The following is a 72,089-nucleotide window of genomic DNA, read 5'->3' on the forward strand; positions in this document are numbered from 1 at the left end:
AGGTGACTACAAATCCTATTCCTATGTTTACAAGATCCTACGAATCAAAGAGGGTCAAAGTGTCCATCACAACCAACCGTATAGACCTCTACACTGCAAAAGTCCCTGCTCATCTTCAGTACAAGGAACATACTGTACCACTATCATACTCCCTCCGTTCCAAAATATAAGTCTTGGTAGAGATTTCCACTATGGATCACATACAGATGTATCCAGATACATTTTAGAGTGTAGATTTACTCATTTTGCTCCATATGTAGTCCATGGTGGAATCTATACAAAGACTTGTATTTAGGAACGGAGAGAGTACATATTAAAGAAGAACGGAAGAGGAACATGGTAAAGAAGAGCAAGCAGATTTTGGATAATAAAATATTGGTTGCGCAGTGCCCACACATGATGAACCAGAGCGCATTAAGAATGCAACTCCCAGCTGTCTCTCGACCATTTCAGGCGGTTGGATGAAGATCCTACGTCTCCTAACCCATCTTCTTCCTCGTCTCTGATTCTTCCCATACAGAACACCGCACGGGCTGCCGGCCGGACCACCGGCCCCCGCCGCCTGTGTTCCTCCGCCACCCCCACCCCCACCCCGCCCCAACCCCCACCCGCATCGAGTTTTCTTCGTTCGGCGAGGCCCCACAACCACCCGAGCCCCTTCGTTCGCACCGGCGAACTCCGGCGAGCTCTGAAAAATCGACTGACCCAATTTTGAAATTTAGTCTACTGTGATTTAACTAGTGTGGAATATAAAAGGGGAAAACCATAAGCATTGGGAGTATAGTGTTGAGCGTGCCATGGCGGATCTGAAGGTGCAAACCGGACAAAGGCAACTTCGCAACCAAGACAAGAAATCAGAGTAAAGCAGTGGCGATCTATTTTCTTGCTATGATAAATAAGTTGAGCAGATACGGAAGAGTACCGCCTCTGGTGCGGTGCCGTGTACGCATCTGCTGAGAATTTGACGGTGCTGCGGTAGCGATGGCTGTCGGCGGCGTGGAAGCAGATTTAGGAGGGTAGACGGCGGCGGCGGGGCGCGGTGGACGAGACGGTCGTAGGAGCGGCGCCGGCAAGGTGAACGACGGCGGGGATGAAGCGAGAGGACGGGATGCAAGGATCCCGGTCCGAAGCCGTGGATGAGAGAGGTCGATCTCCTGTAATGGACGGCGGCGTCGGGGTATCAGCTCTGGCATGGTGGAGGAGGACGACGGTGGATGGGGTGGCGGACGGCGGCGGACGGAGGAGGGCGGGGTGGAGAGGGCGTTTTGGCGCCCACGGAGTACGAATGGGGAAAAGGGAGGTAGAGAGGAAGGGGGGAACCATGTATTCAGGGCGCGCTTGTCTCAAATGCGAGGAAATTTACAAACTTAGCCCCCGTTTCAAATTTCTACTACATCACAGCAACATTAGTCGGTTGGGGAATAGGACGGTAATCTCGCATACACCGAATACTTGCCGATGAGAGTTTGTTTTTGGCGCCCACCGTGTATGAATATGAATAGGGGACGGAGTCGATTTCGGCCGAGGACACACTGTGTTTTGGCGCCCACCGTGTATGAATCCGGGTGAGAGGCGGTTACGTCACGTTGGGTGAAATTACAAACCTACCCCTATCAAAACCTATAGAAATCCAGCAGATAGGCTTTGCGTGGCAGGGATAGGCAGTAGTGATTTCCATCTCGCAGATTTTGGTTTCGGGCGGTTACTGCGACTTTCTCCGCTTCGTTCAAATTTTGCAGAGTGCACGTTTACCGTGCCAACTCAATTCGAATCCCGTTTGTATTATATATTTTTTCGGGCGGGATCCATTTTCAATTGGAATTACATTCTATATACATCATTTTTTATATATACTTTCAAAAGCACAACAAAGAATTCTGCTCCTTTATATGTATAATATGATTTACAAATACAACGATCTCGAAATCTTAAGGTTGAATTCGAATTTTTTTAACCAAATTATGTTCTACTAAAAGGCATGGATCAGTAATATCTACATATTAAATAACATAGATGTGCGTGAATTCATATGAGTATGCATGTTTGATAGATCAATTTTGGTTCGAGTATGGATTACATGTATCATCTTCTCGAATTCAAATATTTGAATCCCTTTTTTGTTCACTCCTTTCACGCCCATCTCTCTCGCATGCATGCTCCTTCAGGTAGCTATCACTCTCTTTTCTCCAGCTCACCCGCATACTCACTTCATGTTTCTCCTATCATTATACATTACACGGTTTTCATTATCTCTCACGTCTCTACTGTTCTCTGGTATCATTCGGTACCTAAGCTTTCTTTTTCACCGCCACACACACAGTCTCCACTCGTCTTTAACTTTATCTTTCTCTCTATGGGATTCTGTGACACACCCTATATGTCTCTACATATGACTCATACCACTAAAATTACTCTCTCTCTCTCTCTCTCCTGAAGACACAACATTTGTTGTGGTCTCCTTTTCATCTCCATCCCAGACTGACATTATTCATTTGTTTACCGATCAGACAACCCCGACTACCGTCTCCTCTCTCTCTCTCACAGACACACACACAACTCCTGCTTCCACTCCCCTTCCCGACTACCGTCTCTCTCTCTCACACACAAAACTCTCGCTTTCGCACCCCGACTCGTATTTCTCTCACAAACATTTATCGACTAGCTAGCCTCTAGATAGGTTTATACACCCGCACACTCGTGCTTCCACCATCGCATACATGTCTCTCTCCCGCTCCTTGTATCTATGTAGATTTTTCTTCCCTTCTTGAGACATGCCCTCTCGATTGTGCACACACACACTATCACCTCATTTTAAGCTGATACCTATCGCACACACACTCCTTGTGTCTTTGTCACCCATGCACTCCGTCCTCCTCCACTCTCCCTCTCTCCCACACACGCATGGGCTTTTTGCAACAACTAGCAAGATGCCCATGCGTTGCACGGAACATCAAGATGCATTTGTATGAGTAGTTTATCTTGTGGGGGAAAAGGATGAACGAGGGAAGGCCTTATTTGCAAATGTGGAGAGGGGTGTGGGTATCTTTTTGCAAAATTGTCATAGTTTCCTTCCTATCCGTCAGATATAGATCGGACGGCCTATCTTGCAGGATGGCAGGCACACGGTCATCACCGACAATGCTTTTTATAAGAGTAGGGATAAAAAATAGAGTTGGTGATGATGGTGGGCTTGCCATCCTGCAATGTAGGTCGTCCGATTTATATCTGACGGATAGGAAGGAAAATATGGCAATTTACCCGCACTCTTCACCACATTTGCAGATAAGGCCTTCCCTCGTTCATCCTTTTCTCCCACAAGATCTTGATGTTCCGTGCAACGCACGGGCATCTTGCTAGTAAGAGTAGAAATTAGACATATACCACTTCTCGAATCTTGAAACCAACAACATTCCTCCCTTATCTCATCAAAACAGCCAAAGGAATATATTTTGAGTGAAACATAACATATTTTTAGTGATATACGTATTTCAAAACTAGACTTTTTTTCTATCAAATTGGTGAGTACGTATTAATCTAATTTGATCGTGTGGCAACGCATTGGCACATTTCTAGTAGTTATTATAATTTTTTGGACACCAGACAAACGGTGGAGTACATATACGAAGAGAAGAGGCACACGCACGCAGTCAGCCTCTCGCTGTCTCGCACACATGAGTGTTACGTAAAGGCGACGTTAACAAATAAACCCTAAAACCCTAGGTGCACGATTGCTGCATTCGCGGGTACCGGGTACGTGGTGGAGCACCTTTGTAGGAATAGTCAGCTCGCGTGATAATTTGATCCGTAGGAGTTGATGGTTGGGACCACAGGTGAACGACTTGGAGCGCGGTGGCTCGCCAGTTGCCACAGATCGAGTAGCCACGTTTAAAATATCGTTTTTTAGCGGGGTTAAGAGTTCCGATTTTCAATGGCGCGTTATAAGTAGTAAGTAGTTTTTAGAACGACTGGTATGGAGCGAAAATGGAATTCATAGTACTACGTACCTCCTTGGCGTATGGTTGTATCATTTTTTTTGCGATGGAGGTTGTATGGGTTTATGTTGCGAGATGTTGAACCTGGTAGTTCTAGGGCAAATACTATGGTTTAGATTTAGATGCTGGTTTTCAGTAATGAAAATCGGAAGGGGAAACCCATCTTTGATTAAAAAAAACTACTACCTCCATTCTGGTTTACTAGTCCCCATCGTACTTTGGGTCAAAGTTTGTCCATGAATTTTACTTGTAAAATGTGAATGGAAAACGAGATTTTGTTATACCCAAACAAAAAAAGACTGGAGGGAGTGATTGCTCTGACACGGACGCGACCTCTCATAGCGCAGGCATTGAACCGGCGCGCCGGCCAAGAGGGCCGCACTCGCTGCAGGCCCGGCTGAGCACGCCTCCTCGCCGCGTGCAACCAGCTTAAGAGTGCCCCGCCCGCCTTCATTGAATCCGCGCGTGTGCCAGCAACACGTCCTTCCGCGAGCCGGCCGGCATTTTAGAACACAAACAATGACTAAAATATAATTAATTTACGCATGGTCTTGACTTGTTGTGCTCGCACTGGTAGCAGGAACTAGTAGACGATTTTCTTTATTTATAACTCTCCTCACATTTTTTTGGCTTTGAAGTGAATCATGGTTGTGGACATTATGTATGAATGTGCAGATATCTGTGAACATGAGTTTGATGTGGAAGTTGAACTTGGAATGTCGGGCTTGCGCGTGAACTATACCATGTCCAATGCTTCGTCTGTTATTGTTTGGTAATTGATGTTATTACATGACCCAAAAAAACATTTTGTGCCACATCAGTAGATGCACGGACATCACAACAAGCATGCTGACTGGATAAACATTTGAACCTAGCTATTATGAAGGAAATTTTGTATTGACAACAGTTTTAGATAGCAGGGGACGCCTAGCCTGCTCTGCCTCTGCTAGCTTCTTTCTGGCTTCTTCCATCTCTTCTTTGGCTTGGGTGAAGAGATCATCTGATTGCTCTTTTCGCTTCTTCAGGAACTCAGCTACATTCTCAAGGGCTGCTGCATGCTTCTTTCAGCCTTCACTAATGCCACGAGGACACGAACAGCTGACGCCTCCACCTGGCTTGTGTGTAATCCAGCATCATCTGGGAATTTGCACCTTGTGTCTAATCCAGCATCATTAGGGAACTGGCACCTTGTGTGTAATCCAGCCTCATTTTGGAAACATGATCTCGAGGTTGACCATACTTCCCTCCTCGTAGGAACTGCATCCTGACATGAAGTTACTTCTTTTTTAGATCAATACTCAGAGCAACCTAGATCCATTTAGTAGAAGCCAGATAAACATAACTCGGAGAAGTGAATTCAAAAGGAAAAATAAAATAAAAACAGACAAGGTGAGAACACCCACTTCCTACATCAAGCTAAAAACGAAAGCATTAGGATGATTAAGACTCTTCTTATTACACATCGAAGAACACCACGCTTAAGAGAAACAGAAACTACAACATATACACATCGAAGAACACGAGGCTACACGAAAGTAATTGAAAGGGTGTTACTTACCAAAGCTCGTTTTACAGGTTCGGTGCAGCTCCTCTTTAACTTGGCACGCTCCTTGAAGATGTCCCGAATATCCCATGTTTGGTCTTCATTGCTCCTCTGCATGTTCGCACTCGTGGTTTTAAAATCTCAACATGGCAAGAAAATATACTACTAGTAATACTCGCGCATCTTGTGGGCAACATTAAAGCACTCGTCTGCCATGTTAGAGCATCTCCAACAGAATCGCAACACGCGGCGCTTTAAAAAAGCATTTACAGTGCTGAGATCGAGAAGTAGATACTAGAGAGTAGAGGATAGTTCTTAGCATAGATAGATAAAAAAAGATAATTCAACTACTCCTCGTCGTCCGACTCCTCCTCGGTGATGTCCTCCTCCGACGTCTGACTGTAGGCGTGAAGATACCGATCGTCGTCGGATTCCCAGGGCGACGCTACTCCTAGCCTCATGTTGAATTGAGCGTCCGCTTTTCGCCTACGCTTGTCCTCGCGATAGGCGGCTCGCTCCGCCCTCCTTTGCGCGTAGAACTTGCGCTCTTTGATGATGTCCTGCGGGCAGTGTTGGCGCCACAGCACCATGGCTTCCTCGTCCATCTCGGCGATGCCGAGACGGTGCTCCCGCCTCTGGTTGTCGCGACGATCCTCGTCGGTGCTAAGCCGCGGCAGAGGCGCGAGCTCCTGCGCCCGCTCCCGCGTCGGCACGTTGGGGAAGTTCTATGTTCTATGAGGCCACCGGAGGCGCCACACCGCCGCGTCGTACGCGCGGGCGGCCTCGTTGGCGGTGTCGAAATTGCCGAGGCCAAGGCGCATCCCGCGGAACCGGATCTCGGTGGAGAAGCCGCCGGAGGGGCGCGCGCGGACGCCGTGGTATCCCCAAGTTACCCGGCGACGCAGCGGCATGGTGGCGCGGCGGCGGCGAGGCGAAAAAGAGCGGGGAGAGAGCGGTGGCTAGGCACAGAGCGGGGAGAGAGCGGTGGCAAGGCACAGAGCGGTGGGAGGGCGTTGGATTTTATAAAGTGCGCCGGACGCCGCGCGCCAAAACTAGCGCACGCCCGACCGCTTTTCCCCCGCGCGCGCGATCCTTTCCCGACGGCTCTGCTATCTCTACTCTCTTCTCTACTGTTATATTTATTTTATATTTTATATTTAATATTTATCTCTACTTCCTTTACTGTCTACTTTTTTTTCTCTATACTTTTTTTTCTTGCAATATAGGCCGTCCGATTTATATCTGACAGATAGGAAGGAAACAAATGGGAATTTTGCAAAAATATACCCATACCCCTCTCCAGATTTGCAAATAAGGCCTTCCCTCGTTCATCCTTTTCTCCCACAAGATAAACTACTCATACAAATGCATCTTGATGCGTGCAACGCATGGGCATCTTGCTAGTTCTAAAAACCTTTCCATCATTTGCCACACTACTGGTTGCAGATGAAAAACCTACCCAAGCATAGCACGATACAGGAGCGATGCACAATTACAAGCTGATATTCTATTGGACAATGGAGGCTATAACCAATTACTTTTACGGGAATAATAGCACCCATGAAATTTGAAGGGTAGGTATGAACAAAATTGGAACTGCACATGTACTGCTAAGTGATTCAATACACACATTACCAATCGAGGAGGAGAACGATGGTCGCGGCGGCCTCTGTGAGTCATGGTCGGCAACGGGAGTCAGTTCATTGTCCACGACGGTGGTACTTCTACGCTTGGCGTCGGCTTCCGGGAAGCAGATCCGAGACCGTGGAAGACGATGCCGGGGAAGAGGCTCCGTGTACGACGATGACGGTGGACCTGGTCGATGAGGCAGATGCGCTGCGGTGGACGAGTGTGCTGATGTCAAGGGGGGAGCACGAAGGCTGCGGTGACGTGGAGAAGTCTATTTTGCGGTGGGGATAGAAAATGGGGAGTATTCAGGTGTACTACTCTGGGTGCCGGGGTGGGGTTGGCTGGGTAGGGTGAACCTGAAGTTACGAAAACAACCCCCTACCAAGCGTCATCCGTAGGCCTGTTCCGAAGGCTATGATGGTAACTTCCCACTGCTCGAATCAGGGTCGCGGGAGATTTTCCCGCCGACCTCAAAATTTTGTGACATTGGACTCCCTGTGTGGCATGTTGAGTGATTCGGCTAAGCAGCTAGCGAGTAGTAGTAGTAAACTCTGCATATTAGGTTTGACCGAAGTCAAACTTCCTAAAGTTTGACTAAGTTTATAGAAAAATATAAACATTTACCATAACAAATATGTATGATGTGAAAGTACATTCAATAATGAATCTAATGGTATTTATTTGTTATTGTATATGTTAATATTTTTTGTTATAAGCTTTCTGAGAGTTTACAAAACTTGACTTTGACCAATGCTAATACGCGGACTTAAATAAAAACGGAGGAAGTACACATTTGTTTTCTTAGTTTGTAGTGAAATAATCATTTGTTGAAATTGTGAAATAAATATATTAGGCTATTGACTTCGAATGTAATGGTCTATACAATTCAAGAGTTACAATCATTGTCGAATCCCAAGATGTATACAAGGTCTATAGTACTTCACAACATGCTCAAACTCACATACACACACACACACACAAAAAGTAAACCAGAAGACCGTTCTCTCATGTATACACAACGTATCGGCATCTGTCTATGTCTCACTCATGCATGATCATTTGCACATTCACACCTCTCTATGTCTGTATCACACGCACACCGTCTCCACATTGCCCTTCCGCCACAACACACATATGGACACATACACACGTTCTCTCTCAGTCACACACACAAAATCAGTATAAAAAAAACTAGGGCGCACCTAAAACGTTCAAATCCAAATAAACACGAACTGGAGCTAAATTCAAATATATGGAAATATTGTAGCGTCAAGAACTTTCACAGAAAAAAGTTGAGTAATATTCAAGGATTGTTTTCACACACACAAAAAGGTTCGGTGGATGTCCTTCGAGCGCGGCATGGTGACGCACCGTTCGATCGACCGCGCGGCCGCGGTTCACGCGTTTGCACAGGATTCCGTATCGTGGCTGTGGTACTAACTAATAAAAGCGCTGCCTAAGTCTAATGTTTACGTGTGCTAGTACGGTTTTCTTTTAAGTTTGACCAACCTTATATATAAAACTAAAGTAAGCTCCCACACGTGCACTCATCAATATGCCGCCGCCGCCGTTGCGCATGTCGGCGCCCGCCTGCTCCGACCAACAATTTCTCGCCCATCACCGCCGTGTCGCCGCCATCCCTGTGCCATGAAGCCGAAGGCTCGCCCGCTCACGTCGTCTGCAGTCCCTCCTTGCGATGCCGCCGCGCTGCCAAGCACGCGAGCAGCTGGTGGAGTCGCGTCTATGCACGCAGCGTACGAAGAGGAGGACGAGCGCGTGCTCCAGCACGCCGGCGAGGAGGAACTAGCGTGTCATTGTCGTCTCCGCCCGCGCGGAGGAGGCGCGCATGATGGCTGTCGCGGTGGAAGCCGGTCGCGGGCGCGTCGAGCCCCGCAAACCGGGTGCGGACGCGGAATCTACCTTCGAGACCTTGAATGCCACGTGGATCCTGCAATCTGAAGGAGCAATTTGGGTCAGTCGACTCATGTGAGCCGTTTGATGCAACATGGATGGCTAGAAGGGCTTCTTCCACCTCTTCTGCCGTCTTCTTCCTTCGCTCCGTCGAACTTCTTTCACAAATTGACTGACCCAAATTATACTACTAGTACGAACGTATTAAGTACAGTAGGAACACGAAGATACGAGCAGTAGTACCAACTGCAAGAAGAACAGTAGTAAGACATAGTACTAGTACTACTGTACGTACTAAAGAGTTCAAATAACGAGAAAGAACATAAACATAGTTCTGCTAGGGCCTCAGCACAACACACCCTTGAAAATAAACTAAGCAACTAGTCCGCTTGACACTGCAGTAGAACCAGCATGAGCAACGGCACTGCCACCTACTCGGAGTCCGAATCCACGTCCTCGACTTCGTCCTCGTCCCTCTTCCTCTTCCTCTTCGCCGACGCTTCTTTGCTTGAACCGGACACTGGGCTCTGCTTCTTCATCCAACCCTTGTAGATATTTAAACAAAGGTAGGCATCCATTGCTGCGTACAGGATGTGATCTTCATCTAATGTCTTCGACTCCCATGCATGATGAAACTCGTGATGAGGTTTCTTCAGTTTAGCGTATGAAGGATCAATCATGGCTGCTGCCAGGGTCAGCATTGAAGGTTGAGAGGAGGACACCAGGCTTGCCTTCTGGAGATCGAAGGGCTGGCCTACAACGAGACCTATCTGACGCAGGACATCCCTGTCGTTCTTAAAGCCTACAGTAACGAATTTCACTCTTTTGTCCTTGAGGAAGTTCTTAAAATCCTGGCACTCAACGTCGGCATGGCATATGTGGTAGACCAAGCAAACGTTATGTATGCAAACCTGGATCACGGCGGGCTTCTTCCTCTCTTCGTCCTTTAGATCCTTCTCTCGTCCCAGGACTATGGTGTACTCAACATCTAGCCCAGTGACCCACTCATCCGTTGAACCGTTGAACATGCGTAGGAAGCGAGCAAGCCATGCTTTCACCGTCTCGGATCCACGTGTGTAGATGATGATGAACTGATCGCCGTTGATGGCTCTAACCTGGTACTCAGCGGCGACCATGGAGATTTGGGAGGCCATGGATTTTGGAGGAGGGTTAGGAGAAGTTGAACTGTTGTACCCCGCAAAAAAAACTGGGAGCGAACTAATGTGAAAGGACGGGACGACTGGGAGCGAACTGTTGTAAGGTAGAAGACGGGGACGAGTAGGGCTTGCGAACGGCGTGGGGTTGCTGGCTTGCCCGGTGGATAAACGGCTGCAAGCCCCCAAAGAGTTCTCGAGAACTATGCGGGACCCACTAGATGTCATGTCTACTAGACCCATATCGTAGGCCTGACGATATAGCTTCTGCCTGTTCGCATGCCATGCCGGCGCATGGATGTAACTTCACTTAATTCTGTCAAACGTCGCGCCTCCCACGACCTTCGCCTCCCTCGCGCGGTCGCGCCCTTTGAGACTTCGACTGGCTATAAATGAGCAATTTTTTTGCCTTTTTTTAGACAAGCAATTTTTTTGCCTACTCCGCATGCATGATACTCCCTCTGGTCCTTTTTACTCCCGTCAACCGTTTGCAAAGTGTTTGACCAAATTTATACTTTTTTTGAACACCACCTTATATTAATTAACCAGCCACACCAGTACACTCATTCGATACAATATTCACCACACAGGGCGGTATGTTATTTACAAGAATACCATCTAATCTATTGTCAAAGCTATACTTAGCGATTAAGTGTGCCACCTTATTGGCCGAACGGCTAATCTTTGACAATTAAAGATTCTTGATTAACTTCGAGATGCTCAACGCTTTCATCTTCAGGTCATGCATAGCAGACCTGTCATAGTCCCCCGATGCAAGAGACGCTACCACAAAAGCGCAACCAGTCTCTAAAATTACAGGATTATGAAGAGAAATACCTATGTAGAGACCGGCAATGCAAGCCCTAAGCTCCGCTTCCTCCACGCTTTGACAGGCATCAATGAAATCCCACGACCAAATTTATACTAAAAATATCAATATCTACAATACTGATTATAATGAGTATAAGAGAGAGATGATTATAGTAACATAGGTAGATACCGTAACATAATAAATGTGATGCTACTATGTGTCATGCATGGCAATAAATGAGAGCACCTATGATACTAATCTATGATACTATGCACTATAGAGGTAGTAACATAGATTAGTAACATATGCATGTTACTAGTCTAAGTTACTCCCCACTATGACCAGCCTTAGAGTACCACTACCTCCCTTCTAGTTTAAAGGGCTCGATTCAAAAATTTCACCTACTCTTAGCAAGATAGTAGAGGCGGTGGTATAGTTTTTGAAGTCTGCAAAAGTACTCAACTAGTGCTGTCGTTCTTCACAAAAAAATGTGTTTACCAATGCATGCATGAACACTAGTTACTCTAACCCCCCTCTCTTCTTTAATTCTTTGCCACATCAGCATGTTTGCTATTCCCGTGTGCATGATACCAGCTAAGATACCACCATTATGGCCAGCCTTAATCATCGCATGCAATAACTTAGTGCACCTTGAAATATGAACATGTGTGGGGCGTGTATGTTTTTAATGACTTGATACTATACCTAGCCCGGCATGCAAGATGACTTATTATGCACCGTTCCCCATACCTGCAGGAAGCCCGTTCGTCTCCAAATCTCTTCCTCTCCATGTGTGGAAACAATATGCCTGCCAAACTCTCCTTCTCCCTTCGGCGGTCCCACCACTCCACCCCGTGTGAAAAAATCTGCATGCATGACTCTCCTCCTCCCAAGCTCGTCCAATCCGTTGTGACCAGCAATATTTCCACCCCTTCGCTCCCCCGTAATTTACTCCAAAAAATATGCCCACGTAGGTGTTACTTAACTGCAGGTGCATTGGGTCACTGACATATGGGCCCAACAGGGTCTGGCCCACATGTCAGTGACGCAACTGGACCTGCAGTTAAGTCAGTGCAGCTCAGTCCATATCTTACGTAGGTGTGGCATTGCTCGCTATAAATACTGCGCCTCCCACGACATCGCTATCTCCTCCCCCTCACGTTCACGTTCATCGCTATCTCCTCCCCCTCCCTCTCACGTCGACCACCATGGCATCGCCCCTCCCAAGCCCTAGGAGCCCCTCGCTACACCGCGCGGACGGTCACGCGTCGCCGTTCCGTTCCTCGCCGCCACTAGTTGAGGAGGACGCGTCGGTGTTCCGCTCCTCGCCGCTACGCGACGCGTCGCCGTTCCGTTCCTCGCCGCCACTAGTCGAGGAGAACGCGTCGGCGTTCCGCTCCTCGCCGCGACGCGACGCGACACGTCATCGTTCCGTTCCTTGCCGCCACTAGTCGAGGAGGACGCATCGGTGTTCCGCTCCTCGCCGCGACGCGTCGAGGTGGACGCGTCGGCGTTCCCAATCTCGCCAGCACGCGCGCCGGAGGACGCGTCGGCTCCCCGCTACGAGGAGAATGCCGCGCCGCCCGCCGAGCCCCCCCAGCCTTGAGGAGCTTTGGAAAGAAATGGATGTCGCCTTGTGGGAGGCTTTGCCTCCAGCAGAGCATGCCAAAATAGAGGCGGAGAAGAAGGCCGAGGAATAGAAGCGCACCACGGAACAAGCTGCCTGGGAGGCCTATGTCGCGTCCGAGAGAGTCAGGCAATTGGCTCTTTGGCAGAAGGCTCGTGCGAGGGCCGTGAGGGTGGCGGAGGACGCCCGTGCCGACGCCCTGAGTGCAGTCGGGCCCAAGCACCTCATCTACGCTTGGCAGTACGTGGACCGGGTGCACGCTTCGAGCGAGGAGGAGTACCTGTTGGCGCCGGATCACCACACCGGTGAGATCGCGCTCGCCCGCCGGCAAGCCGCCAATCAGCACCTCGCGAGTTGCGAGGCTGAGGAACAGGCGTTGTGTCGGCGCGCTGGGAAACGGCCGCGCACCAGGGCACTCGTGGCGCGCCGCAAGCGCTCCTGCGAGCGCCGTGGCTTTTAGGAGGAGTATAATTTTTGTTTCGTAAGGCGATCTCATTAGTTTTGGGACGCAAATGATAGATCCCGAACATTCAGGAATTTTTAGCGTCCTTAATTAAGTATGTAAAAGGGAAAGTTTGGAAACCTTGTGTATTCGTACGCATTTTGCAAGTACGTGCATATAGCACAAACTTTACTATATACTATCGCACTACACGTCTCTCTTGATATATGCTTGCAGACTGTGCTACTCCCTCCGTCCAGGTCAATAAGTCATCTTTGGTTGTGCACCGTGACCACGAAGGAGGGAAGACTTATACACCTAGACGGAGGGATACTACTATTTCTTATGTACGTGCAAATGCACGTTTTAACATTACGATGCGGTTTTTGTAAAAGTAGAAAAACAGCACTAGTCAAGCTTGTGAAACGATTCAATGCAAAACAAATGCAAAAATGCTCGTTTGATTGTTTACTTTTGGCTTCCTTCTCTGTGGTTATTTCTCCGTCGTACTTTGTACGGAGTATCTCACTGGTTGGAAAGGCATGCAAATTCCCAAACTGCTTCCTACACCCTGTGTCGAATTTTTTGCCTAACAAGTTGTGCCGTGCAATTGGAATTCCAACTTGAGTACTACTACTAGTAGGAGTACTAGGGGCCAGTTCTTTTAGGCTTCTAGATTAGTAATCCCATAAGAGCAAGTACAATAGAGCTGAGTCAGCGGGCTATAAGAAATAAACTAGTATATTTCTGCTTAGTTGGAGGAAAGAGAAGAGGAGAGAGAAGGTAAGCGGGCTCTTCGTGAAGAGCCAGCTCTAGCACGTGCTCCTAGGCACTTTGTGAGAATGAGAAGTGGTCCACATAATAAAAAAGTAGTACACTCTTTTGATCTATTAGGGCATGTACAATGGTATATAGTCAGCTGTCTGTAACATATGACACGTAGGAACATAAACTACGTGGAAGAAAGAGAATAGGAAAAACCAGGGAGTCCGTCTGCAGAAATAACGACGGTCTGTTGCCGTGCAAATCGCTACTTACCGACGATCTTTTTCCCGTCGTATGGAGCGCGTCGCATGTCGTGGGATCGTGGGCCTCGTGGCCGGTAGCAAACTAGCAGAATACAAGTCGTGGGTCTCGTGACTGGTTAACAAACTAACAAAAACAATGGGATTTAAGTTGGACAACGTAATTTTGTAGCCGCTGGGTGTTTCTTTCTTGTTCCAGCCGCTAGTGGTATAGATAGACAAAAGACACCCTGTTGTAGAAGATGTCTGTAATTTTGTCTATAAGTGACGTGCAGTAATATTATAGACATCGGTTGTCTGAACTGTTGTACATGGCCTTATTGTACATGTTGGCTATAAGATGGGCTGTAGATGACATGGCACTGGCTTATAGCCAGCAGCTGGCTATACTATTAACCATGCTCTAACTACTACCTCCGTCCTGGTTTATTGGTCCCCATTGTAATCTGTGTCAAATTTTGATCATAAATTTAACTAATGAAATGTTAGTGCATGTCACATGCACTACTCCATCCGTCTAGGTGAGTAAGTCATCTTAGGTTGTGCACGGTGACCAAGGAGGAGGATAAAACGAGAAACATTAATGTTTATTTGCTAATTAATAGTATTGCATGCAATGAACTAACCACTGCATGTCGTGTTTGATATCTCAAGTCATTAAAAGCATGCACACTCTTTATCTCTTATTGGTTGATATGTTAAGAAACAAGAAACGAGGTAGAAGTTAATGCACCGCGCCTAAGTGTTTTGGGATTATTTGGTTTTCGTAAGATGACTTACACACCTAGACGGAGGGATTACAATGGTGAGGAATAAACCAGTTAAATCTTTGGTCAAAATTTAGCACAAATTACAATGGTGAGGAATAAACCAGGACGGAGTAGTAGTTTAGAAGCCCAAATAAATGAGTGAGGCGCCTTATTATTACTCTCCACTGTGACTAGTCTTGTGGGAAAAGCTGGGGAAGCCGCCAAAAGAACTGGCCCTAGGAGTAGTAGCTAGGGATCGAGTGTGCGAGATGGACCGGAGAAAGTAAATGCAGAGAGATGAAATGCAAAAAAGACGGAGGGATGTGATGGTTGCTTGTCCATTTATTTTACCAGGCCACTTATTACTGGGAGTGGTTGGGTTTTGTGATATGACGGCTTTACTGCCGCGCCACGAGCGGGGTGAGAGGTGAGACTCCCGTGCAGCGCCACCCTCTACACTTGTACTACATCGGTCGTGGTTTATTAGTCCCCCATTGAATTTGACCGAAGATTTAACTGACAAAATGTTAGTGCCTGTCAACAAAGACTATATCGTTGGATTCGTATTTGAACATAGTTTTGAATGATATAATTTTAGGTGACATGCATCAGCATTTATCGTACTATATATAATGTTAGTTCAATTTTTGGTCGTACTAATCTATAGTAGTAAGGTGCCCGTGTGTTGCACCGAAGAGTGAAATGCATTGATCGGGGAGTTGTTTATTTTGACAAAGGATGTGGGGGTCATCTCATGTGTAACGGGTATCGATAGGTTTCTTCGGATATTATTTCATCTCTAGAGCTCACAAACATCCGGGTGAAATAGATAAAAAGGTATCTTTTGCAAACAAAAGCGTTCAACTGTTCGACCTGCATCCAAAACTTGTGAAGAAATAACACTTATTGTGCTTTGCAAGAAATGATCTTTAAGAATTAGTTTTTGAGTATCGATTGTTATACATGTTGGCTACAGATGACATGGCACTTTCTTATAGTCAACAGTTGGCTATACTATTAAGTAATATTAACCATGCCCTTATACACCTAGACGGAGGGATTAAATCAGGATGACTTGCAAGCGGGCAGAGGAGATGTAAGAAATGGTTCATCGTAAGTCTTTCACCAGTACTGTAGTAAAAATTCATACATGGAAGATTCTAGACTAAACCATAAACGGATACACTTTATTCATGCGCGATACTCCAATAGAGCAAGATCCTGCATGGAAGTCTCCACATGCTTAGACAGCGGATTACATTGAGCGAAGACTAATGATCAACATTTAACTTGATAATGCGTACTTCCAGGTGAACCTCCTTGGAGTCCCCGTGCACCGCGTCGGCGGGTAAAGGAGGCCATGGGTTTTCCAAGTCCACATTGGCGGGATAGTCCCAGCTCCCCAGAGTCCAAGTCCGTTCGATGAGACCGGTGTCGCCGCCCACGCGGCCCGGAGGGGTAGTAACACTGACCACGCACCCGTACATCGGCCTCGTGTCAGTGTCAGCGTCAGCGACGTCGCCCCTGACACACATTACAGAGACGGGGCGGCGGCCTGCGCGGGCCTCGCCGGTGCCCACGATCAAGAGGAAGACGCTGCCGTCCTCCTCCGAGACTAGCAGGCGGCGATGATCCTCCATCGACTCCGGCATGGTGAACGGGTAGCACGTCTCGTACTTGATGTTCTCTGCCAAGGGCCAGCAGTGACCGCTACACGCATCCGTGAGGTGATGCACCATGTCCGCCGGCGAGCCACAAAACGGCATCGGGCACTCATAGCAGTGGACGAAGGGCTCCTTGGAGGCATCGACCAGGCCGTCCATGAAACAGGAGTGGCTGTAGGGGACGTTGCGCCAGTTGAATATATGAGCAAGTTACTACGAGATTTAATCCGAATAAGCACAAAATAAATCATGACGGCTATAACAGAGATGAAACTAATCATGTGGACTAGCATAGTAGTAGGATACAGAGTAGAAACATGAATTCTACCACGATTTCGAACTGGAAGGACAGAAACACATACGGTGCAACGGGAGCAGCACCGTTGGCGTTGAGGTTGTCGCCCATGTCCAAACACCACGTAGACACGGTCTTTGAGCACGGTTCGTAGTCGTTCCACGCTCGGGCATTGAAGTTTGTAACTATTTTAGATTAGAATATACTACTCCTCCGGTGCTAGTAGTAGAGCAGAGTCCTACTCTACTACTCTACTCAAGTAAGTTAGGGCATAGCACTATAGTGAGTACCAGTACTGTGATCACTCAAGCAAGTTGTCTGGCATCGACATGACCCTACGCTGCTGGTATGTGTCTTGTAAGTCAAGCGGCGTGCTGTAGTCATCATCACCTGTCCACTTCCCGCAGCACATATTCGCTTCTCCATCTTTGTCCGCACATAATCTCGTCCAATCTTCCATCCCCGCTAACAATGGCAGAACCGAGCAGCGTCCGCCGAAAGAGTGGCTGGAATTCGCTCCCCACAGAGGTAATCAAGCTCATTGTTTCGTGTGTGGACAATCTCAGTACCATGCCGCTCGCCGCGTGCTCGTCGGGGCTGTACTGTTTACTCAAAGCCCTCAGGTCGGAGCTTTTTAAGCCAGCTCCTTACTTGCTGATGCCGCCTGATCTTCAGAAACGGCATGTCACGCAGCATAACGTTCATAGGGTGGCGAGCATCAACCCCTTTGACTGCGATCCGATCCCCGTCAGCCTCAACTACATTAACGGTATGTACTAGGTCGGCATGAACACGTCTTGGATGGTGCTCGTCGACGGTCGCGGCAGCTGGATGCTCGTGGAGGTCTACACCCGGCGATTGATCCCCCTTCCTTCGATTAACACTGCACTGCTTTGGCACCGCGGCCCAGAATACTCGGAATCTTACAGTAGCCAACATGATACCAAGTTTGATTTGCTCAAGGTTGTAATCTGCCAAGTGCCCACAAGATCTGCGAATTATAAAGACTTCAGGCTAATTGCGTTCTTCAACCGCGGTCTCGCCTATCTGACAGGTCACTGCGGTAAGTGGATAAATCTGTACGTCCATCGCAGGATCATACATCCTCCAAGGTTCTCTGATGCCATTGAACACAAGGGCTTCATTTACGCTATCGACTCCTTCTATGGCTAGACGTATTGCTGGCCTACTCCATTCATCGCTACAAACGGCTGTTACAGCAGTATGTTACTTTCCTATGATATCATGATGGCTTGCTTATATTACTGTCAACATTTGCTGAAAAAATATTCATGCTCATAACATGCTGTTCTTAAGATTGACTAAATCAAGAGCCCTTTTTTATTTGACTCCAACTTGATATGATGTTGTAGGCCACCTGGTGTCCCTACTCTTCCTAATCCCAGAACCTTCCAAAGAAAAGCGGCATGGCAGTTGCAGGTGGTTCCTGGCTCGATCAGACGATGGCGAAAGATTGATGATCGTTCGCACGTACCGGACGTGTTGTTTCGCGGAATACAATCACAGTCACTGCAAGGTCTTTGAGCAGGATCCCAGCTTCTCTGGGCCTTCAGGAATTTTTGACTGGAGGCTGGTAAGTAGCCTTGGTACACGCTCTCTGTTTGTCGGACTGAATTATCCGATTAACCAGGAGATAACCGACGGCAAGGATCATGATGGCAGCGCGGTTTCGTTCATCAGGCAAAACTCTGTGTACACAGCGTACCATGCGTCTCTGCATGCACCATACCCTGATATGTGCCGCCACGCTCTGCAGCCCAAAGTAGGAGAGAGGGTCGCAAGTATCAGACTTCGACCTGCTGGCTGGAGTTTCCCCCGTCAGGCACCCATCTGGTTCAAGCCATCAGCCAATCTCCACAGCTTCATAAATAGTAACGTCTAACTGAGCCAGTTAGTTAGATGCGTACACTTGGTGTAGTAGGATCTTTATTTAGTTTGATGCAAACACTTGTTCTTTTTTGGTAGCCCTTTTGTAATGATGGCCGATTTTTGGTTTGGAAGAGAGAGCTGCGTCTTCACTCTTCTGGCCTGCTTACTGCTTCTGTTGCACCCCCCAACCCTGGTTGTTGTTGTTGCTGTTTTCAATGTACAATCAGTAGTATATTTCGTCTGTTGGTTGAATAAATGTGTTGTTAGAACGACAAACACAATGTTTTGGAAGTCGTTGCTCGGTTCGATCCTTTAGTGCCCCGTACCGTACGTAGCGCATACTATTTTTCGTACGGAACACATTTTCCACTTGTTGATAATATGCAGCCCACTGATGAAGGCCCAATAGAGAAGCCCATAATTAACTGGAAGGGAGGCTCTCACATGAATCCGGCCCAGGTACATGCTCATGGTCCCCTAAACATAAATAAGTAAATAAATAAATAAATAAATAAAGCTAAATGCTCATGCACCAGTTCTTTGGGAAAATAGATAGTCGAGTATTTCTTTTTGAAAAATACCCAAGCTAGGCCTATTTGTTTTCTCCGAATTACTGGGCTGCAAATCTTTCAAGACGAGGAGGGATGCATTCCGGCCTGAATTAAGAGTATGGTCAATGTCTATTAAAAGTAATATCAAAAGGGGTTGAAAATTCCAAAAAATTTATAGCAAATGGGATATAAGTTTCTTTTTTTGTTTTTGTTCTTACTAATATCTTATACGTATTTCATTGGATTTAACATGACATAGTACTAATTTATTTTTAAATTTTTTTTAGTATGGCTATTAAATTGGATTAAGAATATTTCGTTCCCGGGCAAAAAATTGCAAATTTTTAAAATTTCCCACATATTTAGTTAATTTTTTGACCCTGGTACTGACCAGAAAATGGCCAGCAATTCTAAAAATGGAAAACGGGCTGCAATAAATTCCATATGAATTAGAAAATGAGTAAAAATTATAAAAATAATAGCAAATGGGTTGTACACGCCACAGATTTCGAGGCTGACTTGTTTACGCGAGGCTTTGTCAGTGAACACACGATTCTAGCAGCAGTGACTGTTGGATGTCCATCCAACGGCCGACGTGCTTCTTCAATCTCTGATCTTCCTGCTCCAGCCGCCTAAACTAGCACCGGCGGGATTGCCTGCTCCCTCCTCTTGTGGCCCGTTGTGATGCCGCGCAGGCTTCCCCGGCCCACCCTACTCCCTCCGCTGGCCTGGCCGCACGCAATCAACTGCCTCCTTATTATGCAAAAAAAATGATTCCTCCCACTGACATCTGGGGCGCACCGGTTGGGAGGCTGACCTGTGGGCCTACTAAGTTGACGCGTACGCAGGGCTTGTCAACTTAGTCAACAAACGTTTCTAGCAGCAGTAACCGTTGGATTTGAATCAAACGGTCCTGTTGCTTATTCAATCGCTGCTCTTCTTGCACCAGCTGCTCAAACCAGCGCCAGGGAGACCGCCTGCTCCTGCCTCCAGTGGCCGGCTGTGGTGCCGTTGAGGCCTCATTGCCCCCTACTACTCCCACCGCTAGCCAGGCCCTGCGGCGACGGCAGCCTCACACCGCAGCCGAACCAGTGAACCCTCATACTCCTCTCCGCGTGGGCATCCACTGCCGCGTCTTCCCCGGCTCCGCGTCGTCCACTTCCTAGGCCTCGCCGTCGTCCACCGCCTTGGTGCTCTCGGCGCGGCATGGTCAACGTGGTCAACGACATTCCATCGGAAGAGTACTATACGTGGAGAGGCTAGCAGCTGGGTCCACGGCCACAGCCCAGTTTTTTTGTGATTTGCCAAGTAAGTCGCTTTGTCAGGCCTGTTGGGTTGCAAATCTTTCAAGACGAGGAGAGCTTTCATTCGGCTGGCCGAGAAAATGGCCCATCAGTAATGAGAAATGGGCTGTACATTTTTAAAACACATCAAACCGGCAATTAGTTTCAAATATTTTTTTTATTTCGAGATTTAAATTACATTAATTTTTATGCGTGGAGAATTTGTTGGATTTTATATTGATATACATTTATTTTTAAAATCAGTTTGAATGTGAGTCGAAATTTCGGGATTAAAAACAGTTCGGACCGCGCCGAAATATGCAAAATTTTATATAATTTTTTAACCGTGGCCACAATATGGCCTGTAATGCTAACAAAAAGAATATGGGCTCCAAAAAAACCTTAATAATTAGCAAATGGGCTGTAAATTATTAGAAATAATGGCAGATGGGTTGTATGTTGTTTTCCACAGATTTGAGGCTTTCCTAAAAAAAAGGTTGACGCACCAGCTACACCTTCGCACGCAAGGAAGTGCGTCCGGGCAAAAAAAAACGATTCGCGCCCCTGACTGGTAAGACCCACCAGCTACATCTTCGCACGCAAGGAAGTGTGTCCGGGCAAAAAAAACCAAAACGATTCGCCCCCCTGACTACTGGGACCCACCAGCTACATCTTCGCAGGCAAGGAAGTGCCTGACAGTCGGGACCCACCTGGTCGAAGCGTACGTAGCGTTGTCATTCTGGGCGCGAACGTGTATGTACATATATATGGTGGATGTAGAGGCGCGCACGTGTCGTAGTAGAGGCGCGTACGTGTCGTAGTAGAGACGCGCACGTAGCATGTACACGTACGTACAGCGGCCAGGGTGCAAGAAATAAAATACGACCACGTATGTGTATATACGGGCGGGGTCTCGAACGCCTACTCGCTCATACGTACGGCCAGGGCTCGTGTACATGGCTGGGTCGGAACGGAGAAACAGCTTCGTCGTCGTGTTCATGGGGAACCAACCGGCTGGGTCGGAACGGAATGCGTCGTCGTGTTCATCGGGAGGGCTTGGACGGAACAGCCGATGGAAACAAGGCCTGGCGTACCGCAAAACGGAGGAAACGGCGTTGTGTTCGACCGGCCACGTTTGAAACGGGATCCTGTTCATCAGGAGGGGTTTGGCGTACCGCAAAATGAAGGAAACGGACCTCCTACGGTCGAAACGGGGGTCCTGTTGATCGGGAGGGGTGTGGCATACCGCAAAACGGAGGAAACGGACTTGTGTTGGAGTGCTACGGTCGAAACGGGTGTCCTGTTCATCGGGAGGGGTGTGGCGTACCACAAAACGGGACACCACGGGATACTGTTCATCTCCACCGTCGACCCCCTTCAGTCTCCATGGGCTACTGTTCATCCACCGTCGACCTCCTCCAGCCTCCACCTGCGACTGTTCATCCACGGGCTCCTGTTCATCCAGCCTCCACCACGCGCTACTCCACCGGCTACTGTTCAACCAGCCGTCTCCACGGGCTCCTGTTCAACCACCCCTCCACGGGCTACTGTTCATCCAGCCCTCCACCGTCTACTGTTCATTCTGCCCTCCACGGGGTGGTCCTGTTCATCCTGCCCTCCACGGGGTCCTGTTCATCCTGCCCCAACCGGCTCGATCGATCGGGGTCCTGTTCATCCAGAGGCAACACCACGGGGTCCTGTTCATCCACCCCCACCGGGAACTGTTCATCCAAACACCCCCAGCAACGCTCACTGTTCGTCCAGAGGCAGCATCGATAGGCTTCAGTTAGCAGCAGTAGCGAAGGACTCGCTCGATCGAGTTCAGTTAACAGCCATCGATCGATCGCTCGGGTTCAGTAACGCGTAGCCTGCAGTGCAATCGCTCGGGTTCAGTTAGAGCCCAACGCCTCGCTCGGGTTCAGTTAGAGCCAACGCCTCGCACACACGCGCGTACGTGTACGAGAGAAACGCGCATCGCTCGGCCGCCGACCTCCCACCGTAACCGGGAACTCTCCGAAATTTTCCTCTCCCTCGCTTCTACCACGGTTTTTTCCGTCATGGACGGCCCAAAGAATGTCATGCAGCTGCGTCTCCGGCCCGCCCAGGACGAAAAGCCCATTTTCTGTCATGATTTTTTGTCATAGAAGTAGGAGCCCACCACATCTATGATGATACCGGGTTTTGTCACAATTATCGTCATAGAAGTGTCATATGTATGACAGAAATTTTTTTCGTTCGGCCCAAAATGTCACGAATGTGTCTTTTTTTGTAGTGATACTAGTGACACTGTTTGTCTATATTCACACATGTACTAAGTTTCCGGTTAATACAATTCTAACATGAATAATAAACATTTATCATGATATAAGGAAATATAAATAATAACTTTATTATTGCCTCTAGGGCATATTTCCTTCAAAAATTTATGAGAAGAATTTTGGTTTATAAAATATGAACCATCTAAAAATGCATTAGCAAAAAGTATGCTGGATATTTTATTGGAGGAAGAATAGAGAATGACAAAGCCATGCATGCAAGTTGTGTCATTATCTTTGCCAAAAAAGATGATGGGTCATCTCCAACAGCGACCCGCAAATTTGCTCACGCATCCGTCTACAGACAGGGGGACCAGTCCGCGGACACGGATGCAGGAGGCCGCCATCCAGTGCTAGCCGCATACATTTCAAACACCTTTTCAACAAACCGGATGAAATTCATGCAAACACGAGCGGATTTCATACAAACCGGACAAAAACGGTTATGTTTCGGACATATTTTAATTAAAAAGCTAGAACTGTGTGTACGTACGGTCGTGCGGAGCTCCACTCCCATGACACGGATACACTACACTAGTCTACGACCGGCCGCGACGGATTCCTTTGTATTATCCATGTCTGGCAGCCCGCTAACCGGACTGCCGGGAGTCCCGAGGCATATTCTTCGCCCGTATCTTTCCTATGTCCGGCTACGCCACTCATCTGAGTGGCAAAGAGAGTGCTTTAGCCGGAGGGGAAGGGTGCTTCCGTGGAGCTCAGACGGGTGCCCAGGATAGTCTGAGATAAAGAACTAGACAGGTCACTGGCGGTGGCCTTCCTGGGACCCAAGCGACGCCAGCTTCCCGTGTTCTACTTCTCCTCGATGATGGCGACGGGTGTGGATGTGCTAGCTGCCACTTCGTCGACATCCGCCCAGTCGGCTTCTTTCTTTGCCTACATGGCGCGGCTACGCACGCGTTGACGACGGATGGCGCGGTCACAGAGACTGGAGGCGCGGTACGACGCGGTGTTGTCGATGGCAGCAACGATGCCCGTGCCACCATGCTCCCCACTATGCCAGCCTTGAGCAACTCGCTACTCCTTCGTGAGTTGGCTTGGAGTGGCAAATTGCTGAACCACACGCCGGCTTGGGGCGACAACTTGCTCCGTCGCGCTAGGGTGGAAGGTGGAGCAGCGAGCTTCCTCGCTCGTATCTGCCGGGCTTGGCGGGCCACCGAGCCGGCTTTTATGCCGGAGAACTACTCTCCCTGCTCGTCGGATGCCATCGAAAAAGTGGAGAAAATGATGGAAGGAGGAGATAGGGAGCGGCGGAGTAGTGCGATTCTTATCCCACGTCTGGCCTCGTTTAAATAGGAGGTGTATGGGAGGAGCTTGCCTGACGTTGCGTTTAATGCCGGCCCGCTCATGAACGGATGCGTGGACGAAGTAGGTTTCTCAGCTTCCATGCGGGTTTAACGGAGGCGTTTGAATGCAGTGAGGAGGCGTGTTTAGCCGGGCGTGCAACGTGTAGCGCCCTCGGCCGGCGCGCCGCTTCAATGGCAGAGGCAGTGAGATGTCGCGTCCGCCCTGAGCCGCCTTCAATGTGGAGCGGCGTGCTCTACAACGGCATGAATGAGGGCAGCTGACGACGGACGGGTAGCGCGCGCAAGAGGTGGGGGAATTTTGGTGGGCTAGAACGGTGAGAAGAAGGCGTGACAGCGGTCTGGACTCCCACAAACCCCTCATGTTTGTCTTGGGTTTGCGGGAGAAAACACTTTCGAACCGCGCCACAGACCGATACATGACCGCGTTGAATGGTTTCCGCAGTCTGGACAACGCGTTTTGAATGGATGCGAGGGGTTTGCGGGTCGGCGTTGGAGATGCTGAGATTACTTTAAATTGCTGTATGGATGAGATGCATAACAAATACAAGTACTATATACTATACAAATGGAATGTGGGTCACCCTTACACGAATGTCAAATAAAATGTGAGTTGGGTGTTTGCTGGTACATATACACTAGTAAGGACTCGTACAGCTCATAGCGTATTCGATTGGTTTAGTAGACCAGCATGGCCTGGGAATTGTATAATCAAATGAGAGGTCATAATCATCCATAGAGTCTTCAGGATGCCTCAGAGTCCTAATCCTAGAACACTTTGCTTGCATATCATCGTCCATGCAAACATGGTAACAAGAGCGAATGTCGAGAGACTCTAGGAGCGGGCAGCCATTAAGGATGAGTTCCAAACCACTGTTGGTGAGCGAATTAGCAGTAAGCTGCAACGACTGCAGCTCCGGCATCATAGCCATGGCTGCACTGTCACCCACTCTTGGTGAGTAGAAGGACCTTTGGCTTAGTCGAAAGCGCTTCAGGAGAGGGCAGGCATCCCCTATAACTTCCAGTGTGCGTGGAAAGCGATGCCAACAGTTTGACAGCTCCAACTCCTCGAGCACGGGGAACTTTGTGATCAGCACCTTGAATGTCGAATCCACGATATCATCGCACCCGATGAGTCGAAGGCTCTTCAATGAGGGCGCCCTACACAGCAAATAAAGTTAAGGATGTAAAAGAAATTGCCAGTAAATCAGAGTTTTTGTTTGAGAAAGATAGGATAAACAAGCAAGAAATCCTCACGCATCACCGAGAAGGGACAAGACGTTGTCTGAGAATTCACCCTCGCACCAGAAGGCCTCGCACCGGCCCGCACTGCGTCTCATGGCGGCTCTCACCATCTCAAAGAGTACCCCAGGGTATTGTTCGGCGACGTGGAAGCGCATATCGATGCGGCGCCACAGCTCGGGCTCGTCCATGGTAGCCCTGCGCCATGGGCTGCACACCATGTCGGGCCCTGTGAGGATATCGATGTGGTCCAGCTTGTGGAACACGGCCAGCAACGCATCCCGCGGCAGCTCCGCCCAGTCCCTCGCCTCCTCCTCCTCCTCTTTGGCCTTCCCTTTCTTCAGCACTCCGTGAGGCTCCTCGAGGAGGCGGGAAGCGGAGGGTGCTGCGGCCATGACATGCACCAGAGGGTGTCAAAGGAAGTGCGGTTCTCGTTTATACAGGAGAGATTGAGAGAGATAAGCCACAGTTCCTCGCTAATTCTATATATGCCAAACGGAGACGCTGAAATTAAAAGGTCGCTACCATCGTCGGCGTTACGTTTCTCTCCAGCTATTTCGTATATCTGCTCAGAAAGTGACGTTCACTAGTTATTATCTCATTCTTGTAGCCAGCTAACCAACGTCGTTGTATCCAAGGCGCGCGTGAGCGCACCTACAGGCCGGCTGATCAAGCCATCAAGATAACTTCCAACTAAAATCAAGTTTTGTAGCCAATCTTTTATGGTTGTCAATTTTTTTTACGAAAAAGAGGATCAATCTTTTTCTTTTCAAGGAAAACTTTCAATCTATTCATCAATTGTTAAGGTAGAACAAAGAATACGAGAAGTAGACAAATACATCCAAATTCGTAGACCACCTAGCGATGACTACAAGCACTGGAACGAGCCGAAGGCTCGCCGCCGTCATCGTCCCTCCCTAGGCGGGCAAACCTTATTGTAGTAGACAGTCGGCACGTTGTCGTGCTAAGGCCCCATGGAACCAGCGCACCAGGACAACAATCGCCGTTGATGAAGAGATGCGTAGATCAGAAGGATCCAACCTGTAGACACATGAACACGGACGAACGAAGAACGGATCCACTAGGATCCATCGAAGACAAACGCCGACCGAATCCCGAGGGATCCGCTGGAGAACCTCCACACGCTCTCCGACGATGCTACAAACACCACCGGGACAGAAAATAGGCGGGGAGGACCTTATTCCATCTTGAGAGAGTCGGTGCCGCCTCGCCACTGAGCAGGACATAAACCCTAACAAAACTCAAAAAACCATCTAAAAACAGGGGATATGGTGAATGGAGCCCAGACAAAAAGAGGACCTACCTTGGCCTACACTAAATCATAGTAGAACTTACATGGATTGATAGATATATAACTTTAACATATATTACATCGATCTTTTACTACCAACACTCATGTCATGCACCACCACTTATAGGGATGTAATTTCATCATCAATCTAAATTTGATCCTGTATATGGATATCTTCTATATAAATCAATAGATCACATCTTATAAGGTCAAAATTACATCTCATATCTTCTTTTAGGGAGAAAATCAAGGACACAACACGCCATACGTACCTGAAAACAGGGGGGCACCAGTCATAATGTTCACAAAAAGTTAATAGGGAAAATAGGGCCATACTTTTGCTAAATGAGCTTAAATGGAGGAAATTTTATTAAATGGGGTAATTAGTGTCAAAACATCAGATTATGTCAGTGGGTAATAACTGGAATTCACTATAAGTGTAGTAATAAATAAATGAAAGCATGTGACTACAATCAGCAAGTGTGGCCTATAGACTCAATTTAGACCACCGGGTAAGGAAAAAAAAAGGTAAGAGGAGTGATGAGGCCCACTAGAAATACCAATTATAGCAAACTTGATCAGAAGTAAGATGCATAACAGATAGATTGGCAATGGGAAGGCTTGGGGAGTTTAGCCAATAGCAGAATCTTTAATATCACTAGGCACCTTAGAATTGGGGACCTCTCATTCAATTGAGGACTTTTATTTTGAAGTAGAGGCCCATTTTTTACTTGGGGCGGGCCTCAATTTTGATCGAGACGTGGCGCTGGAATAATTTTGGATTGGTACAAAGTTTGAAATTTGAGGCGTTACAAAACTTCATCGGAGATAGTACATTTTGTGAACAACATTTGATTTTTTTTATTTTCTCTTCTTTATCACAAATATTAGGGTACCATGCCAAGTTTAGTACTTCTTTAGCTTCATTTAGATACATCTTCATTTTTTCTAAAAACATAGAAAAACTCCCATATGATCTACCCTAGCGCCGAGTTGAATATTTCAACCATTTGCACCACATGATCTCAAATTGTTTATATTTCCTTGAATCTATTTACTACATTTTTTTTAGAATTAAAAATTAGACCAATTTTAATAACTGTGCAAAAAATCATGTAATATATATTAGTATTAAGACCATCAGAAAATTGGTGGAACTTATACACAATATTCCTAAAAAATTATACTAAAAGGCTCCCATGAATTATTACATTTAATAGAGCTGTTTTACATTTTTAGAAGAAAAGCCCAATATCAGACACTTGGGTCCTCCTACCCACATGAGTTCAATGCCATCAACTACATCTGACTTAGCCCATGTCGCATCAATGTAATATGTGCCCTTATGCCTTATTAACCCCATATGTCATTCGCGTACTCGCATCCTCCAATTCCCCTCCTTCTCTCTTGCGTTGCTCCCCTCCTTCTCAAAATCCCACGCATTTATTAACAAACACAACTTCTCCACTTCGTCATTGTTTCTCCATTTTTGACGAAAGATCAAACTTTGTTACGAACTCCAAAACAAAATGGGTAAATACCTGCTTATTTTTCCTAGTAGATTTGAACTTTTGGCAGATTTATTTTGTGTTGTGTCATTATCCATCTATGAACTAGCTTTGAGTGCCAATTCACTTGACATCACTTTATTGGTCTAAGGGGGCAAAGGTGGCGATCAATATCGACTGGGCAAGTGATGTGATACAGTAAGTTGTTCAAAAAAATGGTGCATTAAATAATACGCTAAAGAGTAACATGGATAATTGAGAAAGGATTCCAACTTGTTTCATTACATACTTAACTAAAGGGTTTCCATACTAAACTAACTACTAATGAGATTCCTAAATTACCTACTAATGGGATCCCTTACTAAACTAAACTAAACTAAACTAGTTTTTCAATTTATCTTATATATTTGAATTCCTAGTGACAACAGACTAAAATAAATCAATATTGGATACGTTTTAAAATCTATCAATTTTCATTACTAACTAAAATCAATGCTTTGGAAATATAATTTACTGGAATATTTTTAAATATCTGAAATAGTTTTTATTAAAAATGTACTCCCTAAAATATGTCACTAAAATTGAACACGTCTTACATTGTTAGTACTTCATTTTTTGATATGTGAAAATGTGTAAAATGGATGTGTCTATTGTTGCTGAAATATGTGACGTGTTGTGCCTAAAGTTAATGAAATATGTGTGTGAAATCTATTTATTTATTTTTGAATTGAAACTGAAACTTGACATATTATAATTATTTTAGTGAAATTGCAATATCTGAAATATTGTGATTACTGAAATATGTCATTTCATTAATATGATATATTAAATGGTTGTGGTTGCAGTACTAAAATGGATTTGTTGTTTTAGTAACATAATAAATAAAATGGATTCTATTGAAGTGCTTCAAGTACAGAGTTATACAAAATGGTTTCTTACCATTTCTATAATTTATTGATAGTAAAGTTTTATGAAATGGTTTGTTAGTGATATTGAAAATGTACGGATAGACGATATCGCTTGTGAAATTGATTTGATTTTCAGGAGTCAGATCACTTATGATTTTTTTGGGATCATAAGTGATCTGACTCCTGAAAATCAAATACCTTTTATCATTTGGGATCTTGATTTTTTTTATATTGATAAATATTGAGATAGTTGGTTGTGTTATTGAAACATATGCTCTAGTAGTGAGTTAGAATTTGGCATATATTGATCTAAAATTTCAGTTATTTCAATTGATGTTTGAAACTGCAAAATTAAATAATTTGCAAATATATCCAATATTAGTCTTTGTTTGAAAGGCCATGCCCTGAGAATTCCAAAAGTACTAAAAAAATTGAAAAACGAAATTCTACTTTAAACTATGTGAAGCATCTAAAAGATCACCAAGAAATAGAATGCAAGATTTTTTTGGGGGGGGGGGAGGGGATAGAGAATGACAGAGTCATCCAACACGTTATGTCCTCTCCGCCAAAAATGGTGGTCTGACCTTTTGAGTTTACATTTCTTTTAGAAGCACCAGTAACTTTTTTAGTACACGCAACCTATAACTACAGGTACATTGTTTTGGATCCACGATCCAAGAAATTACAAAGTAACTCCTACATCTAGGAGGTACAACAAAATTTCTTGGAGACGTCTTCTTGGTGGTATCAAGCTTTGTAAGAAAAAACTAGCAAGACTTATGTAAAGAGACCACAATTGGACCGGAACAACGATATCATCACCCATTTACCTGCACGAACTTGATTACCCCTAAAAGTTTATGAAATAACTTCAAATTGATGTACAGATGAGAGGCACAAGGGATACAACAAATACAAATGGACTGTGGGTCACAGTTACACGAATCTCAAAGCAAATGTAGGGTGGATGTTCTGCCGGTACATACCATGAACACTAGTAAGGGCTTTGACAACCCATAGAGTATTCGATTGGTTCAGTAGACCAGCATGGTCTCGGAATTGTATAATTAAACGACAGGTCATAATCATCCATGGAGTCTTCAGGATGCCTTAGAGTCTTGATCCTAGCACACTTTGCTTGCATTTCATCGTCCATGCAAACATGGTAACACGAACGGATGTCGAGAGACTCTAGGAGGGGGCAGCCGTTAAGGATGAGTTCCAAACCGCTGTTGGTGAGCGAATTAGCAGTGAGCTGCAACGACCGCAACTCCGACATCTTAGCGATCGCCATGGCCGCGTTGTCATCTACACATTCACTGTAGAAGGACCTTTGGCTCAGTCGAAAGCGCTTCAGTAGAGGGCAGACATCCCCTATGACTTCGAGTGTTTCTGGGAAGCGGTGCATACAGTTCGAGATCTCTAACTCCTCAAGCATGGGGAACTTTGTGATCACTAGCTTGAAGGCCAAGTCCACAATGTCACGACACTCGATGAGTCGAAGGCTCTTCAATGATGGTGCCCTGCAAAGTAGAGAGAAGCCGACTATAAATTAAAACTTGATAGTAAATTAGAAGAGTCATTTGGGACAAGATTGGAAAAAGCTAGGAAAGGAGAGCTTGAAGAAAGTAAAGATGTTGAGATGCTCAGAAGATTGAAAGGCTGAAAGGCAAGGGAGACCATAATGTTGAAGCCACGGTTAGGGAGAGAGCTGCTAGCAAGGATGAATATGGTGAGTCCATCATTCCTATTGTCATTAATACACACAGAAGTAAATTGCTGGAAATAGCTTCTGGAGTAGGTGTGGATCTAGGGACACAAATTGATATGATAGATTATAATACCAATCTCATTAAAAAATAGAACATGTCAGAATTGACTTGTGGTTGAGTAATAATTCTAAATAAAAACCCTGTCACATTGAAGAGGAGGTCCCTGTAATTGAAACGTGGAAGAACATTTTGGTAGATAGGATGAGGAAGATAAGGCTTGGCAACAAGCTAAATGTTTTTTCTCACATAAGAAAGGGAAGACTAAAAGCAGAACCTACTAGAATTCTACAGGAAAATCTACTATTGGTATTAATTATTTTAATAAACTAGGGAAGAAGAAGAAATAGTCCTTTCTTCCTACTAATGAGAGGTTTTTTTTCTGGAATATGAGACATTGGGGGGGGGGGTTAAAAAGGATGTTTCTGAGGGAAATGGTGATGGATATGAAAGCCGACTTTCTGGGTTTACAGGAAACCGTGAGACAAAGTTTTACTGGAAATGATTTGCAAGCAATTTGTGCTTGCAGGGATTTTCATTGGCACTTTGTACTTTCCAGGGGGAAATCAGGGGGGGCTTTTGTTGGGGGTTAATTATACTACTACTCTAGATGTGATCTCTGAAGATGAGGGGGGATATTATATCAAAATGACTGTGTAGGATGTTAAAACCAGGTTTATATGGGACCTGGTGTTGATATATGGGGATGCACAACCTGAGAGAAAAGCTAGGTTTTTAGTTGAACTCTCTAGGGTATTACATGCTTGTATAAATCTCATCCTCATCGGAGGGGATTTTTAATATAATCACAAAAGCTTTAGATAAAAACAAGCCTGAAACTACTAGACATTGGAGTTTCATTTTTAATGTTATCATAGAATAGGCTGGCTTGAGAGAACTTGATTTACATGGTAGAAAATATACCTGGGGTAATAACCTACCTAACCCTATTTTCAAATTAGGCAGGATTTTATATTGTGTTGATTGGGAGGAAAATTACCCTATGGCTGAAGTGTCAACTCTAGATAGGGAGAAATCTGATCAAACTCCCTGTTTATGGATACATGTTTGCCTAAAACTGATCCAATATCCAGGTTTGAAAATTCCTGGTTTCTAAGGAACGGGTTGGACAAAATTGTAATAGACACTTGGAATTATCCTAATATAGTGGGGTCTAGTATTGAAAGATGGCAGAAAAAATGAGGAATTTGAGACCTAAAGTAAAAGGGTGGAGTAAAAATATGAATGCCTGGTACAGAGAGCTGCAAAAAATATTTTGAGACAATTGGATGATACTGATAAAAGATGTGAGGTTCATGGATTAACAGTTGCTGAAAGGCCAGAACAAATGTAGCTAAGAGCTCAACTAGATAGGCTTTTGAAACAGGAGGAGGCAAAATTGAAAGAAAGAGCAAAATTTGATGAGCTGCTAGAAGGAGACAGTAATACCAAATTATTTCATGCTAAAGCTAATGGTAGAAGGAGGAAGAATAAAATCAATAGTTTGGATCAGGATGAAGGAAAGATAGAGGGGGAGAAAACATTATGGAGTATATCAGAAATTATTATAAAAACATATTTGGACATCCAAAAAGATCAAACATTGCTCTGGGCACTAATAATGTTGCCAATATACCCAGAGGGGCTGGAGATAGGTTGACTGCTAAGTTCACAATACAATAACTTAAAACTGCTATTTTTGATATGGCACATAACAAGTTTCCATGCCCTGATGGTTTCACTGCTGAATTTTATCAGCATTTCTAGGATCTCGTTAAAAATGATATTAAATAACTCTTTGATGATTTCCATAGTGGTAACATAGATATATCTAGATTAAAATATGGCATTATCACACTATTCCCTAAGACTAAAGAGCTAATCGGATTCAAAAGTTTAGACCAATATGTCTAGTAAATGTTATATTCAAGATCTTTACTAAGGTGTTAATGAACAAATTAAATGGAGTTGCTAATGAAGTCATATCTCCTATACAAACTGCGTTTGTTAAGGGGAGATACATTATGGAAGGGGTTCTCATTTTGCATGAGGCTTTGAATAGTATCCATAGAAAAAAGCAAAGTGCTCTGCTCTTTAAGGTAGATTTCAAAAAAAGCATATGATAAAGTGAAGTGGTCTTTTGTTAAGTGGGTTGACTGGATAATGCATACTATCAGGGGGGAAGGTGTGTGTTAAGGTAAATGATAATATGGGAAAATATTTCCCTACACACAAAGGGATGAGGCAAAGGGACTCTATTTCACCCTTGATTTTTGATATGGCTGCTGATGCACTGCCTATTTTGATGAATAGGGCTAAAGCAAGTGGTCTGGTGAAAGGGGTATTAGAGGAAAATACTGACAAAGGAATAAACATGCTTTAGTATGCCGATAATACAATCTTTCTAATACAAGATGGTTTTGAAAGTGCACATAATTTGAAATTTATACTCTGTTTGTTTGGACATATGTCAGGATTGAAAATTAACTTTCCTAAGAGTGAGTTGTTCTTATTTGGGGAGACTGCTAATAAAGCTTCTGAATTTGCCCAAATATTTACTTGCCCTATAGGAAGTTTGCCAATGAAGTATTTAGGGTTGTCCCTGGACAAGAAAAGAATTAGAAACAAAAGTTCGCCCACCCTGAAAACAGAATGGAGAAGAAGTGTGAGAATTGGCAGGGAAGATTATTAGCTAGTGCTGGTAGGGTCACCTTGATACAATCCTCTCCCATTGGGATTCCCTATTATATGATGTCCTTTTATGGACACCCTGTGGGGGTAAATAAAAGAATGGATTATTTTAGAGCCAGACTTTTATGGCAAGAAGAGGAAGGAAAAAAGGAAATATCATTTAGTGAGATGGTCTGAAGTGAATGGGCCTATAAATTTGGGAGGATTGGGAATACAAAACTTAGATGAATAAAGCATTATTGGTAAAGTGGTGGTGGAAAATCTGGAAAATCTTTAATAGTACTGGTCTCTAGCAAGATATCCTTCTCAACAAATATTTGAAGGGAGAGGGCGTGGCAACTGCCAAACACAGACAGGGGGACTCCGAGTTCTGGTCTTAGCTCCTTAAGCAGAAAAATCATTTTCTTTCATTGTGTAGGTTTGAGATTGGGAATGGGGAGAGTGTTAGATTTGGGAAGATAGATGGGTTAATGATAGAGCATTGAAAGACGACTTCCCTCGATTATATAACCTGTGTTTTGATAAAAATAAATCTGTCAAATATATGTTTGACAAGGGTTAGGTAATGTTAATTTCAGAAGAACCTTATACGGGGATTCTTTGGAACAATGGGAGCATATTAAAGATAGTTGTTCCGGTGTGGTCTTGAGTGGGGACAGAGATAGTTTTCTGGACCTTAGAGAAAAAAGGAATCTACACGGTCAAATATTATTATAGATCCCTAATTGAGAATGGGATTAAATACCCACATAAATTCCTATGGAAAACTAAGATGCCACCTAGGGTGAAAGTCTTTATTTGGTTGGTCTTGCGTAATAGTATTTTAACTAGAGGTAATCTGCTTCGTAGGGGGTGGGTGTGAGATAAGACTTGCCAATTTTGTATGCATAATGAGAGTGTTGATCATATATTCTTGAAATGTTCCATGCCGAAAATGATGTAGAATATTATTCAGTATGCTTTTGATATAAAACAAGTGTCTGACAGCACTCGGGATTTGTTTGGGATTTGGTTGAAGTAGTTTGGAAAACTGGAAGAATCCCTGGCGGCGGTGGGGACAGCAACCGTTTTTCGGATTATCCGGAAACTTGGAAATAGTGTGGTATTTGATAATGAAAGGATATCTAATCCATGTATACCTGTTAATATGATGATTAAAATGTTACATGATTGGCTCGTTTTGCAGATAAACCCAAGAAGTCGAAGAATAATGACGGAGGGCGTAAGAAGAGTTGAGCAGATTGCGGGAGACATCTTTCAAGCAAATTTAGGATGGAGGATGGCGTACAGAATTACGACTGCGTGATTTTGTCTACCATTTGTTCATGCAGTGCTGCTCTGGGAGCTCTCCCTTTGTTCACTTGTCTTGCTCCTCCCCGGTCTTTGTTTCTTCGGCTAAACCTGTTCTAGTAGCACTGTTCGTTTTGGAGAATGCTTTAGTAATGTTGATGTTACGTGTGTTCTTGAGAGCCTGACCCTAACCTTGGGAGGGTTTGCAGGGGATTAACCCCGCGGGGCTGCTAATCCTCAGAAATCCACGCAAGGCCATTGATGCACAGGGTTTTGACTGGCCCAAACCCCCTGATCCCCAGCAACCCCCTTCGTTCCACGCGGAACAGAACTCTCGAGGGCCTAGGCGTGGAACTGGACGACGCAGAGATCGGGTGAGACGCTGGTATCTGGCGATTGTAATCAAACGTAGGGAGTTAGGAAGGGGGAAGGATTAGTGGGGATTGGGTGAAGGGGAGAGGATCACCAAATCCCCTACAATCCTCGACCTCCTTGGGGGAGGAAAACCTCCCTTGCCAAACAAGTCTAAGGGGGTGTGGGAGTCTGATTCCCCCCATCACCCTGCAGGGTGTGCATCGTCTGATATGCCCGCCGGGACTTGTTGGTTTGTACTCCCTCCGTTTTAAATTACTCGTCGTAGAAATGGATGTATCTAGAACTAAAATACATATAGATATATCCATACCTGCGACAAGTAATTCGGAACGGAGGGAGTAATAGTTGGTGTGTATAAGACTTGGTGATTTCTAATAATGAAAATCAAAGAGGAAACTCTGTTTACAAAAAAAAAAAGGTAAACGAGCAAGAAATCCTCACGCGTTGCCGACGAGGGAGAGAATCCTTTCTGTGACGTAGCTCCCGCCCCAGAAGGCCTCGCACCGACCCGCACTGCGCCTCATGGCAGCTCTCACCATCTGAAGCAATTTCCTGGAGTTGAGGTAGAAGCCATCGGCATAGTGAAAGCGCATGTCGATGCGGCGCCACAACTCGGGCTCGTCCGTAGCAGCCCTGCGCCATAGGCTGCACACCATGTCCGGCCCCATGAGGATCTCGATGTGGTCCAGCCTGCCGAGCACTGCCAGCAACACATCCCGTGGCAGCTCCGCCCAATCCCTCCAGTCCGCCTCTCTATCCGTCCCGTCCTGGGGTGGTGGCGGGAGTCGGCGAGGCTCCTCGAGAAGGCAGGAAAGGGAGGGTGGTGCCGCCATGGCAAGAGGTATCGGCTTCAGAGGAAGCATAGTGCTTGTTTATACAGGAGGGAGGTAGACCACAGTTCCTCCAATCCTATACTATGTGCCAAATGGAGACGCCGGAATTGGAGGCCGGTATCTCGTCGGCGTTACTACGTTTATCTTCAGTTATTTCGTCTATCTGCCGAAAGCGACGCTAATTAATTATCTCTTTCTTTTGGGTAAAGAAACACTCCATCGTTGTCCCTAGCTAACCAACGGCGTTGTATCCAAGGCGTTGATCAAGCCATATAAGATAGTAATAATAACTTTAGCTAAAATCAAGTATGGTTCTTCTTCAAATTTCATCACTACATTAAAGCTAAATTCCTACCGTCTGGAATTCTGCAACAGATCCGCACGACCGGGCGACCGGTCAATCCGCTTCTCCCGTGCGATCCGCTTATTTTACTCTCGCGCATGAAACGACCTGTTGGTGGAGGCCGCGGTGCACTACCAGGTGGGATAAGTTTTTGTCCTAATTTTTATGCAGAATAGATGGGTTTTATACCTTATTAGTAGAGTGAAAAAAAAACAACAGTGCCTGTTTGACGAGGGACAAAATCATCTAATTCAAGTTTTTTAAAGGACTGATGCATTGTGTTGTATTTCTCCTTTTTCGTAATGATGAACAATTTCTAGAGAAATAAATGTTCCGCTTGGTATAAAATATTTTTTTCTCGAATACGCACGAGTGTGCGTATCATTCATTAAAGGAGAGGGGGGAAAGACTCCCCAAATATCCACGCGGGCTACAATATTTACAGAGAACACTCCCGACTCCACCGAGCACTAACTCATATTACATACTACTCACTGGCTGTCCACTCACTACCTAACTCTTCAAACCCTCTAATGTTGTCTTTAAACAAGCCAACTTTTGCCCAGAGCCTCCCTTCCTCAAGTAGCCGCTCTTTGACTCGTGGCAGAGAAACCGGTGCCCCATTGAACACGACGTCGTTTCGATGCTTCCAAATTGTCCACAAGGCGAGGATGCATTTCGCCCTAGTTGATTTCCTGCCCGTCGGATCCCGATCCTGCCTCAGGCACCAAAGCTCAAAGATTCATTCTGGAGTGGCTCCAGCTCCCGAAGCCCTGTAGTTCGCCCCATCTCATGCCAGACCTGCCGTGCAAACACACAGCCAAGCAGTAGGTGCTGCAATGTTTCTTCCTGTTGATCACAGAGAGGGCACGCATCCTGATGAGGTAGACCTCGTCTGGCCAAACGATCCGACGTCCAACATCTGTTTTGGATCGTGAGCCAAAGGAAAAAGCGGCAGTGGAGCGGCGCCCTTGACTTCCGAGTAAACGGAGCTGTTGGTGACGCTTCGAGGCCCATAAATCCGGCCGCATATGCCGATCGTGCTGAAAAGTTCCCATTTGGCTCCCAGGCCCAAGATGCTGTATCTTCTTCTCCTTCCACTAGCTGAGTGGCATCCACTCTTTGCCACAACGCCAAGAACTGAGTCAGCTCATTGCCAGGAAGGTTTGGCCCAAAGTCTCTCGCCCATTTCTCGTTTGCGAGCGCGTCCGCGATTGTTCGCGAGGCCCTCGTCCTCTTCGGGACGCGCTGGTAGATGTCCGGAGCCAGCTCGCAAATCCTGTATCCCGAGAGCCACTTATCTTCCCAGAAAAGGGCGCTTCGGCCATCCCCCACACTCATCCGAGTGGCAGCCGTGCATAGCGCGCGTGAAGCAACAGGGACATCGATGCCGAATTCCGCCCAGGGCCTCTCCTTGTCCGTTTTCTGGAGCCATGGCCATCGCGCTTGCAGGGCTTTGTTCAACCAGCTTGATTAGGGATTCCCAGCCCACCTGCCCACTTGGGCCTGCAAACGTTGTCCCATGCCACGGCACAGTGACCACCCATTGCTTCCTTCTTGCCACACCATAGGAATCCACGACAAATTTTGGTGAGTGCCTTGATAGTCTTCGCCGGAATATTCAACGCCAGCATGGAGTGGATCGGTATCGCGCAAAGAGCAGATAGGATCAGCGTTAGTATCCCGCTCTTAGGGAGCATTGCTGCCTTCCAATGCGGTAGGCAGTCCGCAAGCTTGTCCACAAGGCCTTGTAGCTGCGCCGCCGATTGCTTGCGCAGGGAGAGTGGCAGCCCCAAGTATGTGCAAGGAAAGGAGCCGATCGAGCACCCGAGAACTGCGCTGACTAGCGATAGATCATCTTGTGAGCATCTGATAGGGATGGCCGCACTCTTACTCATGTTAACCGACAGTCCAGAGGCATGCCCAAACAACTCTAGGACAGATCCACAGGTTCGGGTCTCCAGATCAGTGGGCTTGAAGAAAACCATGACATCATCCGCGAATAGTGATACTCGTTGTTGTAGCCCTGTGCTGGAGAGGGGGGAGAGTGCCCCATGCTGCTGACAGTATTGAAAGAGGTAGCGTAGGGGCTCCATGCAGTGTATGAAGGGCATTGGGGAGAGCGGAGCCCCTTGCCGAAGACCTTTGCATGGCAGGATTGGCTTGCCCGGAGTGCCATTTATCATCACCCTTGTCGACGAGGTGGCCAGGAGGCCACACATCCATGCGCGCCAGCGGCTCCCAAAGCCAAATCTCTCGAGCACCTCGATCAAGAAGGGCCACTTCACCGTATCAAATGCTTTTGTGATATCCAGCTTGAGTAAGACGGAAGGCTGCCGGAGTGCATGAAGCCGTCTAGCCGTGCCCTGAACGAACATGAAGTTGTCATGCAGCGATATTCCACGCACAAACGCGCTTTGGTGCTTTCCAACAAGTCTCGGCAGGTCCACTACGAGTCTGAGAGCGAGAGCTTTGTCGAAGACCTTGATGGCACTATGCACTAAGCTCACCGGCCTGAAATCTTTGATGTCGAGGGCTCCTTCCCGTTTTGGTAGTAACGATACCAGCGCCTTATTTATCGCTGCTAGTCCACGCATGTCCCCTCGATGGAAATGGTCGAGCGCTCTCATGAAGTCAGCTTTTACAATGTGCCAGCAGGAGGCATAGAAGTGCCCTGTGAAGCCGTCAGGGCCTGGAGCCTTATCAAGCGGCATTGCCTTGATGGTTTTCTCCACCTCCTCCATGGTGAACTGAGCCTCAAGGTGAGAGAGGTCGTACGAGGGCAAGTCCAAGAGATAAGGTTGATGGAAGCTGATCTGGCATTTGAATCTCCCAACAAGGCATCATAGTACGCATCCACCACTGATGATACGCCTTCCTGGCCTGTTATGATCTCATCTTGGTGGTGCAGGCTCAAGATGGCACTTTTCCGTTGCCTGTAAGCAGCGTGCTTGTGAAAGAAACCAGTGTTCGCGTCTCCTTCCTTCAGGAAGAGAAGCCGAGATCTCTGTCAGGCTATGGTTCTCTCGAGGGAGCATAAGCCAAGGAGCTTCCTTTTCAACAGCTTCCGCAGGTCATGTTCCGTGGCCGTGAGTATACGCTTATCAGCCGCCGTGTCTAAGCGAGCAATCAGCTCCATAGCCATCGCGAGTTGAAGCTTGATGTTCCCAACCCAGCGGTCGCTCCAACTCTGAAGGGCTTTCGCCGTCGCCCTCAGCTTGCTGTCCAACACTAGGAACGGGTTGCCATCCACCGAGATAGATTGCCACGCCTGTTGAACTACTTCATGGAACCCGTCCACCTTGGTCCAAAAGCTCTCAAAACAAAATCGGCTTCCCATATGGAACTCCGCATCCAAGTCCAGCAAAAGTGGGCAGTGGTCCGAGATTGACGTACCAAGGGCAGTGAGAAGATTTGCCGGGTAGCCATCCTCCCAAGTGTTCGTAGCAAAGATGTGATCAATCTTCTCCATCGTGGGGTTTTGCCTTTCGTTCGACCACGTGTATCTCCGCCCGTTGAGATATAGTTCCTTCAATTCCAACCTGTTCAGGAGGGCTCGAAACCTCGCCAACATCCGCCGATTGATATTGGCATTGTTTTTGTCTTCTGCGTTGACGATGAGGTTGAAATTACCCACCAAAACCCACGAACCAGCATGCAAATCCCTGATGTCCGCTAGCTCCTGGAGAAAAGCAATCTTCTCCGCATTCCCTTGTGGTCCATAGACCCCTGTGAGCCACCACATGGGTGCCCTCTCCTGTTGCACCAAGGCCGTGACGGCATTCTCTGAGATGTGACGGTTGGAGATTGATACCATTGAGGCATCCCAAGCAAGCAAAATTCCCCCACGTGTGCCCACCGCTGGCACATAGTAAAAGTTTTCAAATTTATTACCGAGGCAATGTTTCACAATTTCCGGCGTAACGACCTCTAGCTTGGTTTCCTGCAGGCATACAGTGGCCACCTTTGCCGCCTCCACAACTTGGAATACTGCACTACGTCTTGCCACCGAGTTGAGTCCACGTACATTCCACACAAGGACTTTGGGTGGGTGGTTTGACATGATCCGAACCCACACAGCCCCGCACCTAAGTAAACACGACCTACTGGCCCTCCAGCATGGCCACATCCTCGTTCTCGAGTGGAAGGCAGTTAGCGTCCCAGCCGAACAGCGCCAGAATGGCCTTCACGTGACAATCAAGCAGCGGCTTGTCAAATAGCCTAGCGTAGGCTTCCACCTCATCGTCACTAATCTGACCGCCCTCATTCGCCAAGCATAGCTTCTTGATGATGACAACTTGTTGCTTGGAAGCTTTGGATCCCTGCCTCCCTTTGCGAGCCTGACACTCCTGCGCGGGGTGGTGACTGGAGGCCGCTTCTGCCTTGGCCTCCTCTGTTGCTTCGGCAGCTCTCTGCGGCAAGGCTGCGAAAGCATGGGCGATAAAGCGCGTCGCAGGTCATTGCACAGATGTGTGACTTGGGTCTGAGGGGAGGGAGGAGATGGAGGCGGCCTTGACTGAGCAATTTCCCCGTCCTGGGCGGCCAAGGCAGGGGGCGAAATTTCCTGATTTTCCACCGAGAGGCTAACGAAGAACCAGCCATCCTCCCGCGTGCATGGGGGAGTCACATCGCCATGCAGGGTGGGCCCCGGCCTGGCCGGATCCCCTGTGCCAGCCATATCCTCCTCGGTCTCCGGAAGATCCCACTGAGAAAAGCCTAACCCCCCGTCCGTGGGACTTGCGGCAGCGATGCACATATCCCACCCACCAATCCGGACTGTCGGGGAATCAGTGGTCACATCAGCCCGTGGGGGCGCCAAACCCGTGGTCCGACCGCACACAATCATCACGAGACTGCTCCGGGGAGCCAATGGGTGATGAGACCGCCGGCTCCAGAAGCCGCGTTTGATCCACCTCGTGTCCTGGGCCTTCCACCAAATGGGGGGGGGGGGGGGCGCAACTTTGCGCCGACAGGGTGGCCCCGATGCTCTGCTGCAGCTCGACCTGTCGAAGCCCGATAGGCCCGTCAACAGCTGCAGATTCCTCCACCCTGGCCTCGATTACGTCCAGAGCCACATCCGCCATGACGCTGGAATTGGGACCCGCGTGACCATGTTGACCGTCCTCGCCCACCGTTTGAATCGCACACCGCCGGGCCGGCGTAGGGGCCGACGCCGACGAGCTCACCGGAGATCCACTCGAGTGCCCGACAGGGCTGGCACCACCACCTGGAAGACCCGGACCCCCACCGCGTTCAGGCCCAGACCTGCCCCGGTCGTCCTCACGGTACGAACAACATTATTTTTCTCATGTGTCACAAAAAGAGTTTGTTTTGAAACATCCCCGTAAATTCTATGTAATATGCCTGATAATTTACGCACCACAAACGTGATAGCTTATATACAAACATTATGGTAGTTTTTTTACCAAAAAAAAATGTTGAAAACGTATTGTCGATAACTTCTGTGTAAATAGCATGATAGTATACATACAAATACCATGGTAACTATTGACCCAGGGAAAAATATTATCAAAACATACCCTCGATTTTTTCTCTCATGCCGAGTCAGCTCTTTTTTCGGTTCTCCATGTGGTTTATGTATGCCAAGTTGGGTGCACGTGCGATGGTTGTTAAAGGTTTTCTTATGTATATGTGTATGCTTTTACATGCTATTCAAAATGTTTTTATAGCAGACATGATAACTTGCATACAAAAATCATGGTAATTTATAACCTAGAGAAAAAGTTATTGAAACATACTCGGAAACTTCTATGTAAATAACATGACAATTTAGGCACCACGTAGTCGATAACTTGCATACCAACACCAAGGGGTAATTTTAATCCTGGGAAATAAGTCGTTGAAAAACATCCCTAATAACTTATTTGTAAATCGCATGGTAATATACACATCGTAGATCTGATAACTTAGGTACAAACACTATGATAACTTCGACCCGAAAAAAAGAAATTAAAAAAATACCACCAATTTTTATGTAAATACCATGATGATCTAGACTCTTAGACCTGATAACTTAGATAAAAAACCACAATAACTTTGACCTGTGGAAAAAAGTTATTAAAAACATGCCACTGATAACTTCTATGTATAAGCATGATAATATACGCTCCCTGACATAATAACTTAGGTACAAACACCACGATAATTTTTGACCCGTCGAGAAAAGTTATTTAAAACACACTTTGTAAATAACATGGTAATATAGGATTCCGGACCTGATAACTTATGTACAAACACTATAATAACTTTGACTCATTGTCGGAGTAATTGGCCACGGATACCCCGAAGACGGCGAGACAATAATTCAAGACATCGGGGCTAGCAAAGCCCCTTAGTCCGATTGCCCGGCCGCTCCTGCCGGCTCCCCGTCCGACTGCTCATCCGGCCGGCTGCCGGCTGCCGACTGCCGACTGCGCCAACCAGTCGGCTGTCGACTGCAGCCCGACCCGACATCGACAAGACCCCGACGTGGCGGCCATACCGCGGACGAGACGGCTGTACCTCGATGCCATCATGTATAGTGTCATTTGTCCCCTTGCACTATTTATGAAGTGACCCAGGGGACAAGCATGACACCTCACCATACCCCCTTGCTTCCATGCCACCACATAGCTTACATGCTAAGCTAGCCATGCCTATATAAGGCACACATCCATCCATCCATACAGACACAGGAGGAGCACCACACTGCCACGGCCACACATGGCCAGGCTCATGTGCCACACTAGCTAGTTAGCTCCTTGCTACTACTTCATCTGGATACAGCTCCAGGAGCAACTCTGTACCAGATATACTACAGATACACAGACATGCAGGAGTAGGAGTATTATCTCTCCGGAGAGCCCCGAACCTGGGTAAACTAGCGCGTGCTACTCGCATACCCGCTCCCGGGCCTATCAGCAGCAGTCTTACCCTCACACTAAGCCCTTGTGGCATCTATCGCCTCACACCCCCCGTGAGAATACCACGACAGTTGGCGCCCACCGTGGTGTGGTACTACTACCATGCTACCCCGCTGCTGCTGGTTTCACAGTCCGGGCGGGACCATTTTCGTCTTCACCGCCGCGGCGTCGCGCCGTCTCTCCGATAGCGGTCGGGTCTCGACATCGACGTGCCCCCGGAGTGGCCGCGAGGGGCGGCGCGCCCTCGCCGTCGGCTTCGCCATCTTCGTCGTCACCGCAGCGTCGCCGTCGTCTCTCCGGTGGCGCTCGGGGGCCCGACATCGACGCGACCCCGGAGCACCCGCAAGGGGCGGCGCGTCCTCACCGGCAGCCTCTTCGTCACCACCGTTGCGACGCCGGCCATCCATCCATGCGCGAGCCGCGCGCGGGGCCTCGCTTCGGTTGGCCGTGTCCATCCACGCGCCGCTCGCGTCTGCTTTCCTCCACGCTGCGCCTTGCTCCGGCCGAAACACGCGTTCGTTCCTCCACATACCATCTATGCAAGCTAGCTAAATGCAAGTCATACAATGGTCAAACCATTAGCCACACACTAGCAAAATACTACCCAGACTACCCCATACCCTTCCATTCGCTTGCGAGATGCAAGTTGGATTATACCCGTATATTGGTCAGATAGTGGCCATGCATCAGTCAGACTTTGGTCAGATAATGGCCAGGCGCCGGCTAAGATCTCCGGCCGACCGCTGCTCCGATTCGCCCGGCCTGGGCCTGAACCACGCGGCGCCCGCGGCGCGCGTCTGCCAGCCGTGCCTGTGCGTGCACTGCTGGGCTGACGCGGCGCTCCACTCCGTCCGCTTTCACGAGCTCGAGACCCTCGCCGTGTCGCCTGCAGCTCCCCTAACACGAGATGTCGCGCACGGCCGGCTCCTCAGCACGCTCCTGCGCCCGCTGCGCCAGCTGCGGCTCCCCGCCACCTCCCCGCACCAGCTCGACCACGAGCACGCGCGGCTCCGACCTGCGCCCGTCCCGCTGCCGCGTCCTCGCTGCCGACTCGCCGCCAGCCGGCCCCGCGCTCGACCGCTAGCGTCCCTCGCACCGACTGCTCCTCTGCCCGTCTCCGGCTGCCCCGGGCCTGGCTCCGCCCGTTGCCGGCTTCCCCGCGCCCGTCCCACCAGCGCGCCGTTTCCCGCGGCTTCCTCCAGCTCGTCGCCTCGTCCACGACCCCCAGGCCCCTGCTCCGCCTCCGCGCCGGGCCGGCTCACGCCCGCGCGCCCGTGCTGGCTGCTCTGACGATGTGCCCCGACGTCCGCCTGTTGCCGCATGCTGCACCACCCTCGCGCGCCGGCCAGCCCCTGGCTTGCAGTCCGCGTCGGCTCTGGCCTGCCCTGCATCGCCCCGCGCCCGCCGTGCTCCGCCCGCCGACTCCGCGGGCCGTCCGCGCTGGGGTTCCCCACGAGCGCCGCCCCTCCGCGCTGGCCCGGCCGCGTCCCCGCACCCTGCAGCGCCGCCAGGTCCGCCTCGCCCAACCGGCCGCGGCTCCAGGCCGGCTCCCGCCTTTCGCGTCGCCGCCTCCAGCCGGCCGCGGCTCCGGGCAGACTTCCCGCACCCACGTGTGTCCCTTCGCCAGCTATTGCTCCGCAGCCGGCCTCCCCTGCCGCCGGCTGCTGCGCCCCCGCTCCAGCCGACTGCTGCCGCCGAGTGCCCGAAGGGAAGAAAGAAAGGAAAAAGAGTGTGGACGGCTGGAAGAAAAGTCGGGCCAACTGCTAGCTAAGAAAAAAAATGAAATTGGGCCGGGTGGAAAAGAGATGCCGGCTGCCCAAACAAAGAAGAGGCCGAGTGCCTGCTAGCCGGCCGAAGAGAAAAGCTGAGGCCGACTGGTGGCGTCCGGCTACTCACATGCAGTCAGTGGCCGGCTAGCCGCCCCGGACAAAAAAAAGTGAGAGAGATGTGCGTTCGACTGCACACAACCGGTTGGAATATGCGTCCGACTGCCAGAAATATGCGTCCGACCGCTGGCTACCTGACCGGCTGCAAAGGGCCCGACTGCTGTGTCGGAGTCCGCCTGCCCAGCCAGCTGAAGAAGAAAAAGAAGAAGACAAATTAGTCGCCGGGAGATCCGGCCCGACTGCTCAGCAGTCGGCCCGAATCTCGGGGGCTACACCCAGCGGGTGCGCTGACGCGCCCCCGCGAGCAAGAAGAAGACAAAGTAGTCACCGGGAGATCCGGCCCGACTGCTCAGCAGTCGGCCCGAATCTCGGGGGCTACACCCAGCGGGTGCGCCGACGCGCCCCCGCCAAAGATTGCAGACAAGAGAAGAGTTTTGTCCGGCTGCGAGCAGCTGGCAGAAGAGAAAAAAGAAGAAAGAAAAGGGCGCTGCCAGACGCCTCGCCGCCTGCCGGCTGCGCCAGGCCGGCTCGGCCGCGTTCTGCTTGCCGCCTGGCCGGTCAGGCCCGACCGGCTGGACCCTCCTCGAGCGCCTAGAGGCTCGAAGGCTACACCTAGCGGGTGCGCTGACGCGCTCCGCGAGCGCCGGCTGTCTTCGACGACCTTCGCCTCGGCTACACGAAAATCAATGTGAGCTCCTCACCCGCATATTTTTTCACCGCGAGAGCACGGATAACCCCGAGCGATGCTCGGGGGCTATCTCCGCATTTTATTACAGTTGCAGCACTATTCGCCCCGGCGCCAGCCAGAGTTGGCCCGGGGGCTAGCCGCTTGGCCTGAGACGTTTGTTTCCTCAGACGGCTTAGTACCGTGCGCGGTACCAAAGGCCCACTCTTAGTCACAGACCGTAGAGCGGCTGTCCGGCTAGCAAGAGTGAACGCTGGAGGCCACCCACGCGAAAAACGTCCGGGAAGAAAAGCGGTTCGGGCGACCCGGCCGTTTTCTTTATGAGTATCTGCTCGGTTAAATTCGCTCCCAGAGTCTAAGTATTGTACACTCCACTCCGCGGCCCACTCTCAGCCATAGACCGCAGAGCGGCTGTCCGGCAAGCGAGAGCACAAGCCAAAGAGCGGAGGGAACATGAAAGAGATTGAAGGGGGCTCGGACGAAACCGAGTCGGCACCCTCCGCATAAAACTTGCAGTGCTAAAAGCAATCATTTGATATATCTGCGTGGACTCACTTTGTCTTTTGCATGATCATTTCCATGAAACACCCGCCAAAAAACCTCCACCCAACTTTGCCAAGTTGCCTGCAGGCTTGGGGGCTACTGTCGGAGTAATTGGCCATGGATACCCCGAAGACGGCGAGACAATAATTCAAGACATCGGGGCTAGCAAAGCCCCTCAGTCCGACTGCCCGGCCGCTCCTGCCGGCTCCCCGTACGACTGCTCATCCGGCCGACTGCCGGCTGCCGACTGCGCCAACCAGTCGGCTGTCGACTGCAGCCCGACCCGACATCGACAAGACCCCGACGTGGCGGCCATACCGCGGACGAGACGGCTGTACCTCGATGCCATCATGTATAGTGTCACTTGTCCCCTGGCACTATTTATGAAGTGACCCAGGGGACAAGCATGACACCTCACCATACCCCCTTGCTTCCATGCCACCACATAGCTTACATGCTAAGCTAGCCATGCCTATATAAGGCACACATCCATCCATCCATGCAGACACAGGAGGAGCACCACACTCCCACGGCCACACATGGCCAGGCTCATGTGCCACACTAGCTAGTTAGCTCCTTGCTACTACTTCATCTGGATACAGCTCCAGGAGCAACTCTGTATCAGATATACTACAGATACACAGACATGCAGGAGTAGGGGTATTACCTCTCCGGAGAGCCCCGAACCTGGGTAAACTAGCGCGTGCTACTCGCATACCCGCTCCCGGGCCTATCAGCAGCAGTCTTACCCTCACACTAAGCCCTTGTGGCATCTGTCGCCTCACACCCCCCCCCCCCCCCGTGAGAATACCACGACACTCATGAAAAAAAGTTATTGAAAATATACTTCGGTAACATCTGTGTAAATTACATGGTAATATACGCATGTGAGAAGAAAGTTGGAAGAAATCATTTTTATGCGCGGAATTTTATATGTAAACATCGTGATAACTTATGTACAGTAGACGTGATAACTTGTATATCCCATATGTGGTAACTTTTTACCGGAAAAAAAGTCGTCGGTACATATCAACATGTGATCTTGTTTCGAAGGTCTCGTCAAGACGGTTCTTTTATGTGAAAACAATTTTTTAGTCAACCCGACGGTTTGGGCTACAAAACATTTTGAATTTCTTTGGAATCTTCGCTAATGTCATCATTTCTGTTTTATATGCATGCATGCATGCAAACTTGAAAAGGAATTTGGAATTGGCTCCCATGCACCTCAATGTTGTTACTTTTTGAAATATTCATATGTGTTGCAATTATCCGAACATGTGGAAGTTCGTCAAGTCCTTTTCTTATTCACATTCTCTAATTAACAATACATTTGTAACAAGTATATTTTCAACGGATAAATTTTTTAAGCCTATATTTCCCACGCTCATATTTTGAACAACTATATGGGCATTAGAGCTTCTACAGCCGTGAGCCTCAAACCCGTCTCAAACGCCCGGACGACTCACCGGTCACACAAAGCTGATCCACCCGGGCGCCTGAAACTGTTCTCAAACATCTGGACTGCCTGGCGCCCCCCATATCCAACCTAAATATGAGGCGGCCCGGGCGCGTCCGACATGTCAGCCCGGCCCACCCTGACCCCACATATACCCCCTTTGATAAACCCTAGACCGTAGTTGCTACTTCTTGAGCTTGCGTTGGTTTTTTCCCTTCAAGAGGAAAGGGTGATGAAACAAAGTAGAGATAAGTATTTCCCTCAGTTTGAGAACTAAGGTATCAATCCAGCAGGAGACAGCACACAAGTCACCGAACACCTGCACAAACAATCAAACAACTTGCACCCAACGCGATAAAGGGGTTGTCAATCCCTTCACGGTTACTTGCAAAAGTGAGATCTGATAGAGATAGATAAAAGATAAAATAAATATTTTTGGTATTTTTGGTTTATAGATCGGAAAGTAAAAGATTGAAAAATAGTAGATCGGAAACTTATATGATGGAGAATAGACCAGGGGGCCATAGGTTTCACTAGAGGCTTCTCTCAAGATAGTAAACAATACGGTGGATGAACAAATTACTGCGGAGCAATTGATAGAAAAGCGCAAAGTTATGACGATATCTAAGGCAATGATGATGAATATAGGCATCACGTTCGTGTCAATAGACCGAAATGATTCTGCATCTACTACTATTACTCCACACATCGACCGCTATCCAGCATGCTTCTAGAGTATTAAGTTCATAAAAAACGGAGTAACACATTAAGCAAGATGACATGATGTAGAGGAATTAACTCAAGCAATATGATGAAAATACCATGTTTTTATCCTCGATGACAACAATACAATACGTGCCTTGCTGCCCCTACTGTCACTGGGAAAGGGCACCGCAAGATTGAACCCAAAGCTAAGCACTTCTCCCATTGCAAGAAAAACCAATCTAGTTGGCCAAACCAAACCGATAGTTCGAAGAGAATTACAAAGATATCAAATCATGCATATAGGAATTCAGAGGAGATTCAAATAATATTCATAGACAAGATGATCATAAATCCACAATTCATCGGATCTCAGCAAACTCACCGCAAAAAAGTATTACATCACATAGATCTCCAAGAACATCGAGGAGAACATGGTATTGAGAATCAAAGAGATAGAAGAAGCCATCTAGCTACTAGCTATGGACCCGTAGGTCTGAGGTAAACTACTCACGCTTCATCGGAAGGGCAATGGAGTTGATGTAGAATCCCTCCGTGATCGAATCCCCCTCCGGCAAGGTGCCGGAAAAGGTCCCTAGATGGGATCTCATGGGTACAAGAGGTTGCGGCGGTGGAAAAGTGTTTTCGTGGATGCCTCTGTTTGTTTGGGGATATATGAGTATATATAGGCGAAAGAATTAGGCCAGGAGGTGCATGAGGGGTCCACAAGGGTGGGGGGCACGCCCTCCATCCTTGTGGCCGCCTCGTGGCTCCTCCGACTTCATCTCCAAGTCTCTTGGTTATATTCTGGTCCAAGAAAAATCATCGCGAAGGTTTTATTCCGTTTGGACTCCGTTTGGTATTCCTTTTATGCGAAACTCAAAAACAGGGAAAAAACAGGAACTGGCACTGGGCTCTAGGTTAATAGGTTTGTCCCAAAAATAATATAAAGTAGCATATTAATGCATATAAAACATCCAAAACAGATAATATAATAGCATGGAACAACCAAAAATTATAGATACGTTGGAGACGTATCAGCAGTCCACTCAGTCCACTTCACTCTCTCCATCCTCTCCTCTTCCCAATCCATCATCTCCTCTTCCTAATTTGATCCAAGGCGGATGACCGCAGCGGCTCTAGCTCCAATTGCGATGATAACGATGTTGATGCCGTGGCTCTCCGCATTGCTTTGCATCGCTCCAGTCTAGATTAGGGCGCCAGCAGCGGAGGCAGCTCACGGAGCGACGCGCCGTCTGATACGTCTCCATCGTATCTATAATTTTTTATTGTTCCATGCCAATATTCTACAACTTTTACATACTTTTGGCAACTTTTTATACTATTCTTGGGACTAACATATTGATCCAGTGCCCAGTGCCAGATCCTGTTTGTTTCATGTTTTTTGTTTCGCAGAAATTCCATATCAAACGGAGTCCAAACCGGATAAAAACTTACGGTTTTTTGGAATATATGTGATTTTTGGGAAAAAGAATCAACGCGAGTCGATGCCCGAGGGGCCCATAAGGACGGAGGGCACACCCCTGGTCCTTGTGGTCACCCCGTAGTGCGGTTAGTGCCCTTCTTCTGGCGCAAGAAAGCTAATATCTGGATAAAAATCGTGTTAAAATTTCAGCCCAATCGGAGTTACGGATCTCCGGGAATTTAAGAAACGGTGAAAGGCCAGAAATAGGGAGTGCAGAAACAGAAGGAAAGAGAGAGAGAGAGAGAGAGATCCAATCTCAGAGGGGCTCTCACCCCTCCACCGCCATGGAGGCCATGAACCATAGGGGAAACCCTTCTCCCATCTAGGGGGGAGGTCAAGGAAGAAGAAGAAGGAGGAGGGCTCTCTCCCCCTCTCTCCCGGTGGCGCTAGAAGACCGCCAGGGCTATCATCGTGACCGCTATCAACACCAAAAACTTCACCACCGTCATTACCAACTCTCTCCCCTCTATGCAGTGGTGTAACACCTCTTCTCCCCGCTGTAATCTCTACTTAAACATGGTGCTCAACGCTATATATTATTTGCCAATGATGTATGGCTATCCTATGATGTTTGAGTAGATCCGTTTTGTCCTATGGGTTCATTGATGATCGTGATTGGTTTGAGTTGCATGTTTTATTATTGGTGATGTCCTATGGTGCTCTCTGTGTCGCGCAAGCGTGAGGCATCCCCGCTGTAGGGTTTGCAATATGTTCATGGTTTGCTTATTGTCTGCGTTGCGTGAGTGACTGAAACACAAACACGGATAAGTGGGTCATGGCGTATGGGAATGAAGAGGACTTGATACTTTAATGCTATGGTTGTGTTTTACCTTAATGATCTTTAGTAGTTGCGGATGCTTGCTAGAGTTCCAATCATAAGTGCATATGATCCAAGAAGATAAAGTATGTTAGCTTATGCCTCTCCCTCATTTAAAATTGCAATAATGATTACCGGTCTAGTTATCGATTGCCTAGGGACAAATAACTTTCTCATGACAAAAAGCTCTCTACTAAAACTAATTTAGTTGTGTCTTTATCTAAACAGCCCCTAGCTTTTATTTATGTGCTCTTTATTATCTTGAAAATCTATCCTACAACACCTTCAAAGTACTTCTAGTTTCATACTTGTTCTAGGTAAAGCGAACATAAAGCGTGCGTAGAGTTGTATCGGTGTCTATAGAACTTGAGGGAATATTTGTTCTACCTTTAGCTCCTTGTTGGGTTCGACACTCTTACTTATCGAAAGAGGCTACAACTGATGCCCTATACTTGTGGGTTAGCAAGACCCTTTTCTGGCGCCGTTGCCGGGGAGCAATAGCGTGGGGTGAATATTCTCGTGTGTGCTTGTTTGCTCACTAAGTAGATTTTATTTGCTGTTCTAAGTTGTTCTCTATCTTTAGTTATGGATATGGAACACGAAATACCAAAAAAATTAGGTTTACTTGCTACTCATGGAGATGGGGAACCTCCTAAAACCCTTCATGCTCATTATGTGAAAGATATTATGTACTACTTTAATAATCTTGAGAAAAAACCCCATTCAATTATCTAATGGGAGCCACGTTGGATCAACGTGAATACTTTAGGGATTATCGCTTGACTCAAAAAGGGAAATTATTATGGGATCAAATTCATATGTTGCATTGGTATGCTCGGCAACTATGCTTGAGATATGATTATACTTGTTTCTCTAGGATGAAGGGTCCACACCTTCCCTCTTCATGCAAATTTAACGATAATGAAACCTTAGCTTCTTATGCTAATGGTATATATGATTACTATGATGTGGAACGAATAGAAGAATTCGTTGCTTTTAAGGGTGGTTATGAAATTGAATTTTTGTTTGAAAAGTATGAAGCTTTTGATGATGATGATGTCTATAGGCCTGAAAATTTTGATACACTTAAATATCGCTATGAGAATTATGAATATAATGCCAATATTGATGCTTTTATTGTGAAAGTATCCATTGTCCAAGTAGAGAATAATATTTTGCAGGAAACTATGGAAGAAGAAATTGATAACACTATGAGCTCATTAGATGAAAAAGATGACGAGGAGAGCAAAGAACAAAAGGAGGAAGAGCGGATTAGCTACCCGTGCCTGATACGTCTCCAACGTATCTACTTTTCCTAATGCTTTTCCTCTTGTTTTGGACTCTAATTTGCATGATTTGAATGAAACTAACCCCGGACTGACGCTGTCTTCAGCAGAACTACCATGGTGTTGTTTTTTTTGCAGAAATAAAAGTTCTCGAAACGGAACGAAACTTTGCGAGGAATTTTTATATCAATAATAAGAATTTCTGGAGCCAAGACATACCGGAGATGGGCGCCTGGGTGGGCACAACCCACCGGGGCGCGCCCCCTCTCCTGGCGCACCCAGGTGGGTTGTCCCCACCTAGTGGCCCCGCAGACCCTGAAACCGATGCTATAAATCCTATGTTCGGAGAAAAAATCAGGGAGAAAGAATAATCACGATCCACGAGACGGAGCCGCCGCCAAGCCCTGTTTTTCCTTGGGAGGGCAGATCTGGAGTCCGTTTGGGGCTCCGGAGAGGGGGATCTTCGTTCTTCATCATCACCAACCCTTCTCCATCGCCAATTCCATGATGCTCCCCACCAAGAGTGAGTAATTTCTTCGTAGGCTCGCTGGTCGGTGTGGAGCTGGATGAGATTCATCATGTAATCAAGTTAGTTTTGTTAGGGCTTGATCCTTAGTATCCACTATGTTCTAAGATTGATGTTGCTATGACTTTGCCATGCTTAATGCTTGTCACTTTGGGCCCGAGTGCCATGATTTTAGATCTGAACCGTTTATGTTATCGCCATTATATCCATGTTCTAGATTCGTTCTTGCAAGTTATAGTCACCTACTACGTGTTATGATCCGGTAACCCCGGAGTGACAATAACCGGGACTTCTTCCGGTGATTGCCGTAGTTTGAGGAGTTCATGTATTCACTATATGTTAATGCTTTGTTCTGGCTCTCTATTAAAAGGAGGCCTTAATATCCCTTAGTTTCGAATATGGACCCCGCTACCATGGGAGGGTAGGACAAAAGATGTCATGCAAGTTCTTTTAATAAAGCACGTATGACTATTTACGGAATACATGCCTACATTATATTGACGAACTGGAGCTAGTGCCGTATCGCCCTAGGTTATAACTGTCTCATGATGAATATCATCCAACAAGTCACCGATCCAATGCCTACGAATTTATCTTATATTGTTTCTGCTAAGTTACTACTGCTATCATCACTATTACACTTGCTACAAAATTACTGCTATCACTGTTACTGTTACTATTGCTGCTGTCACTACTATCAAAACTATCAAACTACTTTGCTACTGATCACTTTGCTACAGATAATTAATCTCCAGGTGTGGTTGAATTGACAACTCAGCTGCTAACACCTTCAAATATTTCTTTATCTCCCCTTGTGTCAAATATATAAATTTGGGTTGAATACTCTACCCTCGAAAACTGTTGCGATCGCCTATACTTGTGGGTTATCAAGACCTTTTTCTAGCATCGTTGCCGGGGAGCATAGCTATTTCTTGAGTCACTTGGGATTATTATCATATTATCACTATGAAGAATCTGAAGGATCCTAAGACTAAAATATTTCCCTCAAGCACGAGGGGAGGTAAGAAACTGCCATCCAGTTCTGCTTTAGATTCACTTTCTGTTATGAGTAAACTTGCAACACCACCACATGCTATTAATTCAGATATGTCGCTAGTTATTGATGATGCTACTTCTACTATGAATGATGCTTATGATGATGCTAGGACCATGCTTGATAATGATGATGTGCCTCTTGGTGGATTTCTTGATGAACAAATTGCTAGAGTAACACAACATGATGTTGTTGAATCTGATGATGAGCTTGAAACTGAAACTCCTGAAACACCTGCTAGAACTAGCCTTCCTAGATATGAATTGCCTAAGGTACCGGAAGGTTATTTTATGAGTGAAAAAACAACTAGAGATATTCTTGCTTTTAATGATAGAGATGATCTAGAGAAATTATTACACAAGTATAAAAAAATCTCTGAATGCTAGAATGAAATGTGATCCTAAGTTTGCTACTTCACCTATCTTTATTGATGATAAGGATTATGAATTCTCTGTCAACCCAGAGTTAATTACTTTGGTTGAATTTGATCCTTTCCATGGTTATGAAACTGAAACTGTTGTGGCACATCTTACTAAGTTGAATGATATAGCCACCCTTTTTACTCATGATGAGAAAATTCGCTACTACTTCATTCTCAAATTATTTCCTTACTCATTAAATGGTGATGCTAAAGCTTGGTACAATACTCTTGCTCCTGGTTGTGTGCGTAGTCTCCAGTATATGATTTATTACTTCTCTGAAAAATATTTTCCTGCTCATAAGAAACAAGCTGCCTTACAGGAAATATTTAACTTTGTGCAAATTAAAGAAGAGAGTCTCCCACAAGCTTCGGGGAGGCTTTGCCAGTTACCTAATGCTTTGCCTGATCATCTTCTTAAGAAAAATGGAATACTTGATATCTTCTATAATGGACTAACCGATGCTTCTAGGGACTTCCGAGATAGTTGTGCTGGTTGTGTTTTCAGGGAAAGAACAGTTGGACAAGCTGAAGAATTATTGAATAACATATTGAAAAATTATGATGATTGGACTCTTCCTGAACCACCGCCTAAACCCACTGTGAAGAAGAGGGGTATATTATATCTCAGTCCTGAAGATATGCAAGAGGCAAAGAAATCTATGAAGGAAAAATGTATTAAAGTTGAGGATATTAAAAATTTACCTCCTATTGAAGAAATACATGGGCTTAATACACCACCAATGCCTAAGGTGGTAGAGGTAAATTCTCTAATGAAGTTTAATGATAATGATAATCCTCACAATATGCATCCTAGCCAATGCCTTTATGAGTATGAAAACTATATTAGGAAACAAGATCACTTCAATGCATATGTTATGAAACAGTTGAAATATAATTCTGATATGATTGCTCGCTTGAGTGACTTGTTATTTAGAATCTCAAATGATGTTAGAGGTGTTGGAAAACATGCTTCCATGGTTCAAACTCAGTTAGAACAAGTTGCTAAATCACAAAGAGAATTGCTTGATGAAATGAATCATAATATGCATGACTTTGCTGTTAGGGTTGCAACTAGAGGAGGTAAAATGACACAGGAACCACTTTATCCTAAGGGACACCCTAAAAGAATTGAACAAGATTCACAAAGAGTTAACACTGATGCACCTAGTCCTTCTAGAAAGAAAAAAAAGAAAAATGATAGGACTTTGCATACTTCTAGTGAACCTGAAATAGAAAAACCTCCTGATAATGATTATGAAGCTTCTATCTCTGATGCTGAAACTCAATCTGGTAATGAACACTCACCTAGTAATAATGAAAAAGCTAATGATGAGGTTCATGCAAACTCTCAACCAAATGAAAAAGAACCAGATAATGATGTTGAGATAGAACCACCAGTTGATCTTGATAACCCACAACCTAAGAATAAAAGATATGACAAAAGAGACTTCATTGCTAGAAAACACGGTAAAGAAAGAGAACCGTGGGTTCAAAAACCTATGACTTTTCCACCCAAGTCAACTAAAAAGAAAGGTGGTGAAGAATTTGAACGCTTTGCTGAGATGCTGAGGCCAGTCTTTTTGCGCACCCGCTTGACTGATATCTTAAAAATGCCTCCTTATGCAAAGTATATGAAAGACATCATCACTAATAAGAGAAAAATACCGGAAGTTGAAATCTCCACTATGCTTGCTAATTATACTTTTAAAGATGGAGTACCTAAAAAACTTGGAGATCCAGGAATACCAACTATACCTTGCTCTATCAAAAAGAATTATGTGAAAACTGCTTTCTGTGATTTAGGAGCTGGTGTTAGTGTTATGCCTTCTCTTTATATAAAAGAATTGACTTGAATAACCTCACACCTACTAAAATATCTTTGCAAATGGCTGACAAATCAACTGCCATACCTACCGGTATCTGTGAGGATGTGCCCGTTGTTGTTGCTAATGTTACTATTTTGACTGACTTTGTTATACTTGAGATGCTTGAGGACGACAACATGTTGATTATCCTTGGTAGACCCTTCTTGAATACTGCAGGGGCTGTTATTGATTGCAATAAAAGCAAGGTCACTTTTCATACCAATGGTAATGAGCATACGGTGCACTTTTCGAAGAAACAATTCCAAGTGAATGGTATTAATGTTATTGAAAAATCTCCGACAATCACTATTGGAAGTTTTCAAATACCTCTACCTACTGTCAAAAAGAAATATGAAATGCTTATTGTTGGGGAAATTCATATCCCCATTGAGATAACTTAGTGATTTACAAAAGTTCTTCGGTTTCATGCTAATCGAAAGTAGTTGTTAATAAGACCTGATCAACCTTATTAATGGATCATTTTTGAGTGGTACGAAGTTGATGAATTTAGTAAGCACTACTTTCTGTCCCTACTTTTAGTTTTATGTTTTTATTAGTTAAATAAATTAAAATGCCACATGTTTTGTCAGTTTTCTGAATTTCCCATGCAATAAAAAAATGACCCAAAAATAAAAGTTCTCAGAATGCCCCAAAAATTTAATACAATTTTTCTCTGAATATTTCTGAATTTCTGGTGCAAATAATATCAGAGGGAGGTGCACCAGATGGGCACAACCCACCTGGGCGCGCCAGGACCCCCAGGCGTGCCCTGGTGGGTTGTGGTCTCCACGTGGCCCCCCTCACTTATCCCTTCAGCCCACTTCATCACTTACCTCCAGAAAAAATCTCCCTTGCTCTCTCTCCCGTGGTCTTGCCCTCAAACCCGCGGATTTCGATCTCTTTGCTCGAAGCTCTGTTTCCGAAACTGTTTCGGGGGATTGTTGCTTGGTATGTGACTCCGTCGTTTGTCCGATTAGTTTTTGTTTTAGTGGTTTATATTTTGAATAATTAGTTACTCTTGGTGCTGTTGTAGATGTGCTTGCATGTTGAATTCTTAGAGTTCTAAGTAGTTGAATGCTTGCTATGGCCTCTATGCATCCCTATGAGTAGTTGGTATCAATTTAATAAAGTTTTGTTGACAAATTTTTGTCACCCAAAAATTTTCAGAAAATTGTACGCGAACATGATGAACTTGTTTGGAAGGAGTTCTTCGAGGAGGAGATCCTCGGGGGCATCTTCTAGTGACAGCTCCGCTCGCCGGTCATATGTTGAACCAAGTGAAAGTTCTACTCGTGATGCCGCCACCAAAACATGCTTATGGCCTTGCGATGAGTATATGACGCGTGTGGGTATTAAAGAAAAATTTGAGCAATATGTTCACAATGCTGGTCTCGGTCCCTACGTCTCAGATAAGTGTGAACAACACTAACTACTCATTGAATCATTTGTCAAAGGATTTAAATTCTTTCCCCGTGAGTCTAGGGTGTCGTTTATGCTTTATGATAATCCATTTACCATCTCACTAGAGAATTTTGCTTACCACTGCAAGCTCCCGTCTTGGGGTTCGCTTGATGAACCACCAAAGGCTGAGTTCGAAACATTCTTGACTAGTATTTGTTACGGTGAAAGGAGGGGAGTGACACAAGGTAGAATAAAGAGCATTCATTTTCCCGCAATTCAGTACTTTGCATTATTTAACGGGAAATGCATAGTAGGCAAGCAAGAATGTAGTACACTTTGTGCTCCATACCTGAGCCTCATACATACCGCTCTCACTGGTGAAAGGAATTATAACCTAGGAGCAATTGTTGCACGCAGACTTCAGCATAATGCTAACAGTGGCTGGTTCTATGGTGAAATTTATGCCACGCATTTAGCACGAGGGCTGGGTGTTTCACCTTTTCCCTTTGACCCTATCGTACCCACACAGTATTTAGATTTTAATACCTTAAAAGACCATAAGATCCTTCAGGGAAAGATTGATAACTTCACTTACAATCTATTGTTTAACCAAACATCTGTTGTGCACACATATTTGCCTACGCCTGCTCTTTTTGACCATCACAGCAAGGGAATATATTTTGTTCTTGAGAGCGAGGCCCGAGCCCACAATGCAGCAGTGGAGGCAGCATGGCAGGCCGAGGTGTCCGCACCGAGGACCTCCGTGAGTTTCCACGCCGACTATTATCCAGGCTACTGACCGACTACCAAGTTAGGATAAAAGCCTAAGCTTGGGGGAGTACGTGTTTCCACCGACTTTACATTCATGTTCACTTATTCCATTTGTCGGTGTCCACACTTTTTCATTGTATCATCCATGCTTAGATTTATTTTTCTTGCTTTCTTCTTGTGTGTTTGAAAAACTTGAGAAAAACCAAAAAAAATAGTTGTAGCTAATTTACTTTCTATGCATGCTTAGTAGTAATATTAAAAAGAAAATCCAAAAAGATTTCCTTGTTCTTCTTTTTCTTGTTGGGAGCTTTCCCGTGTAAATAGTTTTTCTCGTTTTTGATTTTCTCTTTTATTTTCTTGTTCTAGAAAACCAAAAACTCCAAAAATATTTGAGTGTGTTTCTCTGAATTTCTTTTCTTTTTATTTGAGTTGTACCGAGGAGAAGACGACGGTGAAAATGTTGAGTGGCTCTCATATGAATAACTGTTGAACTAATAAAGAGCAAATTTTACCTTGTCTTCTCCTGTTGAATAAATTGTCTTGCAGATTCCAGCTTAGTCCACGGCACTCTTGCACTATTATTATTTTCATATCGTTCGGTTGCAAATGAAAGGCAATAATGACGACATTCGATGAACTGGCCATGGCAGAGAGAAACTGGTATGAACTCGCCTTGTTCTGTCTGTGTAAATATGTTTAACCTAGTACCCATGATTCAGCCCATTACGATTAAACATGTTTGCAATGACAATTAGAGATTATAGTTTCTCATGCCATGCATAAGTAGCTGGGAGTGGATAATGATTTACCTTGGATGTCAACAGTGCGTTAAAATGATTGTGATGTAGTATGATGATGTGGTATCCTCCTCTGAACGTTCGAGTGGCTTGACTTGGCACATGTTCATGCATGTAGTTGAATCAAAACCAACATAGCCTCTATGATATTTATGTTCATGGTGTTCATATCCTACTCATGCTAGTGTCCAATGTTACTTATGCATAATGCATGGTTATGATCGTTGTTGCTCTCTAGCTGGCCGCTCCTCAATCTAATTGCTAGCCTTCGCCTGTACTAAGTGGGAATTCTACTTGTACATCAAAAACCTTGAACCCAAAGTTATTCCAGATGAGTCCACCATACCTACCTATATGTGGTATTACCCTGCCGTCCTAAGTAAATTTGCATGTGCCACCTCTAAGAACTTCTAAATAAATATCCGTTTTGTGTGCCTGGATCGTTCTTGGAATGACAGGAGGTGGTCGGTATCTTCCATGCTAAGCGGGTTATTCTCAGGTCGAGTATTTATTCACTCGCCATCGCACGAGAAAAGAGCGGTAATAGTGATGCCCAGTACCAAACTGAAAAATACAAAAAGAGTTAATCACTCGAATAATCAAACAAAAACTCCCAATGGAGTCAAAACCTTTACTTTTATCGCTTGGGAACCGCCACTAGCGTGCTTAGCATGGAAGATATCGATAGGTGATGGTCGTGAAGTAAATGAAAAGGGTGCATGTCTAAAAATATAATTTACCTCTGTTTTAAAAATCGAGCTCTAGCACCTCTTCAAATCACTGCTTCCCTCTGCGAAGGGACTATATATTTACTTTTATGTTGTGTCATCACCTTCTAAAACAAGCGCTAGAACTTGAGAGCACAACTGTCATGACTTATGCATTGTGTGTAGCTAATGTTGGGTGCATCATGACTGGATCTTTTCTACCATGAATTACAATGTTTAGTCGCTGCTTGAACTTTGGAGGCGCTCTGCATTTATGTTTTGCAGTCTCAGAAAGGGCTAGCGAGATACCACTATTGTCATATTATATCATGGTTCTTTTGACAACGTGTTGCCGTTTGAGATATCTTATTATTGCTCACTAGCTGATTATGTCATTGATATGAATCATTATAATTAAGAGTTATTGTCACTGATTATGTCATTGATATCTTATTATTCCTCGCTAGCTTATTATTGCTCGCTAGCTGATTATGTCATTGATATCTTATTATTGCTTGTTTTGGACTCTAATTTGCATGATTTCAATGAAACTAACTCCGGACTGACACTGTTTTCAGCAGAACTACCATGGTGTTGTTTTTGTGCAGCAATAAAAGTTCTCGGAATGGAACGAAACTTTGCAAGGAATTTTTATACCAATAATAAGAATTTTTGGAGCCAAGACCAACCTGAGAGGAGCCCCTGGGTGGGCACAACCCACCAGGGCACGCCCTACTCTCCTGGTGCACCCAGGTGGGTTGTCCCCACCTGGTGGCCCAGCAGACCCTGAAACCGACGCTATAAAATCCTATTTTCGGAGAAAAAAACAGGGAGAAAGAATTATAGCGAACCACGAGACGGAGCCGCTGCAAAGCCCTGTTCTTCATCGGGAGGGCAGATCTGGAGCCTGTTTGGGGCTCCGGAGATGGGGATCTTCGTTCTTCGTTATCACCAACCCTTCTCCATCGCCAATTCCATGATGCTCCCCACCGGGAGTGAGTAATTCCTTCGTAGGCTCGCTAGTCGGTGAGGAGTTGGATGAGATTCATCATGTAATCGAGTTAGTTTTGTTAGGGCTTGATCCCTAGTATCCACTATGTTCTAAGATTGATGTTGCTATGACTTTGCCATTCCTAATGCTTGTCACTTTGAGCCCGGGTGCCATGATTTCAGATCTGAACCGTTTATGTTATCACCATTATATCCTTGTTCTAGATCCAATCTTGCAAGTTATAGTCACCTACTACGTGTTATGATCCGGTAACCCCCAAGTGACAATAACCGGGACTTCTTCTGGTGATTACCGTAGTTTGAGGAGTTCATGTATTCACTATGTGTTAATGCTTTGTTCCGGTTCTCTATTAAAAGGAGGCCTTAATATCCCTTAGTTTCCAATATGGACCCCGCTGCCACGGGGGGGGGGGGGGTAGGACAAAAGATGTCATGCAAGTTCTTTTAATAAAGCATGTATGACTATTTACGGAATATATGCCTACATTATATTGACGAACTGGAGCTAGTGCCGTATCACCCTAGGTTATAACAGTCTCATGATGAATATCATCCAACAAGTCACCGATCCAATGCCTACAAATTTATCTTATATTGTTTCTGCTAAGGTACTACTGGTATCACCACTGTTACACTTGCTACAAAATTACTGCTATCACTGTTACTGTTACTATTGCTGCTGTCACTACTATCAAAACTATCAAACTACTTTGCTGGAGATAATTAATCTTCAGGTGTGGTTGAATTGACAACTCAGCTGCTAACACCTTCAAATATTCTTTTGCTCCCCTTGTGTCGAATGTATACATTTGGGTTGAATACTCTACCCTCGAAAACTGTTGCGATCCCCTATACTTGTGGGTTATCAGTGCCCACCTTCTAATGAGAGTAACTCTTCAACTCATACATTGTTTAATTTCCCTTCGTGCTTACCGAAGGATGAATGCTATGATCCCTTGGATTCGTTTGAAATATCCCTTTTTGATGAAATTGATACTAGCTATGCTTGTGGCCATGATGCCAATATGAATGATGCTTATGGAGATGAACTTGCTATAGTTCCTTATGTTAAGAATGAAATTGTTGATATTGCACCCACACATGATAGTCCTATTATCTTTTTAATTCTCCCAACTACACTACATTGGAGAAGTTTGCGCTTATTAAGGATTATATTGATGGGTTGCGTTCTACTATTTCACATGATGATTTTGATAAATATAATATGCATGTGCTTGCTGCTCCTACTTGCAATTTTATGAGAGAGGAACTACATCTCCGCCTCTCTTTGTTTCCAATATGATAAAATTGCAAGAAACTATGCTATGTATTGGCCTTTACTTTGTGTGCATGAATTGTTCTTTTATGACATGCTGATGCATAGGAAGAGAGTTAGACTTCGTTGTTGCATGATATATGTTACTTTGTGCTCACTACTAAATCACAAATCATTGTTAATTAAAATTGGCTTTGATATATCTTGGGATCTGGGTGGAACCATTACTTGAGCACTATATGCCTAGCTTAATGGCTTTAAAGAAAGCGCTGCCAGGGAGACAACCCGGAAGTTTTAGAGATTCATTTATTTCTGTTGAGTGCTTTTATAAAGTTTAAAAACCAAAAAAATAAAGTGGGGAACCTAAAACTTTTCAAAAAGAAAAGTGGAAGTAAGAAAGACGAGAACCGTTGAAGTGGGGGAGCTCCTTGAACTTTGTTCATGCCCATCGAAACTTTGCACATATTGAATTGCAGAAACTTTTCAACAAAAATAATTATCCCCTTGTATAAATCCATTGTATTATAAAATTAATGAGCCAAGATTTTCCTTTAGGATGATTAGATTGCTTGTTTGGTATGTGCGGTGTAAAAACAGAAACTTTGGCTGTAGTGCGTGATTTTACATCTTTTACTGGAAAGTCAAACACTTCTGAAACTTTTTGCACAATACTTCTTTAAATTTTTTTCCCTAATTTTTCAGAATTTTTGGAGTTACAGAAGTATGGTAGATGTTCAGATTACTACAAACTGTCTTGTTTAAGATAGATTCTGTTTTTGATGCATTGTTTTGCTAGTTTTGATGAAACTATCAATTTTATCGGTGGTATAAGCCATGGAGAATTTATAATACAGTAGCTACAATGCAAAAAATATATATATATATATGAGTTTGAAATATTACTTAAAGTGGTGATTTGTTTTATTATACTAACGGATCTCACGAGGATTTTGTTAAGTTTTGTGTGGTTGAAGTTTTCAAATTTTAGGTGAGATCACGATGGATGAAGGAATAAGGAGTGAAAAGAGCCTAAGCTTGGGGATTCCCAAGGCACCACAAGGTAATATTCAAGGACTCCCAAGCAACTAAGCTTGGGGATGCCCCGGAAGGCATCCCCTCTTTCTTCAAACGATCATCGGTAATTTTACTTGGAGCTATATTTTTATTCGTCACATGATATGCGTAAATCTTGGAGCGTCGTGCGCTTTTTATTTTTATTTTAATAATGCACCATGCTGGTATGAGATAGTCCTTGGTTTATTTATAGAATGCTCTTTGCACTTCACTTATATCTTTTGAGTATGGCTTTATAGAATGCTTCATGTGCTTCACTTATATCATTTGAAGTTTGGATTGCCTGTTTCCCTACACATAGAAAACCGCCATTTGTAGATGCTCTTTTGCTTGACTTATATTTGTTAGAGCGTGGGCATATCTTTTGTAGAAAGAATTGAAATCTCTTGCTTCACTTATATCTATTTAAAGAGTCAACAGGAATTGGTCATTCACATGGTTAGTCATAAAATCCTACATAAAACTTGTAGATCACTGAATATGATATGTTTGATTCCTTTCAATAGTTTTGCGATATAAAGATGGTGATATTAGAGTCATGCTAGTGGGTAATTGTGGATTGTAGAAATACTTGTGTTGAAGTTTGTGATTCCCGTAGCATGCACGTATGGTGAACCGTTATGTAATGAAGTTGGAGCATGAGGTATTTATTGATTGTGTTCCTTATGAGTGGTGGTCGGGGACGAGCGATGGTCTTTTCCTACCAACCTATCCCCCTAGGAACATTCACGTAGTACTTTGTTGCGATGACTAATAGATTTTTGCAATAAGTATGTGAATTCTTTATGACTAATGTTGAGTCCATGCATTATACGCACTCTCACCCTTCCACCATTGCTAGCCTCTCTAGTACCGCGCAACTTTCGCCGGTACCATACACCCACCATATACCTTCCTCAAAACAGTCGCCATACCTACCTATTATGGCATTTCCATAGCCATTCTGAGATATATTGTGATGACCCACAAGTATAGGGGATCAATTGTAGCTCTTTTCGATAAGTAAGAGTGTCGAACCCAACGAGGAGCAGAAGGAAATGACAAGTGGTTTTCAGCCAGGTAATGTCTGCAAGTGTTGAAATTGTAAGTAACAGAGTAGTTTGATAGCAAGATAATTTGTAACGAGCAAGTAACGATAATAGTAGAAAAAGTGCAGCAAGATAGCCCAATCCTTTTGAGGCAAAGGACAGGCCAAAATGGTCTCTTATGATAAGCAAAGCGTTCTTGAGGGTACACGGGAATTTCATCTAGTCACTTTCACCATGTTGATTGGACTTGTGTTCGCTACTTTGATAATTTGATATGTGGGTGGACCGGTGCTTAGGTGTTGTTCTTACTTGAACAAACCTCCTACTTATGATTAACCCTCCCGCAAGCATCTGCAACTACGAGAAAAGTATTAAGAATAAATTCTAACCATAGCATTAAACTTTTGGATCCAATCGGTCCCTTACGGAATAGCGCATAAACTGGGGTTTAAGCTTCTGTCACTCTCGCAACCCATCATGTAATTGCTACTCCACAATGCATTCCCTTAGGCCCAAATATGGTGAAGTGTCATGTAGTCGACGTTCACATGACACCACTAAGAGAATCACAACATACATACTATCAAAATATCGAACACATATCAAGTTCACATGATTACTTGCAACATGATTTCTCCCGTGACCTCAAGAACAAAAGTAACTACTCACAAATGATAATCATGCTCAAGATCAGAGGGGTATTAAATACCATATTGGATCTGAACATATAATCTTCCACCAAATAAACCATATAGTAGTCAACTACAAGATGTAATCAACACTACTAGTCACCCACAAACACCAATCTATAGTTCCGGTAACAAGATTGAACACAAGAGATGAATTAGGGTTTGAGATGAGATTGCGCTGTTGAAGATGTTGATGGAGATTGCCCTCCCCAAGATGGGAGAGTTGTTGGTGATGGTGATGACGATGATTGCCCCCTCTGGGAGGGAAATTCCCTCGATGGAATCACTCCGCGGAGAGCAAAAGTGCTCCTGCCCAAGTTCTGCCTCGAGACGGCGGCACTCCATCCCAAAAGTCCTCTCCTTATTTTTTTTCTAGGTCAAAATGACCTATATAACAGAAGATGGGCACCGGAGGCGGGCCTGGGTGAGCACAACCCACTAGGGCGCGCCTGGGCTCCCTGGCGCGCCCAGGTGGGTTGTGCCCACCTGGTGGGCCCCCTCTGGTAGTTATTTGCTCAATATTCTTCAAATATTCCAGAAAAATTCTCCGTGAAGTTTCAGCCTGTTTGGAGTTGTGCAAAATAGGTAGCCTGACGTAGCTTTTCCAGGTCCAGATTTCCAGCTGCCGGAATTCTCCCTCTTTGTGTGTACCTTGCAAATTACGAGAGAAAAGGCATTGGAATTACTCCAAAAAGCATTATTATGCATAAAAACATCATAAATAAAAGTACGAAAACATGATGAAAAATGGACATATCAACTCCCCCAAGCTTAGACCTCGGTTGTCCTCAAGCGAAAACCGAAATAAAAAAACATGTCCACATGCTTAGAGAGAGAGGTGTCAATAAAAACAAAATACGGACATAGGAGCATCATGTTCATTATTATAACAGCAACAAACTTAAACATAAGACTCTTATCATAGAAGTTTTATCATAGACTTCTCATGAATAAGTGACAATTCATCACACTATTCAAGTATAAAGCAAAAACTGTATTAGAAACCAACAAACTATATTGTCAGCCAACTTTGCAACTACAATTAATCATCTTTTCAGGAAGGGTCACGTATCGGAGCCTCTAGGCAAGTCCACATACTGAACCATCATATAGCCTTCTATGATTGCAAACACTCACCGCATACACATGAGCAAAATGTTTCAACCGGACACATAGAAAGATAGGGGCTTATAGTTTCGCCTCCCAACGTATTCACCTCAAGGGTGATGTCAATAATAATAACTCATGTTATCTATATTCAACTGGACATATGTGACTAGATCTTTCCTCACGACATGATGCTTGCCAAAGGAGAAAATAAAAAAAGGAATAGAGAGAAAACTTCGACTCTTTGCATAAACGTAAATACATAAAAGTAAAAGATAGGCCCTTCGCAGAGGGAAGCAGAGGTTTCCTTGTGCTTATTTGTTTGTATGCTAAACCCCTTAGTGCAAAAGAACGTCGTGTTGTATTAACCCTTGTGATGGCAACCTTTATTATGTAGTCTATCGCTTTTATTCTTCACCATCACAAGTTCGTACAACGCTCAATTTTCTCTTACACTAAATGATCTCACATTTTTAGAAGCAATTTTTATTGCCCTTTTGCACTGATGACAACTTACTTGTGGGATCTTGCTCAATCCCTAGGTAGGTATGGTGGACACTTGAAAGTAGGATTTGGGTTTAAGGGTTTTTGGATGCACAAGTAGTATCTCTACTTAGTGCAGAATTTTTTGGCTAGCAAAGATAGGGGCAAGCACCACATGTTAAAGGATCTATGACAATATGACTTCTATGTGAATCTGAAGAAACATAAATCATTAAGTTGTCTTCCTTGTCCAACGTCAACAATTTTGGCATATAATATTTTGATGGGGGCTCACAATCACAAAAGATTTTTTAGGATAGTATATTTATATGTGAATCTTCTCTTCCCTAATTCTTTCATGAGTTGCATCATTGACTAATGCTATGTTTGTCAATCTCTAATAAAATTTTCTACTTATACTTTTGCTTATGTGGTGTCATCACCTACCATAAGATTAGCATACGATCTTCTTGATTTATTTCCTTTCCTTTTATTTATTTCCTTTCTTTTTATTGCAACGTGAAAGTAAAGAAAGCAAAAACTCAAACTAAACTTTATTATATATCTCGCACACGATTACAAGGATAGATCACTAAGCAAACTCTCGAAAAGGAAGGATCGAACTAAACTTTTATTCATCTAAGCAAAAGATAACCGTAGATCGAACTAAAATAAGTAAAGGCAAAAGATAGAGGGGATGATATGATACCGGGGCACCTCCCCCAAGCTTGCCGGAAGCCAAGGGGAGTGCCCATACCCGATACTCAATTTTCCTTCAGTGATGAAGAAGAAGGAGGTGATGAAATGATCCTGTCCTTAAGGATCAAGAGATTCTCCAATCGACGGATGACGTTTCAGAGGTGGATGATGTGCTCTTGATGCAGAATATTTTTACGGGTGAGATACTTATTTTGCAGATGAACCGTTTCAATGATGTGAAAGGCTTCAATCTCAGTAGGAGTAAGAAGAGCATAGTAAGGTTTAAGGATATCTTCTTCTTCCTCCTCAGCTGGCAGTGCTTGCTCGAACGCCCGGGGTTGATCTACGATAGCCTCCTTGCTCTCGTTTCCCTTGACGCCTTCTACGGGTTCTTCTCTCTTCAGCTCGATCTTCATCAACCAAGCATCCTCTTCTACGTTGTTGGAGGAGGAAGAAGACATGATGCCTGGCTTAACAGATCTGACCAAAAACAGCAAGAAAAGAGAACATAAGATTTCTCCGCAATACCGTGGTCAACAGGTTTGGGGAGTTTATAAAGATTTTTTATCTTGGGAAACAAGCAATCTGTAGAAAAACGGAGTCCGGAAGGTACCCCAGGTGGGCACAACCCACCTGGGCGTGCCTGTCAAGCCAGGCATGCCCTGGCGTCTTGTGCCCACCAGGGTACTATTCCTGGAAGTTTCTTATTTTCCTAATTTTCTAAATATTCCAAAACTGACAAAAAATATTTTTGCGGATTTTTTGGAGTCCGTTTACTTACCGTATCACGTACCTCCTTATTTTCACGATTCTGGAGTGTTCCGGAAGGACTCTTTTGTGTGTTCTTCCGGTGTCAAAGTTTTGATAATATTACTTTCAACATTAATGGGCGTACCTGAGATAAAATGTTTTATTCGTTGCCCGTTAACAACCTTCGGGTTAGTACCTTCGGCATTATTTATTTTGATGGCTCCAGTCCGATAAACCTCCTTGATAACATAGGGTCCTTCCCATTTTGAGAGGAGTTTTCATGCAAAGAATATGAAACGAGAGTTGTACAAAAGAACATATTCTCCGACTTTAAACACACGCTTTTGGATTCTCTTATCGTGCCATCTTTTAACTTTTTCTTTAAATAACTTGGCATTTTCATAAGCTTGGGTTCTCCATTCATCTAAAGAGCTAATATCAAATGACCTCTTTTCACTGGCAAGTTTGAAATCATAGTTGAGTTCTTTGATTGGCCAATATGCTTTATGTTCTAACTCAAGAGGCAAATGACAAGCTTTTCCATAAACCATTTTATAAGGAGACATACCCATAGGATTTTTATATGCTGTTCTATAAGCCCAAAGTGCATCATCTAATTTCTTAGACCAATTCTTCCGGGACCTATTGACAGTCTTTCGCAAGATTAATTTTATTTCTCCATTGCTAAGTTCAACTTGACCACTAGACTGACGATGATAAGGTGATGAAATTATATGGTTAACATCATACTTGGCAAGCATTTTACGGAAGGCACCATGAATAAAGTGTGAACTACCATCAGTCATTAAATATCTAGGGACTACAAACCTTGGGAAAATAACTTCCTTAAGCATTTTAATAGAGGTGTTGTGATGATCACTACTGGTTGGAATAGCTTCTACCCATTTAGTAACATAATCAACAACAACCAAAATATGTGTATACCCATTAGAGGAAGGAAAAGGTCCCGTGCATGTAATCAAATCCCCAAACATCAAATGGTTCAATAGCAAGTGAATAATTCATAGGCATTTCTTGACGCTTACCGATATTACCTATTCTTTGACATTCATCACAAGATAAGACAAACTTACGGGCATCCTTGAAGAGAGTAGGCCAATAAAATCCAGATTGCAATACCTTGTGATCAGTTCTATCTCTAGCATGATGTCCTCCATATGCTTCGGAGTGACATTTCCATAGGATTTGTCCCTGTTCATGCTCAGGTACACAACGTCTAATAATACCATCTACTCCTTTATAAAGATGTGGATCATCCCAAAAGTAATGTCTTAAATCATAGAAGAATTTTTTCTTTTGTTGGTATGTAAAGCTAGGTGGTAAATATTTAGTAACAATGTAATTAGCATAGTCAGCATACCAAGGATTGTTATGAGCAACATTTATTGCAGCTAACTGCTCATCAGGAAAACTATCATCAATAGGTAGTGGGTCATCAAGCATATTTTCAAGCCTAGACAAGTCATCGGCTACGGGGTTCTCAGCTCCTTTTCTATCAGTGATATGTAAATCAAATTCTTGTAGCAAGAGAACCCATCGAACAAGTCTAGGTTTAGCATCTTTCTTTTCCATAAGATATCTAATAGCAGCATGATCGGTGTGAACAATTACTTTTGAATCAACAATGTAAGATCTAAATTTATCACAAGCAAACACCACTGCTAAGAATTCTTTTTAGGTAGTTGCATAATTTCTTTGAGCACTGTCTAGAGTTCTACTAGCATAATGAATAACATTCAGTTTCTTATCAACTCTTTGTCCTAGAATAGCACTTTTGGTGTCAAAACCGGCGGATCTCGGGTAGGGGGTCCCGAACTGTGCGTCTAAGGCGGATGGTAACAGGAGGTGGGGGACACGATGTTTACCCAGGTTTGGGCCTTCTCGATGGAGGTAATACCCTACTTCCTGCTTGATTGATCTTGATGATATGAGTATTACAAGAGTTGATCTACCACGAGATCATAGATGCTAAACCCTAGAAGCTAGCCTATGGTATGATTGTTGTTGTCCTACGGACTAAACCCTCCGGTTTATATAGACACCGGAGGGGGCTAGGGTTACACAGAGTCGGTTACAAGGGAGGAGATCTACATATCCGTATTGCCAAGCTTGCCTTCCGCGCCAAGGAGAGTCCCATCCGGACATGGGACGAAGTCTTCAATCTTGTATCTTCATAGTCCAACAGTCCGGCTAAAGTATATAGTCCGGCTGTCCGAGGACCCCCTAATCCAGGACTCCCTCAGCAGCCCCTGAACCAGGCTTCAATGACGATGAGTCTGGCCCGCAGATTGTCTTCGGCATTGCAAGGCGGGTTCCTCCTCCGAATATTCCATAGAAGATTTTGAACACAAGGATAGTGTCCGGCTCTGCAAAGCAAATTCCACATAACACCGTAGAGAGAATAATATCTCCACAAATCTAATCTGCTGACAACTTTTCTTAACGTGACGTTCTGCCGTGGTCTGGTCATGACGAACCATTTTTTCGAGCCTACCACTGCACGTGTCGCGAGGCAGTTTTGTTGGCACGTCTTGTCGAAGCAGCGATCGTGTCCCCTTATCACGGGATTCTCATCAATGCGGGCGTGGGTTACCCAACCGCGCCATCAATTATGGCGCTTGGGGAATAAGCGAGTTTACCAGGCAGGTGGGGAGGCGCATAGTTTCTTCCGCCCTTATAAAGGGACAAGGATTCATGTTTTTCACCCACGCCCTCTTCCTCCTGCTCATCCATTCTTGCGCACTCGAGCTCCAGCACCCAAGTTTGCATTTCCGCCTCAAACCACTCCAAGCATGTCCGGAGCGGGAGGCAAGTGGATGATCTCCTCCGTTACGGAGGAGGATATCACAAAGCTACGGGGAGCCGGATACCTGGCCGCGGATATCGCGCACCGGCTGCCAGATGCGGGGCAGATCGTCCCTACTCCAGAACCCCATGAGAGGGTGGTATTTCTTACCCACTTCATCCGCGAACTGTGATTCCCCCTCCACCCGTTTGTCCGCGGGCTCATGTTCTACTACGGGCCGGACTTTCACGATTTGCCCCCCAATTTCATCCTCAACATCTCAGCATTTATCGTTGTGTGCGAGGCCTTCCTCCGCATCAAGCCCCACTTCGGCCTGTGGCTGAAGACCTTCAATGTTACACGAAGGTGGTGGTCGGCCAACAAGCGTAGTGCGGAGGCGCCATGGTGGGAAAAATGCCCAACGTCACCTGGCTCGAAGGCTCCTATGTGGAGACCGTAAAGGGGTGGCAATCGGGGTGGTTCTACATCACCGAGCCGCGCGATACCAACTGGGTGGCGGCCCCCGAATTTTGATCTGGAATCCCCATGCGGCTCACCTCCTGGAAAGAGAAGGGCCTATCCTGGGGTTCCTCGGTAGAGCTGACCAGACTACAGACCTGCGTCAAAAACATGATGTGCAAGAAAATCAAGCTTGTCAACGTGGTCCAAGTCATGCTCTTCCGCCGGATCCTCCCGTGTCAAAGACGGGCATTCAATTTGTGGGAGTTCGACTCGGCTAAGCACCAGACGCTGCGAGAGCTCTTCGACACGACGCACCAAGACATCTGGAAGGTGCTGTTCAAGTCCGCCGAGGTACCTCCTCCCCTTACCGAGGACCGCGGACTCAGCGCAAAGCGCCCTGCCAATCCGGTAAGTCTTTTATATCTGATAAGATGTTCTTTTCCCCAGTATAACCACGCGCGGGATCTAAGCCTCCACGCCATTTAACAGGACTGGGTAGCGACAGCGGAGCAGATCGATTGTCCAGCCCCCCTGCCCGAAGATCCAGCAGATGCTCTCCTAACAGAGATGCTGGTTCTGGCGCCTTATGAGGTGCTGGAGAAGAAGGCCAAGAAGAAGGCCACAGGGACCAGGAAGGGTCTCCGGCGCAAGGTTATATCGGACTCATCGTCTGAAAACACCGAGGCGCACTCCTCCCACAAAAACGAGGAGGAGGAAGAGGAAAGTTCTCCCCCCCAGCCGGGGGGACAGGAAAAGGAAGGCCGCCCCATCAGGGGAGGCCGAAGGGTCCAAGAAGGGAAGGACCCTCCTCCCGAACTGCTCCACGACGGCCGCTTTCAGCGATGAGGAGTGGTTACCCAGGGACAAGCCCCTGGCGAAGTTGTGAGTATCCGGATACCATAAT

At 45.7% G+C, this 72,089-nt stretch overlaps 2 protein-coding genes across 2 annotated transcripts; both read right to left on the bottom strand.

Moving 5' to 3' along the window:
* Positions 1 to 24,779: 24,779 nt before the first annotated feature.
* LOC109759821 (F-box protein SKIP19) lies at positions 24,780 to 25,913 on the bottom strand. The gene is made up of 2 exons (XM_020318662.4): positions 25,461 to 25,913; positions 24,780 to 25,364 (listed from the first exon to the last, which is right to left on the bottom strand). Exons 1-2 carry the CDS (start codon positions 25,838 to 25,840, stop codon positions 24,842 to 24,844), a joined length of 903 nt encoding a protein of 300 aa, XP_020174251.1. The 5' UTR covers positions 25,841 to 25,913; the 3' UTR covers positions 24,780 to 24,841.
* Positions 25,914 to 30,004: 4,091 nt separating this feature from the next.
* LOC109759823 (F-box protein SKIP19-like) lies at positions 30,005 to 36,212 on the bottom strand. The gene is made up of 2 exons (XM_020318664.4): positions 35,740 to 36,212; positions 30,005 to 30,696 (listed from the first exon to the last, which is right to left on the bottom strand). Exons 1-2 carry the CDS (start codon positions 36,159 to 36,161, stop codon positions 30,168 to 30,170), a joined length of 951 nt encoding a protein of 316 aa, XP_020174253.2. The 5' UTR covers positions 36,162 to 36,212; the 3' UTR covers positions 30,005 to 30,167.
* Between the last annotated feature and the right edge of the window lie 35,877 nt (positions 36,213 to 72,089).

Source organism: Aegilops tauschii, chromosome 7 (assembly GCF_002575655.3).
Source record: "Aegilops tauschii subsp. strangulata cultivar AL8/78 chromosome 7, Aet v6.0, whole genome shotgun sequence".
Taxonomy (NCBI): domain Eukaryota; kingdom Viridiplantae; phylum Streptophyta; class Magnoliopsida; order Poales; family Poaceae; genus Aegilops; species Aegilops tauschii.

Coding starts and splice junctions, on each gene's coding strand:
- LOC109759821 (XM_020318662.4), bottom strand. CDS start 25,840: ATGGCCGCAGCACCCTCCGCTTCCCGCCTCCTCGAGGAGCCTCACGGA. Junction 25,365..25,460: donor TTGTCCCTTCTCGGTGATGC/GTGAGGATTTCT, acceptor TTTGCTGTGTAG/GGCGCCCTCATTGAAGAGCC.
- LOC109759823 (XM_020318664.4), bottom strand. CDS start 36,161: ATGCTTCCTCTGAAGCCGATACCTCTTGCCATGGCGGCACCACCCTCC. Junction 30,697..35,739: donor CTCTCCCTCGTCGGCAACGC/GTGAGGATTTCT, acceptor TCTACTTTGCAG/GGCACCATCATTGAAGAGCC.